Genomic DNA, 72089 nt, shown 5'->3' on the forward strand with positions numbered 1-72089 from the left:
TGACATGTTGAGCAGTGATAAGTGCAGTATCATTCTCAATCAATTTATCAAATGCAGTAAAATATACTACTTTGTTATCCTTTTCATTTTAAAAAGATTGTTGGGGGGAAAGACAGATGTGGTGATTTCACCATTACTTAATTTAATGTCTTTCGTAAGCATGGAAATATAATTATCCACATATTTAGCCATAAACCAAGGAACAAAAGCAATCATTATATTGTGAACAGAAAGATCTTTATAAAATTCTTCCTGAAAAGCTGTTTTTTCTTCCTTATTAAAGCTTTGAAAAAATCATTGTCGAAGAAAGATTGTAAGGTGGACTTAACTGCTTTCGAAGGAAAGGTGAGCAGCTATAGCTTCATTGTTCATCTTCCAGTTCCCATCTAGGCTTAAAGAACTCATCTAAGATTTTTTTTCTTGCCGGCGACCCTAGGCTAAAATTAATTTTGTTTTGATCATTTTAAATCTGTGGGAAAATTCATTTCGGATTTAGTTGGTTCCATATTAGAAACAATACTAGCAATATTATCTCTGTTAGTTCTGATATTATTCATTCTAGAACTTTCTCTAATTTAAGAAGTAGAAGCCCTAGATGGAAAGTTGACAATATGATCAATAGGAGAACTATATGAAGATGTTGATCTGGTTAATTTTGATGCAGATGCAAAACACAAATTATCAGCCCTATTTACTAGAGGTAAGGAATCAGAAAATCTGATTTTAACAGTACCATCGGTGGTCTGTTCTACCTTTGTAATTTTGCTATTCGATTCATTCTGGGGAGCTGCATCGTCAAGAATCCATTCTTTAGGGAAATTAATTTCATCCTATTTAATTGATCGTTTAGTGATAACTTTAGACCACCAAAGTTGGTTTCTATCAGAATGGTTTCATTCTTGAAATCCATCATTTTACTCATAGGATTTAAAGTATAAAGATGTTTATAGTAAATTCTATAACTGATATATATAACCTTAGTACCTGGCATATAATTATAACCATGCAATTTAAAGCTTAATATTGAAGCATTCAATGAATTCTCACCATTCAGAGATATCTGCAAATTAGGATATGCATTAAAATAAACAGGGCCATAGGCCAAGCTTGTTTAAACAGTCCCTATAAGAGACTTTTTCCAGTCTTGATTTCTACCATCTCGTAGAGTTTCTATAAAGCTCTCAGGTAGACCTCTCAAAGTGAGTGATTTAAAAGCAACTTGAATTAAACCAATATGCATGAATCTATAACATTCTCTGTATGGAGCTAAATTATTTTCAGATAATAATCTGAAAGTAGCATGATCATTATCAATAGTAAGAGTCTCTTCAGTTGTTTTAACTATTTGTTTGAGACCCAATTTTTCAAAAGTACCCATTTGGTATATCATTTTGGGTTGAACTCTTGGGATCGTTCACTTATTAAGTAGATCCAATTGTTGCGGCATATCATATTTTTCTTTTCTACTGTTTTTAGCAGTAATTTATTTCCTCATGATATTCATAATGAAGGATGTATTGAACATATGACATCTATTGCTAAAAGTATGCCATGGCTCTGATATCAAATAAGGACTGGATCGCTTCGATGATATTCCAGGAACATTTACAAGCAAAGCATAAACTCATAGTCATAGCTTTAATTCAAAACGAGTCCAAAACACACAGGCTTTTAATGCTCTCCTGGCTAACAAGCCTTTTAAATGGCATGAAGCCTGAATCAAAATTATTTATGCAAGTCTATGTATTGCGACCTTAATATTATTGGATGACTTGATTCTTATTTAAATAACTTATGCTATATTATATTATATTATATTATTATTATTATTATTATTATTATTAAGTATGAAGACACTTGAGTAAATTGAAAGAAAGGTGTCATTTAAGTCTTGAATGAAGGATTGGTGACATTGACCAACTTAAAGGGTCTAACATAATTAAGAAACTAGATTAGGTTAATTGTGGACTTGATTAATATTTTTCAAACTTTTTAATCTTTTCAAAAATACAAATCAACCAACACCCAAAAAACTTCTCTCTCTCCGCAAATTAATCTCTCTTCTCTCTTTCTCTCGATAGTTTCTCTCTCTAACTTCTCTCAACCAACAATTTTTCAAATTTCTCCCTTCAATCTTATACAACTTCAACCTCTGGAGATAAATAGTTGAGTTCTTGCCCGTTTCTTTTTTACTTTCAACCATTAGTAGACGTGACAACATTCTCCGATGACAACAACTTCGAGTTCTTCATCGTTTTTTTTATTTTAGTTGAATTTCTTATATGGATGTATCTGTTACTGTTGTTTTTTTAACAATGGATAAAACATGTAATGTGAATTCAATAGATGAGTAATCTGTTGCAATATATATGACTAATCTATTGTACAGATGAGTAATTTGTTACAACATATATGACTAATCTATTGCAACAGATGAGTAATCTATTGCAACATATATGACTAATTTATTGCAACAGATGAGCAATATGTTGCAACATATAGGACTAATTTGTTGCAACAGATGAATAATATGTTGCAATATATATGACTAATCTGTTGCAATAGATGATTCATATATTACAACAAAATATGGGTAATCTGTTGCAACAGATGTGTCATATATTGCAACAGATTATTCATGTATTACAACAGATTACCTATTATTGGATTCGTATTATAGTATTGTAACATGAATCCAATATATGGGTCATCAGTTGCAACATATTAGTCATATATTGCAACAGATTAGTCATATATTGCAATAAATTACTCACTTATTGCAACAGATGACTCTTGGATTTATGTTGCAGGTTCTATCCATTCTAGCACTAGCAGATACACCAAATAAGAAATTCAACAAAAATCATAATTTTACTTGCAAAATCACCTATGAAGTAATGTCCAAGTGATATACGAATAAAATTTGACCTAAAAATTTTCAAAAATTTTAACGGGGCACAAGGAATAAGTAAAATACATGAAAAATTTCATGAAACAGGTAAAGAAGACAAAAATAGTATATCATACATCAAATGCAAAAGTATCAAGGGGACAGATGTTTAAGTTCTCCTAAAAACATTTAAGTTCCCTAGTATTTTAATTATTTTTTAACAGATGACTCATCTGTTACAACAAATTTTCTATTTGTTTGATAATTTCAAACAAGTGAATCATCTGATGCAATATGTTAGTCATCTGTTGATTCAAATTAAGCAATTATTAGTAATAACTAAATTGATTTAGCTAAAATTAAAGACGTCTTTAAGACAATGGGACAAAAATTTGAGTTCTCCTAGAAAAGTTAGCGTTCCCTAGTAATTTAATTATTTTCCAACAGATGACCTATTTATTACAACAAGTTAGTCATTTATTGCAACAGATGTTTATAACTGGTTAGTCATTTGTTGATTTAAATCAAGCAATTAATAATAATAACTAAATTAATTTAATTAAAATTGAAGACACGTCTTTAATACAAGACCTTAGACAAGGGGACAAATGTTTGAGTTCTTCTAAAAATATTTGAGCTTTAGTATTTTAAATTGCTTTTCAATATATATCTTGTCTATTTAATAATTTTTAACAGATAAGTCATATGTTGCAATAATTTAGTCATCTGTTGCAACAGATGTCTATATTTGTTTGATAATTTTCAATAGATGAGTTAGCTATTACAGCAGGTTAGTCATCTGTTGCAACAGATGTCTATATCGGTTTGGTCATTTTCAACGGATGTCTTTAACTGTTTGGTCATTTCCAATAGATTACACATCTATTGCAACATGTTAGTCATCTATTGATTCAAATTAAGTCATTATTAATAATAACTTAATTGATTTAACTAAAATAAAATATGAATTAATGAGTTCAATTACACTTTCAATTAATCTCATGATAATTACACGATCAACTAAGTATGTTCATCCTAAGTAGAGTAATCAATTGATCAATTTTATTGGAAATGATTCAAACTAAGCCATCATTAGAAATAACTATATTAATTTAACTAAAATTAAAGATGAATTAGTAAGTTCAATTACGATTTCAATTAATCTCGTGGTAAAAATGGTGAATTGATAAATGATGATTTGTTATTGTTTCTATTGAATAAATCTTACTATTGATTTATTTTTTCAATACATGAACAATCTGCTGTAACAAATGAACAATCTGTTGCAACAGATGAACCATATGTTGCAAAAATGAATCAGTTACTCCAAAAGATGAGTCATATGTTGCAACAGGAGGGTCATATATTGTAACAGATGGACCATATGTTGCAACAAATAGATCATCTGTTGGAAAAACTCAAGGGTCATGACTTTTCGGTCATTTAATTAAAAAATAATTCGTAAATAAATAATATGAAAAAAAATGATAAACACTATTTTGTAGCTATTTAATTTAAATAACTAAAATACTAAAAAGGTGAAAAGTTATGACTTTTCACTTTTTTATATTTAAATCTATTTTTTAAATTTAAATAATGAAAAAGTCACCAAGTTTGATTTAATTAAGAGATATAATTATTAAAAAAGAGGTGAACGGTCTTGATTTTTTGCCTAACACACTGTACTACTCACTCATTCAATCTTTTATAAATAGGTCTCCTCAGCTCTATCTTTTGCATCTTGTCTTGCATAAAACCGTCATTATATCTTCAATCACTTCTTTTTCAAAAATAAATTTCTTGTTCATCCGTTGAGGTATGTTTTATTTTCTTGTTCTAATATGAAAATTATTAACATGCATCTATTTTCTAGTTAAGTTTCACATTTTTTTTGTTAAACTATCAGTTGGTAGTATATGTGGTTTAGTGTTTTACGTTATTCATTCATGCATATTCTAGATATGACTGATCTGATTTGGTACACGGCGATTCTACTTGACACCATGTAGGAACTGGAAAGGCTAGTTCATGAACTCGAGTGAGAGTTGGGCGGCGCGAGAGCAAGGGTGCTTCGTAAGATTCGAAGACTGCAGGGTCTGCTACCCAATGAATTTCAGATTGACAATAATAATAATAATAATAATAATAATAATAAGGTTATATATTTTGTTTATCATATGTAATATATTTTATCGGGTCTACCTAATATTGTAAATATTTTTTATGTAATGAATGAGAAAATAAATATTTGATTGACTGAGTTTATTCTTATTTTTTTCATTCTGTCTATTTTTTAAGATGTTGAGATGTGTAGGTTTTTTTGCATTCGAGAGTGGAAAAAATCAATTACAAGAAAGAATGTGTTTGGTTGAGAGCAAGGTCATAGACTAAAATTAAATAACAACACAAGATTATTTACTATTACAACAAAATTAAAGATAGATTGATAACAGATGGCTCATCTGTTGCAACAGATGAGTAATCTATTAGAAATGGCCAAGTAGATAAAGACATCTATTGCAACAGATTGATCGTCTGTCGCAACAAATTAGTAATATGTTGAAAATAACCAAACAGATAAAGACATTTGTTGCAACAAATTAGTCATCTATTGCAACAGATTAGTAATTTATTGGAAATGGAAAACAGTAAAGTCATAAGTTGCAACAGATTGGTCATCTGTTGGAAATGACCAATAGATAAAGACATTTGTTACAACAGATGACCAATCTGTTGTAATATATGTGTATATTTGTTTGATAATTTTCAACAGATGACTCATCTGTTGCAACAGGTTAAATCTGTTGCAATAGGTTATACACTTAAATAATCATGTAATTATTATGAGATTAATTGAAATTATAATTATTAAATCAATTTAGCTATTACTAATAATGGCTTAATTTGAATCATTTTAAATAAAATTATTCAATTGATCACTCTACCCAGAATGAACACAATAAGATTATTGTGTAATTAATATGAGAATAATTAAAATCGTAATTGAACTTATCAATTCATCTTTAATTTTAGTTAAATCAATGTAGTTATTGCTAATAATGTCTTAATTTGAATCATTTCAAATAAAATTGGTCAATTAACACTTTACTCAAGACGAATACACTTAGATGATCATGTAATTACTATGAGATTAATTAAAATCGTAATTAAAATTTTTAATTCATCTTTAATTTTAGTTAAATCAATTTAACTATTACTAATAATTGCTTAATTTTAACTATTTCAAATAAAATTGGTCAATTGATCATTCTACTTTAGATGAAACACTTAGTTGATCATGTAATTACTATAAAATTAATTGAAATTGTCAGTGAACTTACTAATTCATCTTTAATTTTAGTTAAATCAATATAGTTATTTATAATTATGACTTGGTTTGAATCATGTCAAATAAAATTGGTCAATTGATCACTCTACTCAGGACGAACACACTTAGTTGATCATGTAATTACCATGAGATTAATTGAAACTGTAATTGAACTTATTAATTCATGTTTAATTCTAGTTAAATCAATTTAGTTATTACTAATATAATGCTTAATATAAATCAATAGATGACTAACATGTTGAAAAGAATGAGTAATCTGTTGAAAATGACCAAACAGATAAAGACATTTCTGCAACAGATTAGTAATTTATTGCAACTGATTAGGAATCTGTTGGAAATGACAAACCGATAAAGTCATATGTAGCAACAGATTGGTCATCTATTGGAAATGACCAATAGATAAAGACATTTGTTACAACAGATGACCAATCTATTGCAACATATGTATATATCTATTTGATAATTTTCAACAGATGACTCATCTGTTGCAACAGGTTAAATCTGTTACAATAGGTTATATACTTAAATGATCATGTAATTACTATGAGATCAATTAAAATTGTAATTATTAAATCAATTTAGCTATTAGTAATAATGACTTGATTTGAATCATTTTAAATAAAATTTATCAATTGATCACTCTACTCAGAACGAACACACTAAAATGATTATGTAATAAATATGAGAATAATTAAAATCGTAATTAAACTTATCAATTCATCTTTAATTTTAGTTAAATCAATGTAGTTATTACTAATAATGTCTTAATTTGAATCATTTTAAATAAAATTGATCAATTAACACTTTATTCAAGATGAATACACTTAGATGATCATGTAATTACTATGAGATTAATTGAAATCGTAATTAAAATTATCAATTCATCATTAATTTTAGTTAAATCAATTTAATTATTACTAATAATTGCTTAATTTTAATAATTACAATTAAAATTGGTCAATTGATCATTCTACTTAAGACGAAACATTTAGTTGATCATGTAATTACTATAAAATTAATTGAAATTATAAGGAAACTTGTTAATTCATCTTTAATTTTAGTTAAATCAATATAGTTATTTCTAATTATGGCTTGGTTTGAATCATTTCAAATAAAATTGGTCGATTGATTACTCTACTCAGGACGAACACACTCAGTTGGTCATGTAATTACCATGAGATTTTTTGAAACTGTAATTGAACTTATTAATTCATGTTTAATTCTAGTTAATTAATTTAATTATTACTAATATAATGGCTTAATATGAATTAATAGATGACTAACATATTGCAAAAGATTAGTAATCTGTTGAAAATGACCAAATAGATAAGATATCTGTTGGAAATGACTAAACAGATAAAGAAATATGTTGAAAATGACCAAACAGATAAAGACATCTGTTGAAAATAACCAAACAAATATAGACATATGTTGCAACAAATGACTAACCAATTGCAATAAATGACTCATCTATTGAAAATTATCAAACAAATATAGACATCTATTGCAACAGATGACTAAGTTATTGGAATATATGATTCATCTGTTGAAAATTATCAAACATATAGGATATATGTTGGGAAATAATTTAAAATACTAAAACTCAGATGTTTTTAAAAGAACTCTAATGTTTGTCCCCATGTCTAAGGTCTTGTCTTTAATTTTAGTTAAATCAATCTAGTTATTACTAATAATTTCTTAATTTGAATCATTTCAAATATAATTTATCAATTGATCATTCTATTAAGGATGAATACATTAATTGAAATTGTAAGTGGACTTATCAATTCATCTTGAATTTATTTAAAATCAATTTAGTTATTACTAATAATGACTTAATTTGAATCATTTCAAATAAAATTAGTCGATTGATTACTTTCCTCAAGACGAATACACATAATTCATCATGTAATTACTATGAGATTAATTGAAATTGTAAGTGAACTTATCAATTCATCTTTAATTTTAGTTATATATCAATTTAGTTATTATGAATAATGACCTAATTTGATTCATTTCAAATAAAATTGGTCAATTGATCACTCTACTAATGACGAATACACCTAGTTGATCATTTAATTACTGTGAGATTAATTGAAATTGTAAGTTTATCTTTAATTTTAATTAAATCAATTTAGTTATTACTAATAATGACTTAATTTGAATCATTTCAAATAAAACTTGTCAATTGATCACTCTACTCGGGACGAATACACTTAGTTAATCATGTAATTACTATGAGATTAATTGAAATTGTAAGTGAACTCATCAATTCATGTTTAATTTTAGTTAAATCAACATAGTTATTACTAATGATGGCTTAATTTGAATCATTTCAAATAAAATTGGTCAATTAATTATTCTACTAAGGATGAAACACGTAATTGATCATGTAATTACTATGAGATTAATTGAAATCGTAATTGAACTTACTAATTCATCTTTAATTTTAGTTAAATTAATATAGTTATTTCTAATAATGATTTAATTTGAATTATTTCAAATAAAATTGGTCAATTAATCATTCCACTCAGTACGAAATACTTAATTGATCATGTAATTACTATGATATTAATTAAAATCGTAATTGAAGTTACTAATTCATCTTTAATTTTAGTTAAATCAATATAGTTATTTCTAATGATGACTTAGTTTGATTCATTTCAAATAAAATTGGTCAATTGACCACTCGACTTAGGATGAACATACTTAGTTGATCATGTAATTACCATGAGGTTAATTGAAACTGTAATTGAACTTATTAATTCAAATTTTATTTTAGTAATCAATTTAGTTATTACTAATAATGACTTAATTTGAATTAATAGATGACTAACATGTTACAACAGATGAGTAATCTGTTGGAAATGAGCAAACAAATAAAAATATTTGTTGAAAATGACCAAACAGATATAGACATCTGTTGCAACAAATGATTTACTTGATGCAACAACTAATTCGTCTATTGAAAATTATCAAATAGATATAGACATCTGTTACAACAGATGACTAAGTTGTTGCAACATATGACTCATCTGTTGGAAATTATTAAATAGATAAAATATGTGTTGAAAAATAATTTAAAATACTAAAGCTCAAACGTTTTTAGGAGAGCTCAAACGTTTTCCCCCTTGTTTAATGTCATCTTCAATTTTAATTAAATCAATTTAATTATTAATAATAATTGCTTAATTTGAATCAACAAATGACTAACCTGTTATAAGCATTTATTGCAACAGATGACTAACTTGTTGCAACAAATAGGTCATCTGTTGGAAAATAATTAAAATACTAAGAAACTCAAATATTTTTAGGAGAACTCAAGTGTTTATCCCATTGTCTTAAAGACTTGTCTTTAATTTTAGGTAAATCAATTTAGTTATTACTAATAATTGCTTAATTTGAATCAATAGATAACTAACATGTTGCAACAGATGATTCATCTGTTGGAAATTATTAAACAGATAGAAAATCTGTTATACCAGATGGGTCATCCATTAGAAAGCAATTAAAATACTAGAAAACTTAAACTTTTTCAGGAGAACTCAAACGTTTGTCCTCTCGATTTTTTTGCATTTGATGCATGATATACTATTTTTGTCTTCTTTACCTATTTTGTGAAATTTTTCATGTGTTCACTTATTCGTTGTGCCCCTATTGAAATTTTTTAAAAAAATTTTGGTCAAATTTTATTCGTATATCACTTGGACATTACTTCATAGGTGATTTTCTAAGTATAATTATGATTTTTGTTGAATTTTTTATTTGGTATATCTGCTACTTCTACAATGGATAGAATCTGCAACATGAATCTAACATATGAGTCATTTGTTGTGATAAGTGAGTAATCTGTTGCAACATATGATTAATCCGTTGCAACAGATGACCCATATGTTGGATTCATGTTACAACACTATAATACGAATCCAACAGATGAGTAATCTGTTGCAATAAATTAGTCATATATGTTGCAACAAATTACTCATCTGTTGTGACATATTAGTCATATATGTTACAACAGATTACTCATCTGTGCAACAGATTAGTCATATATGTTGCAACAGATTACTCATTTATTGGATTCACGTTACATGTTTTATCTATTGTTAAAAAAAAAAGCAATAGCAGATACACCCAGATGAGAAATTCAACTAAATATTATAATTTTACTTACTAAAATCACTTATAAGTAATGCCCAAGTGATATACGAATAAAATTTAACCTAAAAAATTTGATCAAGTAGCAACAGTAGCAGTAACAATAACAATGTTCAACAAGAAGATGATGATGAACAAGAAGAGATGATAGTGAAGAACAAGATGATGATAATGAAGAAGATGAATAAAACAACAACAACAATGAACAACAAAAATTGCGAAAAGAAAAAAGCCTCCAATAAATGAGAAGAGAGAAGTATATCTTTTTTCCCTTTATTTCTAATTATATTAGATCAAAATATAAATTAAAAAAATTATAAATTATTTTTAAATTTTTATTACTTTCTCAATAATTAATAAAATAAATGTCACATACACTCAATTATTAAAATTAAATTTGAGTAAGCTAGGCTTCATTTTAAAACTTTTTTTCACACTTTTACGTGAAAGGCCCAAGACACTTCAACGTGCTACCATGTCCCCCTCCATCATCTTCTTCTTCACTTCCTAAAATCTCAGCTACCAATTCCTCCGACCCTTCACATTTTCCCAATCATGTCGATACAAATTCAAAAACCACCTAACGAATCATCATGGGACTGTATGTTACCTGGCCCACCATCCCGTTCCAACGGTGGATCCGCCGATATTTCTCCCGCCGGCCTCTTCGCTTACGCCTCCGGTAGCTCTATCTCCGTCGTCGAAACTCATTCCATGCAACTCATCACCACCATCCCCCTCCCTCCACCGTCAGATGGTGGTCCCCACAGCCTATCACCCTTCATCACTTCCCTCAAGTGGTCCCCACAGCCGTTACCACATTTAATTGATATACCCCAAATTCATCTCCTTCTTGCCGTCGGTGATCGACAAGGTAGAATTTGTTTACTCGATTTCCGGTCCAAATCTCAAACCGGCGCGGTTTTTTTCGATACCGGTTCGGGTTCGGGATCGAGAAACGGGATTCAGGATTTGTGCTGGGTAAAAGACGGACCGGATTCGTGGATTTTAGCTGCGGTATCCGGACCGTCGTTGCTATCGTTGTATAATACTACGACCGGACGGTGTTTTTGGAAATACGATGCGTCGCCGGAGTATTTCTCGTGCATACGTCGTGATCCGTTTGATTCACGTTGTTTTTGTGTGTTAGGGTTGAAAGGGTTTTTGCTATCAGTGACGGCTTTAGGAGATAATGAGAATGATGTTGTGATCAAGAAGGTGCAAATTCGGACAGATACTGCTGAATTGCAGAAATTAGAGAGGGATTCGAGTAGTGGAGGTAATGGAGCTCCGGCTTCAGTTGCATTTCCGACGTACATTGTGAAATTCGCTTTTTCGCCGCACTGGAGGCATTTGATTTTCGTTGTGTTTCCGAGGGATTTGGTTGTTTTTGATTTGCAGTATGAGACGGCGTTGTTTTCAGCTGGGTTGCCACGAGGGTGTGGGAAGTTTATGGATGTGTTGCCTGATTCAAATATTGAGGTTTTGTACTGTGCTCATCTTGATGGAAAGCTCAGTACTTGGAGGCGAAAAGAGTAAGTACTTATAGAAAGTAGAAACTTGAGTACTGGGCATGATTTTAATACTATACTTGTTGATTGCTGAAGCTTTACGTGATTGACGTATGATCTTTAACTTCTTGTGGGTGCATTTCACTGTGCTTTTTGGAACTTGGAATATTTAACTGAAAACGCTAAATGATTTCCCAAAAAGTGTTTACAAAATCTATGGCCAAATGATCCTATGAATTTTGATTTTGATTTAGATCAGTTAGTGCTATGCCAATGATTGATTATATAGTCGACTACATTGAATTTTGTGTTTGTAAGTAGGGTGAACCTACTGTTTCCCACCACAAATTTAGAAGGGTACTTGCAAGTTGATGGTTTAAACATGTACGGATAGTGCAGTACTATGGTGATTGAAGATGATAAAAAAGGGATGAGGGAGAACTAAAATCGCATTGAGGGAAATTGTCCCAAAGACTTAGTCTCTTGGAAACATTGATGACTTTGCTAAGAACAAAATGTAATGCAAATAAAGGATTTGTCCCAAAGACTTAGTCTCTTGGAAACACTGATGACTTTGCTAAGAACAAAATGTAACGCAAATAAAGGATCTATATGGACGACAAAACAACTCCGTCATTGTTGTTATACTTACATAATGCATGCATTAGCTTTGTGTATTATTAATACCTCGTCTGGTACACTTTTTCAACCTATGTATAACTAACACAAACATTGGTTATACACTATGTGGTATTAAGGTGTGTATAACTAATACCTAAATATCCATGGTATTAGTAATGCAATGGATTGTAATGCATTTATTAGCTTAGTGGGGACACAAGGTGGAGAGATTTTTTGGGATTTGAGATTTAGGAGGGATTTCCATGACTGGGAGGTGACCGAGTCTCAAAGATTGTTGGATGTACTCGATAAACAAGTCATAAGAGTGGGTAACCCAGATGCTTTGTAGTGGGATGTGGGGAAGAATGGTATGCTCTCAGTCAAGGTAAGTCTTATTATGAGAAACTTTTTGTTAGAGAGGTGGATGTATTCCGTTGTAACACTGTTTGGATACAAAAGCTACCGAGTAAGGCGTGTTTTTTCTTTTGGCTTGTAACTCGAGGGGTGATCTTGACGGCGGAAAACCTTAGAAAGCGAAAGGTTGGTTGTATCAGTTGGTATTATATGTGCAAGAAAGCGGGTGAGGGTGTGGATCATCTTAATCTTCATTGTGATATTACCATAAGGTTATGGTGGGATATGCTTAGGTGGTTTGACACTTCATGGGCAATGTCAAGAACTGTGAAAGAATTGATGGTTAGTTGGAAGAGAGGGAGAAGGAGGAGAAGACGCAAGGCTTGGAACGTGGTTCCACTCTCGTTAATGTGGGTGGTGTTAGGAGAGACAAATAGGAGAGCTTTTGAGGGGGTAGAATTTAGCTTTTCTCAGTTGAGGAGTAGCCTCCGGTCCCTTGTTTTCTTTTGGTGCACCCATAGAATTCCAAGTTGTATTAGGAGATTGGGTGGAGTTTGTAGAGAATCATTTATTATTGTAGATTCGTTTCCTTTTGGTATACCCCTTGTATACGGCCAGCTTTTTGGCCATGTTTATGTATGAGAATACATTTACCTGATCAAAAAAAGAAAGAAAGACACAAATGCCCCTCAAAATCTTTTCCACTATTTTTGTAGAGGGTATTTTTTGTAAATAAATACCCTTTTTTTACAAAAATTATGCAATGCATGTTATCTTTAATATACCAATGACCAAACCAAACACTGCATAAGAAAGTCTTAGCTTAACTAATGCAAGTATAATTAATACTAGCATCACTAATACATCATATTTTGCACTATTTTTATGCACCCTATCAAAAAACCCCTAAGTTCACAGTTTGCGAGGTGTTAGCTGGAAATCATTTTGATCTAGTTAGACTTGTAACTCAGTGTATAGAAGAGTGAGACTTGAAGAACCTCTTAACTTTGGATAACACCTAATTTTCCTTAAAGGACGTTATTCCGTCTCGAAATAAATGGTGCCTGGATAAAGTGGACATAGAGATTCATATAGTCGATCTCAATCATTTCCGACTTCCGAGATAAGGTTTAGTTGATTGATACTAATTGATTTGCAAGCATCTCAGAAGAGGGAACTATTAATCTAACATTAATATTCTTGAACTAACTTTGCAAACTGATTAAGTCTGGGTTCAATCAGTTCATAGCTGGATTGATTTGTAGGTGTCATGGCATTGTATGTAGTACAGATTGTAGTGTTTCTTAATGGTTTCCATGAATTAACTCAGAAGCTATTTGGATTTCTGATATCCAGATAAAAGTTGCCTTTAACTGAATTCACCAACTCTTGCAGCCACTCACCTGCAATGCTCTTCTTCATTACTCTAATGTTTAATTTTTCTTTACCCTTATAAATGTTCTCTTTGTCCTTGTTTCTGTATGACTGTGTGCTGAAACTCTGATATTCCTGTTTTTATCACCTTGCACATACCAAATTCCTGTATATGTGGTAGTTCAAAGGGATAATAATCTGCATGTTGTCACAGCGGAGAGCAAGTACACACGATGTGTGCGATGGAAGAAATGATGCCCGCAATAGGCACATCTGTTCCTTCGCCCTCAATTCTTGCAGCCGTAATCTCCCATTCAGATGCTGCCCTTCAAGCTATTGGCAAGCTATATTCCGATGCACATCACTCAGTCGATGTGGATTTTGATAATCCATTTGATTTTTGTGATGAATCTCTTGTTTTATCTAAGACACGCTTGATCTCCATTTCTGATGATGGGAAAGTATGGAAATGGCTCCTGATTGCTGAAGGATCTGTAGATATTCAGGAGGACATGACAAATCCAGATATTGTTGCAGAAGCCTGTAAGACTGTTCCTTCAGAGATCATTGGTCACAGCTCTGAGATAAGCTCAGCTCCACTGTCAAATGATGCAAATAGCAGCAGGACCTGTCTGTCAAAATCCACTACAGGCCTGGATGTAGTGTCCTTCAAGGTTGGTTCGACATGCGTAGCTTTGGTAATAAAAGGATGTTGCATATCATGTTGGATTATACTGGCATCACTAGTTTGAGAGCAACCCCCCTCACACACACAAAGATTAAATCTTGATAACTACAAAAGGAATGTAATTTTACTTTCGTTGTATTTACCTCATTGCAATCTCTTGTTGCTGGTTATTATATAAATTACATTTAACAATCAAAAGATATAGAAAGAAGAAGCAGATAAAACTAAAAAAGAGGATTCTGATTTTACGAAGGTTCCGTTACACTCAGAAGTAAAGAAAAGACAGAGAAAAAAGTTCTTGTGTGTATACAGCATGGGTGTGCCAGTTTAAAGGCAAAAACCACTGTTCATGTACAAACATGTTCCACTCCTATTTGAATTGAGGAAGTCTTATAATGTGTGAATTCAGGGATTACCTATAATCCCATTGTTATTTCTGCCTGTATTTTCTGATAGTTATTGTTGTCAATGAAACAGACCTGCTTGTACTTGAAAGAATGCAATTTATACCCAGTGTCTTGACGAGATATTGTAAAATTTCCATTTCTCTGTTTCCTTCATCTATGTTCATGAACATAAGCAACAAAAAGTGTTTCCATTACCACGATTGGAAGGATGGAGGAACAACTTATATTAATTGCTTTCTCATCAAAGGCAAGATCTTAGTTCACATCAATGGTGTGGAGCAATTAAATCATAGGAAGAATGTCGCTAAAGATGGTACTTGGACATCCTCCAATACTTTTTTTTTGCTTCATGAAAAGGTGCAGTCAACTTACGGGTAAATATATTGGACTTAATGATTGCATACTAGGGTTAAATGAAGCAACTCATTATAGTAATGCACAATAGTATTATATAATTCAAGACTTGGTGTCCTCAGTTACTTGAGACTTTTGAGTTGTGTGAGCTTTTTATAGGGTTTGTGTGCCAACAAAAGGAGTTGGTTTTATTCCTTCTTTTGTAGTTAATTGATAGCTTTGTAAGGTATACCTTTTTGTGATATACCTGGATAAATAGTGGAGAAAATGTCTATTCTGGTCATTCTTTCTGGGAGGAGGGTCTCATTTCATTGGGTGACATGAAAACGAAGGAAGCATATCATTATGGGCTCTTGGGAAATTATAAATAATTTAATGCCTTCCTTTGTCTTAGAATTTTAAGATTTTTCCCTGATAGCTGAATGTCAGTTTATTGACTGCAGGTTAGTCTAGTTGGGCAGCTTCATCTTCTTTCTTCAGCGGTGACTATGCTGGCCGTACCTTCCCCTTCTTTGACTGCTACTTTGGGACGTAAGTTTATTTGTGGACTGCTACTTTTGTTTTTATTGTACAATATTTGTCAAGATTTTGGACGTGGTGCTGCTGGTTTTGCCACTAAATAGCTTACAATCGTGAAGGTGGAGGAAACTCTCCAGCTGTTGCTGTTCCGCTTGTTGCTGTGGGAACTCAAAATGGTACAGTAGATGTGATTGACGTCTCTGCCAATGCTGTCAGTGTTAGCTTTGCAGTCCATAACAGTGTTGTCAGGGGATTAAGGTGGCTTGGCAATTCCCGACTGGTTTCTTTCTCGTACTCACAGGTGACAAACATATACAACGGAGGATAAACCTAATGCTTGCATCTTCTCTATCTGTTGACTGTCTCTTAGATTTCCATCACTGAGGAATCTTCCATTGCATATTCTTTTTCTGTTGCATACATAATCATGGTCTATAGAGAGGCATTATGGCACCTATCCTAAGATATGATTCTATTTATTTATTTTTTCAGATTTCCCCCATTTTCCCTTCCCATCTAATAGGCAGGTGACACTTGTGTCTACACTTGTTTCAAAAGACTGATGACTATCGAGAAGGGAGTAAAAGGGTAAATTTATGTGTCCAACTTGTTCCAAAAGTGCTACTAAGAAACTGTACAGGTTAATTTTATATTCTAAATATAGCTGAGTGCTGAAGTAAGAGTTTCTTTTTTGATACCAAGAAATTTTCGAGGGCTAAGTGGTGCACGGTTTGAGACTTGGTAGATAATAAGTTCACCTCTACACATCTCACTTAAATACCATGCTTTTGTCAGTGGTACGGTTCAAACCTTGACGTACATTGATCCCACACATCATGCATTGTGACCTTATCACTAGACCCAAGCCCTGGAGCTGACCTAAGAGTTGTTACGTACATTGATCCCACACATCATGCATTGTGACCTTATCACTAGACCCAAGCCCTGGAGCTGACCTAAGAGTTGTTTTTGGCATTTATATTGTTTAAATTTTGTTGTATCAATACATATTTTGGTTGAAATTAATATTGATATTGATATCTGCCTACTAAAATTGCTAAAATTTTGTAGTGTAATATTTTATGGCTGGTTTTCTTTGTAGTTCAATTGTTGTGAAAACCTTTTGTTTTTGAATGCAAGAGCTGTTTCAGCACTTCTGCTTTTGGATTTTGTTGCTGTGATGTTGTGCTGCTGTGCCTACTTTTTGTTTTCACTTAAGGTTATGTTTTGACTTGACTTTTGGTTTAGTATTTGAAAGTTTAAGTTATGCAAATGACTGTTGTGTTGAAGTTATAAACTTGTATGTTTAGATTATCTTTAAAGAAAAATTAAAGATAATTTTTTATTTTTCGAAAAAACTTGGTTCTTTTTGTGTCATGTGAAGATTTGAGTATTTAAAGGGACCATTTCATTAATTAAGTTATCCTTTGCAACTGCGTGCTATATAGGCAAATTCACTAGTTTCAACTTAAAAAGGACTGCCGTCATACAGAATCTTCATTTTGGACTTCAGGGTACAGAAAAAGCAGGTGGCTACATCAATAGGCTCGTTGTCACATGTCTTCGAAGTGGACTCAATCGACCATTTCGAGTTCTACAGAAACCAGAGAGAGCACCCATTAGAGCTTTAAGGGCTTCATCTTCTGGCAGGTTCATTTGTCAACCTGTCAATACTGTATGCATGAAAAGATGAATTGTTTTGGTTTTTCTTGTCACAGAGTGTTAGCAAGATCTTTACTCTTAATGACCAGGAGTAGTTAAGCTTTGCTAAAGGATTCTACTATTTCATTTATAAGAGGCTTGCATGTGCTAGGGAATGGAAATCTTCAAATTTTATTTGGCCAAGCTCCAAAGCATTTTCATGAATTTTGAGTTTGGATTTATATGGACTATGTTTGTTATTGTGAACATTCTATTTGATAGTAGAAAATATAATGTGACATAGATTTTAAATGTTATGGGATCTCCGATGTCAACCCATTAATTTAAATATATTAGTGTTATTGACTTATGAAACATGGAATTCTTGATTATAAATAAAACGCATTTTCTGGAAAAGAAATATAGAGAGACAAATATGTTAGTCTCTTCTTGCTCCCCACGTAGTTTTATTTCTCCATTGCTTATGCACGTCAAATTGTTTTAATACAAGCTCATTCTTTTTCTTTGCTTTTTTGCAACTTGTCAAATTACAGCTTTGAGCCCATGTATCACTTCCTCTGCATTGTTTATTGGTAATCGTTTGCATCGTTTATAAAGATAAACATTCAAGTGGAGGGTTTAGGGGGTTATTTCCAGGCTTGCTCCATGTCTGACCCTCTTCTTTCATTCCTAAACCCATTTAGAGCATTGAAAAGATTAAGTGCAGCATTAACTGCTTGGGAAAGGAAATTCTAAGGGAAGTCTTGTTTGACTCTATTTAGATTATATACCAGATGGGTACTGATTTCCTTTTTGCTTTCTACATACCTGTGATATATGAGTGATTATTTCTAGCTAATGATTTACTTTGTTCCAAAAAATGTTGCCGACTCACCTTCTGTTTTCCCTTTGCTCCACATCTTATTCTATGAACTTTTTTATCATATCTGTCATTCAGCTGATAAAAGTCTTTGATGTTCCCTAATCTTTCAAGCCTAAAAGTGGTTTCTGTTGTGTAGGTACCTATTGATTTTGTTTCGTGATGCACCAGTAGAAGTTTGGGCTATGACTAAGACACCAATCATGGTAAATATGTTCTTTATCTTGTTCTCGCCATGATTCATGTTTAGTAAAATGTGGTTCCAGGTTGTTGCAATCAATGGTTTGGCTCTTGAGATAGCATTTTTGGAATTAATGAAGGTGTTGTGGATCCATTTCAAAAAATAAATGTATCGTGGATGTCGATTGTAAGTTGACCCACTTAATGAGATTAAGGTGTAATATTTTATTTGACGGTGGATCTAAGTTCTCTGAAGTTGCTCATAGAGAAATATAGTTACTTCCCTGCTCTTTTCTTTTATAACAATGGTATTTGGTTAGCAAAAGCGCAACTTGACTATTCCTCCAAGTACGTGTTGCCAACCCACAACACACAGGTATGTAATGCTTCCACCAAGGTCTAGGCAGATGGGAAGAGATCATTGAGTGCTTTTTTTCGTCTTTGCTGAGAGTTGGAACTCTAACATCCAAGGTTTTCACTAACTTCATTGACCGCTAAGCCACAACTTCGCGTGATAGTTACTTCCCACCTTTCACTGAAAAAGGAAGAGAAAAATGGATTTGTTTTCCGTTCTCTTTTCGGTAAGAGGTGAAGTTCTTGCATGATGAAACTTTACTTGAAACTTAAAAGAACATCTTTTTGGATTAAGATATGTGTTGTTTATCGTAGACTCTATTAATAAAGAATCTTTTAGGTACTTGGTTGATTTAGGATGTAGGACTTTGTGGGTGATTATTATCTCTGGACCAATTCTACCAGAATGATCAACCATCTTAAATTTTGGTAGTTGTTGAGAATATAAATTAGAATACAAAAGTGTGCTCCTTATAAAACCTTAAGCTTTTAGATGAAGATGGTCATACATTTCAAAAAAGGTATCTGAGCCAAGACACCCAAGTCTTATTTCAGCCAATATTGGCCCCTATCTTATATTATCCACACTCTAAATCGAATCACAGGTGTGTGCGTGTGTTTATTGAGTTACATCGATGGTTGGGAGATAAATTTGTCTTAACATTATTGATCTTGGGCAATCCTCCCCTCATGAGCTAGCTTTTGGGGTTGTGTTAGACCCAATCTCTTTGTTTTTCAATATTGTATCAGAGCGAGATCCACCCAAGTCTTGTTTCACCCAATGTTGGGCCCTCATCATATATTGTGGACTCCCTAAATCTTCGGTCCAGGGTGTGAGAGGGAGTATTAAAGTCCTAAGTTAGTGGGTTGGAGCCAAATTATCTCATACGATTTTGTGCAATCCTCACCTCTTGAACTAGCTTTTGAGGTTGAGTTTAACTCAAGTTCAATTTATTTAACTTGGTATCAGAGTCGGCAGAAGTTTTGACAATTGACATCGAATCTCAACACCACCCATTATCAAAAAGAACTTTCATGTGCCTGGGACATGAAAAAGAATTAGATCGGCACGTGAGGGATGTGTTGTGAATATAATTAAAAGAATAAAAGTTAGTTCTCTGTTATAGCTTCAAGTTTTTATATTAGATAATCACATACTTCAATAATAAGAAAGATAAATAACTACACCTTAATCCCAGACAAGTTATGGTTAACAATATGAATCCACATTTATATTATATTCTCAACACACTCCCTCATATGCCGGTCTAATTTTTTTCAAGGCCCAGGCACGTGAAAGTTCTTTTTGATAATGGATGGTGTTGAGATCCACAGTCATCTCAACACCATCCATTATCAAAAAGAACTTTCATGTGCCTGGGCCTTGAAAAAAATTAGATCGGCATGTGAGGGGGTGTGTTGAGAATATAATATAAAAATTAAAAGTTTGTTCTCTATTAAAGCTTAAGTTTTTATATGATATAATCACACACTTCAACAATAAGAAAGATGAATTACACCTTAATTCCAGACGAGTTGTGGTTGACAATATGAATCCACATTGATCATGTCACCCTATTGGACTGTGGTAGCCATGCATTATCTGAATATTTAAGTTCACTACTGTTAAGTATCCCACATCAAAAAAGGGATGGGTAATTGGTCTCCTTATATGGACTTGGACAATCTTCCCTTCATGAGCTAGCTTTTGAGGTTGAGTTAGGCCAAAATCCATTCTTTACATGGTATCAGAGTCAGACTCATCCCAAATCTTTGTTCATCGATGTTGGGCCCCCATATTATATTGTCCACGCTCCAATTAATGAGGCTTGGGCATGCGGGGGAGTGTTAAGTATCCCACATCGGAAAATAGATGGGTAATTGGTCTCCTTATATGGACTTGGACAATCCTCCCCTTATGAGCTAGCTTTTGAGGTTGAGTTAGGCCCAAGATCCATTCTTTACATCTACTACTGACATCCAAATTACAAATCTCAAACTAGAGTGATAATCTCTTAGTGAACTAAGCATTAATCGCCGCTATTGATGTCACCTATATAGATCTTTTCATGCCATGTGCTCTATTATACACTAAGTTTATGTGGATTGCAAGAGACTAGGTCTTTTGAGACAATTTTCTTCGCTGAAAATGGAATTTATTAGGTTACATAGATCTACTGCTAAGAACCAAGAGAGTGGACTAACATGTACATGCAACCAAGAGAGTGGACTAACAACATGTACATGCACTGGAATTGACAGTAATAGTAAAAAAAACAGTTAGTTCATTTCAAATTTGGGAGAGGGTGGTGGAGATGAGAGTGAGGAGGGGTGTATCTATTACCAAGAACCAATTTGGATTCATGCCAGGATGTCAACTACATAAGCCATCCATCACGTTAGGAGATTGGTGTAGCAATATAGTGAGAGGTAGAAAGACTTACATAAGGTGTTCACTGACCTAAGAAAAGCACAAGACAAAGTCCCGCAGAGGGTTCCATGGAGATGTTTGGAGGCTAAAAGTGTATCTGTAGATTACATTAAGGACATTAAGGCGATTAAGGACATTTATGATGGAGCTAAGACCCGAGTGAGTGCAGTGGGAGGAGATTCAGAGAACTTTCCAACTGTGATGAGTTGCATAAGCGGTTGGTTTTTAGTTTGTTTATATTTTCTTTGGTGATGGATAAACCAATGCGACATATCCAAGTGAGGTGCCATCGTGTATGCTATACACAGATGACGCAGTATTGAATTGTCGAGTCACGCAACAGAGTTAAGTATAGCCTGGAGGTTTAGAGACAGATCCTGGAGTCGAAAGGGTTCAGGTTGATCAGAACTAAGATAGAGAACTTGGGGCGTAAATCCAGTGATGAGGCAGAGGTGGAAGTTAGGACTGATACACAAGTCATATCCAAGAGAGGAGGTTTTATGTATCTTGGATCACTTATCCACGGAAATGGGGAGATTGACGATGTCATTATACATTGTATTGATGTAGGCTGGATGAAATAAAGACTTGCATTTGGTGTCTTGTGTGATAAGAATATGCCAACAAGATTTAAAAGGTGTGTCTTATAAAGTGGTTCTAGACTATATTTTATGGGGTAAAGTATTGGCCAGTCAACAAATTGCATGTCCAGAAGATGAAAGTAGCAAAAATGAGGATGTTGTGTGGGCATACTAGGAGAGATAGGATTAGCAACGAAGATATTTGAAATAAGATGGGAATGACTCTGTGATAGGACAAAATGAAGGAAGTGAGACTGAGATGGTTCGAGCATGCAAAGAGAAGATGCACAGATGCCCCAATGGGGAGGTGTGGGAGATTGTTTATGGTGGATTTGAGCAGAGGTAGAGGCATGTGGAAGAAGTATTGGGGAGATGTGATTAGACATGACATGACACGACACACTTGTAACTTACTAAGGACCTCACCCTAGCTAGGAGGATATGAAGGGCAAGGATGGCGATAGAAGGTTAATAGGTAGTCGAGCATTGTCTAGTTTCTCTTATCAATATTATTATTATTATTACTCTCCTACTATCTTCTTTTTTTATTTTATTATTTACCTGTTATTTCACCAATTACCGTATTATTTGTTGTTGCTATTGTTCTTTATCCCATTATCTTCGGCATGGTTTCTTCACTATTGTATTTCCTTTTCATACCTGATTTTGATATGTTTTATTTTAGCCGAGAGTCTATCAGAAATAATCTCTCTACCCTCGCAAGGTAGGGAAAGGCTGCATATACACCACCCTTCTCAAACACTTGTGGGATTACACTGTGAATGTTGTGGTTCAATCAAAATTTTCAATAAATTAGTGGTAAAGAAAAACTTTGGGAAACTAATATCGAGATTAGCTATGAAAAGATCAGCTTTTCTTACCTCATGCCCCAAACCTTCGTTATACTTGGGCAGTTAGGCTTTTGAGAAGATGCTCCTTTTTAAAAAATAATGCATTTGTATTAGGTTTTGAAATGTGGATTTGAACAAATAAAAAATGATGCATTTTTATTAGGTTTTGAAACGTGGATTTGAATGCTTTGCTATTTAGGATTTGCTGATCATGCAATTCAGTGTCAGTCCCTTGCTTAGTCATGTGTTGTTTCTGCATCTAAACACAACGAGTTACTTGTAAAGACTTGTTCAACATTGTTAGAATATGAGTAGGAATAGGAATAACATATAAAATCCTACTTAGAAAAGGATTGTAATGTAGTGTTCTATTAGGAAAAGGATTGGAATGTATTGTCTATAAATAGGGTCTCAATGTAATAATATAGTAACAACAATTCAATAATATTTTTCTCTTATATTTTCTAACATGACATCAGAGCTTCCACGATCTTGGTAAATAATCAAAGAGTCGGGCGGCTATAATCCATATATGCCGCCCGTCTGGCCAATGATTATGTTAGCAAAAGTGGGTTACTGGCTCACTGTGTATCTTTGTAGTGACTATTTTCTCATATCTTTACGTAGCACCATACATCTTTTCGGTGACTACTTTTTCATATTTATTTTTCTCAGCACCGTACTTCTTTTCGGTGACTATTTTATCATATCTGATTTGCATAGCACCGTGCATCTTTCCGGACTACTGTCTCATATCTGAGTTGCATAGCACCATGCATCTTTCTGGTGACTCCTCAGATTTAATTTACATAGTTCCATATGTCTTTTCGGTGACTCCTCAGATCTTTTTCAGTAGGATCGTGCTGTCATTCCGACTCTACTCATATAATTTCTATTTCTCAATAGGGTCGTGCTATCATTCCAACCCTACACATATTTCTCTTTTTCGGTAGGGTCGTGTCATCATTCCGACCCTGCCCTTATACTTTTTTTTTCCCTCAGATTGTAGTCACTTTTCAACCATCAAATCTAATAATCTGGCAGGTGAGCATGTTTTGGTTAAGTTTCCGGTGACTTTCATGTTCAAGATCCACTTGTCTCTTGATTTCGAGATGACCCGTATATTTTATACCAGTTTTCGGCAAATTTTCAGCGACACATCGACTTTATGGCAATATTTACTACTTTTCGGATTATTTTTTCAGTTTGTTCCGTTTCAATTGAGGTTTCCCAGACGTCCAGTCCTTATCAGTTTTCTTGCAGATATCTTCACCAAGTCCCTCACCGATTCTCATATTAGTTGCGTCCATAACAAGCTTGGTATATATGTATTCTATGCACCAGCTTGAGGGGGAGTGTTAGAATATGAGTAGGAATAGGAATAACATATAAAATCCTACTTGGAAAAGGATTGTAATGTAGTGTCCTATTAGGAAAAGGATTGGAATGTATTGTCTATAAATAGGGCTTCAATGTAATAATGTAGTAACAACAATTCAATAATATTTTTCTCTTATATTTCTCACAAACATATTGATTTGGATCTAACTGGATTGCCAACTACCTCGTGGAAATGATGACTGCATGCTTGTAGCTACCCTAGTGTCACCAGTACTCCTGAAATAGCTGAGTACTCCCACCGTTTCAAAACAAAGACCTCTTTTGACTTGACATGGAGTTCAAGAAAATAAAGAAGACTTTTGATTCTTGTGGTCTTAAATTAAAGTTATGTAAAATTTACTAAAATACCCCTTAATCTTGTGGTCTTAAACATGTCACATGGAAAATTGGAATTGAAGTGTTGTCAAAAAAGGAAAGGGTCATTGTTCTTGATATATATAGACTAAAAAGGAAAGTAGGTCATTGTTTTTTAAACGGAGTAATATAATTGAAGTTTAGTTAGAAATATAACATTTTTTTGTCTGCCTGGTTGGTGTTTATCTGCCATTGCATTCTTTATTCTTTACTTTTCAGCATTTATTGTATTATATATTTTTCAATGCAGCTTAGATCACTAGCTCTCCCGTTCACTGTGCTAGAATGGACCCTTCCAACAGTACCACGGCCATTGCCTAAAGATCGTCCTGCCATACCATCAGCAGAGACATCCTCCCCAACAAAAGAAGCAGCTGCAGCAGATGCTAGTGAGCTCAGTTTACTTGATTTTTCACGCATTACTTAATTATATATATTTCCTTATCTGACTTACAAAATGATATCTTCTATGATCTGTTGAGTGAATGCTAATACTCAAGGAGTAAATTTTGACTGCAGAAGGAGCTGGGACAGATGGATCTCAAGATGAATTTTCAGAAAGTTTCTCTTTTGCACTAGTCAATGGTGCACTTGGAGTTTTTGAGGTTCATGGTCGAAGGATCCGTGACTTCAGGTATTTTCTTCTACTGTTAATAAAACAGCGGTCAATTAGTTAGTATTTAGTGGTCCAACTGTTCAAGTCAATTCTTGTCCTATGCTTAGTGAATATTTAGATTTAGTGATTGAACATTATGGATCAATATGGATTTGGCCAAAGAGATGAACTTTAGATTAGTTCTCTTTGTTCCTTCTATATATATATTACTGTGTGTGTATTATTTGTCATTCAAGTTGTCGAAATCTATTAAATCTTTCCATAATTCAATTTTAAATATACTGCAAAAGTTCTTTTACTGATCAAAGTATGCAGTGTCTTTGTAGTCTGCTTAAGCTACAAGTAGTCAGCTGCTAAGTGGACATTTCTGACCCCCTATATGCTATAAACAGGCCGGTGTTTTGGATGGCGGAAGGCGACAAGGCTCTGCCTCGCCATGCGGCGAGATGAGCCAGCGAGGGGGTTGCTTTTTGGAAGTGCGGCGACAATTAATACCAAAAAATTAAAATATTTAATTGCAGATATAAGTAATTAAAATCACAATAGCAATAATATATTAGCAAATATTTCAAGTCAAAAACTAAAAATATTTCAAGGGGAGGTGCCTTGGTGTATGTTATTTGTTGATGATGTGGTACTGATCGATAAGATTCGAGGAGTTAATGATAAGTTGGAGATTTGGAGATAGACCCTTGAGTCTAAAGGGTTTCAGTTAAGTAGGACCAAGACGGAGTACTTGGAGTGTAAGTTTAGTGATGTGTTGCAGGAGGCTGACGTGGTTGTGAAGCTAGACTCTCAGGCCATCCAGAAGAGGGAGAGTTTCAAGTATGTGGGGTCTATGATTCAGGGCGATAATGAGATTGACGAGGATGTCACTCATCGTATTAGGGAAGGGCGGTTGAAGTGGAGGCTCTCTTTGGGAGTTTTATGTGATAAGAAGGTGCCCCCAGAGGTTAAAGGGAAGTTCTACAGAGTGGCGGTTCGGCCGGCTATGTTGTATGGAGCGGGGTGTTGGCCAATTAAAAACTCCCACATCCAAAAGTTGAAGGTGGCGGAGATGAAGATGTTGCGATGGATCTGTGGCCATACCAGGAAAGATATGGTAAGGAATGAGATTATTCGGGAGAAGGTGGGAGTGGTCTCGGTGGAGGACAAGATGCGAGAAGTAAGGCTACGTTGGTTCGGGCATGCGATGAGGAGGGGCTCTGATGCTCCAATGCGGAGGTGTGAGACACTAGCTATGGATGGTTTTAGGCGAGGTAGAGGTAGGCTGAAGATATATTGGAGGGAGGTGATTAGGCATGATATGGAGCAGTTACAACTTACAGAGGACATGACCCTTGATAGGAAGGTGTGGAGGATGCGGATTAGGGTAGAGGGTTAGGGGGTGAGAGTGCGTCGGTAACAATAGGGGGCGTTCTTTATTGGTGTTTAAAGTTTCTTGTTCGTGGTGTTGAATGTTGTGTATGGTTTCGAATAGGTAGTTTTTAATATTATCTTGTGGATGTAGGATTATCGTATGGTTAGTGGTGTTAGTTTATTTTGCAGATTGTACTAGTTTATATGCATTTGTTTTGGGTTTGTTAATACTGCTATTGGTCCTAAGTCGGGGGTCTATCGGAAACAACCTCTCTACAGAGGTAGTGCTATGGTTTACGTACACTCCCCCCTTCCTAGACCCCACTTTGTGGGAATACACTGGGTATGTTGTTGTTGAAAAACTAAAAATAGATAGTAGATATTATTTTTTGCTCTTTGTGAAAAAGACAATGGAAGAAGAAGAAGAAGAAAAAAAACAACAGCAACAACAACAACATACCCAGTGTATTCCCACTTAGTGGGGTCTGGGGAGGGTAGAGTGTACGCAGACCATACCACTACCTCAAGAGAAGTAAAGAGGTTGTTTCCGGTAGAGTCCCGGCTTAAGACCAATAACAGTATAACAAATACAAAAAGTAGGAGCATATAAACTAGTATGCTACACAAAACAAACTAACCGTATAACAAACACAAAAGATAAGTGCATAATAAACTAGTACGGGATGCAAAAATGCCAACACCACTAGCCCCAAACTACAGCCACAACACTACGAACCAGAAACTCCAGACCCAAAGGAGCACTCCCCTATTACTACCTTCGCACTCCCACCCCCTAACCCTCTACCCTAATCCGCGTCTTCCACACCTTCCTGTCAAGGGTCATGTCCTCTGTAAGCTGTAATCAGTGAAAGAAGTTGAAGAAGAAAAAAATCAAGTAGAAATCAGTAGACTATGAATAACGACTGACCAGTGGAGAGAAAATAAGAAGAAAGTAGAAAAAGAAAAAAAGAAACAGAGAAACGACTTACCAGTCGCCGCCTGCCGTAGTCACCGGAATCACTCACAGTCGCAGTCGCAGTCGCCTCTCTGTGGTAGCAGTCAAAGCAAATGAAAATAAAAGCCCTAAAATTATCTTTTATCTTTAAAACCCTAAATTTTTTTTAAAAAAATAAAAATGTGTCGCTTTTAGCGTCTCGCCTCGTCACCATGTCGCCATTCTCGTCTTGGTGTCGCCTTTCACAGGTCGCATCGCCACGAAAGGCATATGGCGCCTCGCCATTGGCGACATGGCTCTCACCATCGATAACACTGGAACCGGCTGATTATATAACAAGAATTTAATGTGTTTTCTTGTGGCCTATTAGCAATCAATGCCATTGATTAGATACTTTCCGTATATGTATGGTCTTCCTTGAGTTCTGAGCTCCGTTTTGAAGCTTTTATGACTTGGTAACAGAAAATAGTACTTCATAATGTTTGTACAATTGTATTGCAAATTTCTGGTCTTCTGTTATGAGATTCTGTTGCAGAGAGTGCAAGGTTTTAGATTATCAGTGGTCTCTTTTTATGTGTCTCTGTGTATCATCTAACAAAAAAGAAAAATGTTGTATTCATGGCAGTCGTACTTTTATAGGCTCTTGAATGACGAAGGGGATAGAGCTATTGTGTTAGGGGAACTGGAGCACTCAGAGGAGTGTCGGGATTTTAGCTATTGTAGACGTTTTAAGGTAGAAGAGGTTAGAGAGGCTGTTCGCAGGATGCGAAGGGGTAGGGCGACGGGGCCAGACGAGATACCGGTGGAGTTTTGGAAGTTCGTTGGAGAGGCTGGTGTAAGGTGGTTGACTGGATTGTTTAATGAAATCTTTAAGACGGCAAAGATGCCCGAGGCTTGGAGGTGGAGTACCATGATCCCTCTCTATAAGAATAAGGGTGACATCCAGAGTTGCAATAACTATAGGGGATTAAGTTATTGAGTCACTCTATGAAGATTTGGGAGAGAGTGGTCGAGGTGAGGCTGAGACGGATAGTGTCTATTTCGGAAAACCAGTTTGGATTTATGCCTGGCCGCTCGACGACGGAGGCAATTCACCTGGTGCGGAGGTTGGTGGAACAGTATAGGGAAAGGAAGAAGGACCTGCACATGGTGTTTATCGACCTGGAGAAGGCTTACGACAAAGTCCCCAGGGAGGTGCTTTGGAGATGCTTGGAGGTGAGTGGAGTACCGCTGGCATATATCAGAGCAATTAAGGATATGTATGATGGAGCGGAAACTCAGGTGAGGACGGCGGGAGGAGACTCAGAGCATTTCACTGTCTTGACAGGATTGCATCAGGGATCTACTCTTAGTCCCTTTTTGTTTGCGTTGGTGATGGATGTGTTGACGCGGCGTATTCAAGGGGAGGTGCCTTGGTGTATGCTTTTTGCAGACGATGTAGTTCTGATAGATGAGACTCGAAGGGGTGTGAATGACAAATTAGAGGTGTGGAGGCAAACTCTTGAGTCTAAAGGGTTCAGGGTGAGCAGAAGCAAGACAGAGTATGTGGAATGCAAGTTTAATGACGTGAGGCGGGAGAATGAGGTAGTAGTGAAGCTGGAATTACAGGAGGTATGTAAGAGGGATAGTTTCAAGTATCTCGGGTCCGTGATCCAGAGTAACAGTGAGATTGACGAGGATGTCTCGCACCGTATTGGGGCGGGATGGATGAAGTGGAAGCTCGCGTCGGGGGTGTTGTGTGATAAGAAGGTGCCGCCCAAGCTGAAAGGCAAATTCTACAGGGTGGTAGTCCGTCCGGCCATGTTGTATGGAGCGGAGTGTTGGCCAGTTAAGAACTCCCACATCCAAAAAATGAAGGTGGCAGAAATGCGGATGTTGCGCTGGATGTGTGGGCTGACTAGAGGGGATAGAGTTCGGAATGAGACTATCCGGGAGAAGGTTGGTGTGACTCCAGTGGAGTGCAAGATGCGGGAAGCCCGATTGAGATGGTTCGGACACGTGAAGAGGAGGGGCATGGATGCTCCGGTTCGTAGGTGTGAGAGGCTAGCGTTGGATGGTTTTAGGCGGGGTAGGGGTAGGCCGAAGAAGTACTGGGGTGAGGTGATTAGGCGGGACATGGAACAGTTACAGCTCACCGAGGACATGACCCTAGATAGGAAGGTCTGGAGGACGCGAATTAGGGCAGAAGACTAGGGCCGGTTTGGGTCGCTAGTGTAGGGAATTACTTGGGGTTTTTTTTATTCTTGTTATGATTCCGTGTTCCATGTTTTATTACGAATCTGTGTGCTTTCCTCTGTTTTCTAATACTTATGGGTGCCGCATTTATGTTATGTAATCTAGTTCTGTGCTTTACTATGAGTTTGTGTGGTATCTCGTGACTTGAGCCGGGGGTCTATCGGAAACAGCCTTTCTACTTCTTTAGAGGTAGAGGTATGGACTGCGTACATCTTACCCCCCCAGACCCCACTAGGTGGGAATACACTGGGTTTGTTGTTGTTATTGATTTTTGTTAGGTTCAATGATAAGTAATGATGCCAACTGCCAAGTTTCTTGGATAATCTAAAATTTGCAGTGTAGCTTGGGTGAGAGGGCGGGAGAGAGAGGGAGAGAGAGATTACCTTACTCTTTCAATTTCTTTGTTTTGCTATCAGTTGTACTATTATTATGCCTCACATAACGTTATCGCCATTTTTCCAGGCCAAAGTGGCCTTCTTCGTCATTTGTTTCATCTGAGGGCTTGGTGACGGCAATGGCCTATCGCCTGCCTCATGTGGTATGTCATGTGTTCTTTACATCAAAGTGTCATTTTCTGTCTGGTTGCTTATTTGTTAACAAGGTAGGCAGTAATGCATCCATTCTGCAGGTTATGGGGGACAGGTCAGGAAACATACGCTGGTGGGATGTTACTACTGGTCAGTCTTCCTCATTTAATACCCATAGGGAAGGAATTCGTAGAATCAAGTTCTCACCAGTAGTTCTTGGAGACCGTAGCCGTGGACGTATTGCCGTTTTGTTTTATGATAACACATTCTCGGTATTTGATCTGGTAAGCGAGAAATTCCCCTTGTTGCTTTCTTTGCATGTGCGTCAATATTCCGAGTGCTCTTGTGTCCTCTTCTATGGAAATCAACATACTTGGAATTTGTATGATTTTCCCTTTCTTAGGAATCCATAATCTTTGTAGTTTTTTTTGATGATTAAGAGTATATATTTTTCCTTTGCTGATTAAGAGTATATATTTCCAGTAGTATCAGAAATCCCATTGCTCCTTTATTTTGTAGTGTGATTCCTAATCTGTAGTGTTATCTTTGTGAGATCCATAGAACTTGGATAACCGAACTTTCCATTATCCTTCCCTCAAGTTCTTTGCATGGGATTCGCCAAAAGCCTCAATAATTAGCTGTTCAAAGGTTATCTAAAAGTCTTGCACACAGTTCTAATTGCTTCTAAACTATATTGCATTTCTCATTTGCAGGACTCACCCGATCCCTTAGCCAATTCACTTTTACAACCTCAATTTCCTGGAACTCTTGTATTGGAGCTCGATTGGTTGCCTTTGCGATTAGATAAGAATGATCCACTTGTGTTATGTATTGCTGGAGCTGATAGCAGCTTTCGCCTTGTTGAAGTAAATATGTATGTCCAAACAAGCTTGTTATCTGTTTCATTATCTTTTTTATCTGTTCTGCCAGGTTAAAAATAAAAATTCAGTAAAAATTGAAATATACAATCCTGCTGGCGAAGGAAGCAGCTTGCGTACTAGACTCTTGAATAATTGCTCTGTAGGTTAATCAAATTTCTTGTCTTGCTTCTAGATGTGTGTTTAAAGATAAAGTAATGCTTGTCGGGAGCCTTCATAAAGAGAACAAAAGTAAATGCCTGTGTGGAGTTGCTAGAAGAATCCTTTATCTCAGTTTCTGCTTCTTTTTCCTTAAGTTCGCAATCATGCTTAGGAGTTGGGACGAGTTTATCATGATTTGATTGGTTATTTTGCTCTGCGTCGCTGTTTCAATTTATTTTACTTGGGAGCCTTGGCATAATTGGTAAAGTTCTTGCCATGTGACTAGGAGGTCAGGGGTTCGAGCTGTGGAAACAACCTTGCCTAAATGCGGGGCAAGGCTGCATACAATAGACTCTTGTGGTCCGGTCCTTCCCTGGACCCGTACATGACGAGAGCTTAGTGCACTGAACTTCCCTTTTGGTCCTTTTCAAGAAGCTTAGTTTTAATTATTTGGTGGGGATACACTGGGTAGATTGTTGTTTGGTATTGTGATTGTCTCTCTGTCACTCACTTTTTTGAGGAAAATTGCCTTTAATTTCATCAAATTGCAGTTATTACCCGCTACATTTCAGAGAATGTTGACACTAATAAATTTCCATAAATTTTTGAAGTTCCCTGCATTAACCTTGAAAACTAAAGAATGCTAGTCCCCGTACGTATAACACATAGGGAGAACAATTTAAGTGACTGCTATGATTGTGTATGATATTGATCAATTTATACCCTTGGAGGCAGAAATATGATGTTTGCAGTTTGAAATACTTTAACTTGATGCAATTTCTTTTACTTCCTCCAATAACCCAAAATAATATCTCATTCGTTATATTTTAAAACTTTTGTCTATCCTAGATAGATTTGTTTTACAGAGTTTACTTGCGTATCTTTGTAAAACTGTTTTTTGCCTATGCAGAAGTGACAAGAAAATGGTCCATGGTCCGCAAGCTCGACCAGTCAAAGAAAGATTTCGACCAGTGCCTTTGTGTTCTCCCATATTACTACCCACACCACATGCCCTGGTAACTTTGCTTTTCCTTTTCTCAACTAACGCATGCTAAACTAACATAGTTAGGATAGCTTTATTAAGAAGAATATTTGAATTTGTTAAGTGTCTCGGTTGGTTGAGGGAATTGGTTGTTGCCTCCTTATATGATCTTGGAGATTTCTAACCTCATAGCTAGCTTGTGAGGTCGAGTTAGGATGAAGGCCCATTTTTCTTATCATTGTATCATAGCCGGGGGTCTATCGGAAACAGCCTTTCTACTTCTTTAGAGGTAGAGGTATGGACTGTGTACATCTTACCCTCCCCAGACCTCACTATGTGGGATACACTGGGTTTGTTGTTGTTGATTGTATCATAGCCAAACTGATCCCTATTGTTGTGTTATCTAATGTTGGCCTATGTTACGTTATAATGCCTCGAAACTCTAGTCTTGGAATGCCCCGGTTTTTGGTTTCCTATAGTAATTGAGAGAATGGTTGGGTTTCTCCTTATATGGTCTAGGGGATCCCTCACTTGAAAAGCTAGCTTTTGGGGTTGTTAGGCTCAAAGTCCATTCTTTAGTTGAAATTAACTATTTTGTTTAAGGTTGTTAAATTAGTACCATTGTCTGTCAAATCGTGTGGCTTTATTTTCGATAAAAAAATCTTTCGTATTGAAGTTGGATATGAAAATTTTGTTACCTCTTCTTTTCGTTTTTTTTTTTCTGTTTATTGCAGGCATTACGGACAATCTTACAGTTAGGTGTGAAGCCATCGTGGTTTGATACATGGAGTGCAACCGCAGATGACACAAACTACCAAGTTCCTGGAACTCCGACTGCTGGAGATCTTCGTAACCACATGATTGAATCACCCCGTATTGGTGACTCAGTAGTGCCTGAGATGCTTCTCAAAGTACTGGAGCCTTATCGTAGAGAAGGTAATATTTTGTGTAATCTCGTATTATGTTGTAGGATATGTTATCTATCAGCATTTACACTTAAACTTTGCATAAAAACAATACACTTGGTGAAGTATTTGACATGTTTCGATGTCTGTTACTCAAGGGTGCATACTTAATGATGAGCTGGTTAGACTCTATGCCGGTCTAGTGGATAAAGGTTCTGCAGTAAGGTTTGCCTTTGCTGCTGCTATATTTGGAGAACCCATGGAAGCTCTTTTCTGGCTGCAATTACCGCGAGCTCTAAACTACTGGATGAATAGATTGACTAACAAGTCTCCAACAAGAGTACCTCAATCAGCTTCGACGTCAGAGCTTGATGAAGTATCTATGTTAGATAGGATATCATCAAAAGGGAAGTCGGGGAGCGGAACGGGAAAAAATAATGCTTTGGTTAGTTTTATCAAATAATTCTGTTGAATATTTATGAAACAGATAATCTGCTCGTAGTTGGCTTTTTAACTGTGTGTCTGCACTCCAATTTCTCAGGAATGGTTTTCACCTTCTAAGTTAGGTGCCTTTAGTGTCTTTTCATTAAAAAGGAAAGAAAAGAAAGGAATTAGGTGCCTTTAGTTCTAATCCAGGATATCTGTTGATCTTATGGCTTTTGTCTGGCAGGGAAATGGTCAGCTTCAGCTGATGGCCTTTGAAAAAGAGGAGTTGTGGGCACTTGCTAATGAGCAGATTCCTTGGCATGAAAAGCTGGAAGGGGAAGAGGCAATTCAAAACCGTGTACATGAGTGAGTGTCCTCTGTATAAATGGTCTAGTTATATCTGTTTGCTCCACCACACCAAGATTGTTGGTCAATGAGGTTTACAAGCTTTGCCTAGTTTAGTTTGAAACTTGTATATCCTCCAATCTGTAAGTAGTGGACATGAGAACATTTTGCTCTTTTAATTGTGATTGACAGACTTGCACTGAGGAGGTTGGTCTATTATATCTTTTTGTGTCTGCACACTGAGATTTTTGGTCAATGAGGTTAACAGGATTGGCCTTGTTTCGTTTGAACTTATATATCCTCAAATCTGCAAGTCGAGAAACTTGTCGAAGAACAATGCAGTGAACATTGGAATACATAGCTTTGTTAATTGTGATAGACAGACTTGAGGTGTAGATATAGCATTATCATCCAATTGATGAAGTCCAGAATATTACTGGTGCATAGCATTACTATGATACTATCCAAGTGATGAAGTCTAGGATACTACTGATGCACACTTTCATAAGCTTGCAACATAATTGTCATTGAATGATAAATTCCCTCTATGTTTTTATTTGCTCTTCCGAAATATTCGCATTGCTTCATCGAGTAGCTCACATTGCTTAAATGAGGATATGTGTGGGCGTTATTGGCTGGTGATATCTCTTGATGCCCCTAGTGGTTGGACTGAATGCAGATGCGTTTGAAATGATCGAGTGTTACAATTCTTAAATAAGAGATAAAATACGAGTCTGCTATTGCAAATATTCCAGGAAATCTCACTAGTCCCCTGAAACTAGTGAAGTAACAGAACCAATATCACTTATTACTCTCTTTAGGAACAGCAGAACATATTAAGGAATCAACAGTGAGGGTTTTCATCATGTGGAAATTAATTTCTGGCCTTCACATGCATTTTTTTAGGTGACTGTCATTTGATCTTGAATTTCTGAATAAGGCAATAAGCAACAGTTTGACTTCATGGTTTTGTTTCTGATTACCAGATTAGTATCGATTGGAAACCTAGAAGCAGCAGTTAGTTTACTGCTCTCCACGCCTCCAGAGAGCTCGTATTTCTATTCAAATGCATTGCGTGCTGTTGCCCTTTCTTCAGCTGTATCAACATCGTTACTTGAGCTGGCCGTGAAGGTGTTTCTTCCTTTCAGTGTTTCATTTTTCCCTTTTCAGATAAATTTTCTTCACTTTCTTTCTGTTGGTGTCTTTGTTAAGTCACTTGTTGTGATGCTTGTGTAGGTTGTTGCTGCCAATATGGTAAGAACAGACCGGTCCTTGTCTGGAACACATCTTCTTTGTGCTGTTGGCAGGCATCAAGAAGCTTGTTCTCAGGTAATGTTCTCCATATATATTCTGTTTTGTTAGTGATCTTGATCTTGCTTGAACGTTAATTGACTGATGCTAAACTTATATGCCTCCATTTTATTGAACTTTAATGGGCGAGATTTATAGACTGTCTGCAGTGTCTTTATTGCAGATTGAGCTTGATGCATGATTAAATCTTATAGCATCTTGATCTATTCGTTTATATTTCCTACTTGGTGGAACTATTAACTGTTCCTGTGTGGTTCTGTCTGGTTCACTGTTCCGTCTTGCTGATTCTGCATGTTGGAGTTGTGACTAGCTTGCAATGATATACACATATACTATATATATGTATGTATTTATGTGTATATGTCGAGGGACTTTTTCCACCATATTAAATCATTATTGATCTTCTAAAAGTGAGGGGAAACGATGTGATACGTATAAATTGTGTTTGGTATGGTGGAACTCTTTTGTTTAAGGAAATCGTTTTCCAGTGGGTAAGGAGAACTATTAAAGTTTTTCTTGATTTATGGTCTTATTCGTATTTTGGTCCCTGTTTATTAAACCTAGCTCATTTAACCTTTAATTAAACTAAATGCTCAATTTTGGTCCTTAAACTGACGGAAGTAATAGACAGTAGTTCATATTAATGACAATGGTGGTTTTATTGCACTACTTCAATTTCATATGGCATTTTGCCATCTCATAAACTGGAGCAATGTTTCTAGCCTCGTTCTTCTAGTGATGAAAAATTTCCCAAATCCTGCGGCTGAATTGCAAGCAAAAAAAATATGCTGCCAAGAGAGCTGCTGGTAGTGATTTTTATAAGGAGGATAAAGGTGAGTGGTTGTGTAAGAACCAAGACTTACAATGTCAATGGCACAATCACGCATCATCTGAAGTAAGCTGAAGCATGACCTAGAATGGGATTCTGCCCATTGGAGATTTTACTAGTGTGGGATTTTAATTCCTTTTGATCTCAGCGAGCGTGTTGAATTTATTAGCTCCCTTGTGAGGATATTTGGCAAGGAAACATTGTTAAGGTCTTTACAGTTTTCTGTCAATTACGGGAAGGTGCTGGCTATGAAGTTTTGGGTGGAACGAGACAGGGATGAAAAATATTGTAATTACTTGAAAACTCTTTGAGAGACTCCACTAGACAATTTCTTATTGAGTTACTAATGCGGATCGGAAGGGAGGTGATCATTTATTGAAAAGTTCGGAAGTGCAGTTTTCAATTTTGTTTCTCCGATCCACTTGCCATCATGGTGAAATTGGAGGCAGCTAGGTGATTAGACACTGTAGTATGCCATGAAATTACTGGTTGTCATCTACTTTGCTTGGACTCTTCAAACATACTACCAATTGTGTGTTGGATGCTCCAAAACTATGTATTTTGGAGGATCTGACACGGGTGCGGCAGCATTTTTGGAGGATCCAATCATCACAGGTTCCCAATTTTCCAGGAAGGTTCAATGCCTTTGAGAGACACCCTAATTATCATCATGTCTTCATATAACACGTCTATGTTCTCGGACTTTTCACTTTTGGTGCCGTAGTGTCTACATGTGGGTGTGGGTGTACGATCCACAACTGATTTAGTCAACCGATTTTGGGTACTTTGACCAAAATCGACAAGGAAATTTTGTACAGATTTAATGATTTCTGTAATTGGAAAAAAAAAAATAGGTGAAACTGAAGAAAATGGAACACCTTGTATATAGAAATTTCTCACTCTTTTTCCTTTCATCTCCTTCCAGGATTCTCCTCTTTATCAAATATTGTCTCCTCAAGTTTTCCACATAATCTCATAATTGGGGTTTTATAACTTTTCTTTTAGATATTTGAATTATTTTTAGCCGAATCCCCACAGCCATATCCTTACCTGGATCCGTATCCCCGATCTCAGAATTTAGATCATGAAGGATCCAACCTCTACATCCGCACCCATATCGGACACCAATACCTGAGCCAGAGCAACATAGGATAACGTTCTGTTAAGAATTTATAGGTGCTGGGAAGACCAAGTGTAGAATTCAGCACTCAGTTTCAAATCCATATTTGCACTTGGAAAACATTAAAGTGCATTGGATTCAATCCATTTAGGGACCAAAGTATCTAATTTATTTAAAGGTCAAAGTCAAATGCTCGTGGTCTAATAATATGGAGAACAAAATTAGAATAGCTGCAACTCATTCCTTATCACTTGCTTTAACCAACTTTTGAACCTTATTGTTAATTTTCATTTGAAATTTTTTTTATTAATCTCTCATACTCGAAGATATCACCGAGACACTACTATCAAAATTATCCATTTACACTTATACAACCCTGTACACCAGAAAATTATCCATTTTCCCATAAAATGTTTGCCACTGAAACCATATTTGTTTATACCAAATGTTTCCATAGCTGGGTCGTGTTATCATCTTTGTAGTCTTCCAACTGGGGCATCTTCTGTAGTTGCTAATCTACTTTTCTGAGAATTATTCCTTTCACTAGCCCTTATAATTATAAATCAACGTGTGCAGATTTTGCAACTCACTAGCCATTATATTTATAAATGGACGTGTGCAGATTTCGCGACTCCAATTAACATGCCACATTTCATATTTCTCTACTTTTTGGCTAATTTCACGTTCTACATATTTGGCAGTTACAAGATGCTGGATGCTGGACTGATGCTGCAACATTAGCTGCAACACATCTTAAAGGAACTGATTATGCGAGGTTACTGATCAAAGAGAACGTGGAAGTTCTATAACTACTATGATTTGCTTACGATATAGTACTTGTCAAAAATGGATAACTTAAAATTGTGGTCCTGCAGGGTTTTGTTGAGGTGGGCTCAGCATGTTCTTCATTCCGAACACAACATTTGGAGGTATCATCTTTTCTTCATCTGGTATTTTCCAGAAAATTGATGGTTCCCTAAATTTGTAATAATTCACTGCAGGGCACTTATATTGTATGTTGCTGCTGGTGCATTGCCAGAGGCATTAGCTTCTCTTCGTGTGGCACAACAACCAGACACAGCAGCCATGTTTATACTTGCTTGCCAGGAAATCCATAGTGAATATCTATCTATCTTGGATGATGAATTAAGGTCATCAGATAAGTTGGTTAACTTGCCAGGACTGAACCCAGAAAGTGAAGATGTCCATGCGGTTGGTGAATACTATGGACAATACCAGAGAAAACTGGTCCACCTTTGCATGGACTCCCAACCTTTCTCGGACTGAAAAATCTTTGCTGGGATACCTTTTACAGCGTGTCTTAAGATCTCCGTCTCAGCAATCTGAGTCATTGGAACAAGCTTCTCATCCTTTACCCTACATTTGAGCCTAAAATTCAAGACATTTAAGCATCACAAAAAAAAAAGCCAAGAGCCTTGCCTGAACTACAGTTTGGTATTCATTCATATTGAAAAGACTTGGCCTGTCAAAGTTATTGATAGAGAAGTAATCTGCAGTTCTGTGGGTCAACCATGGTAGAATTGGCGCTGCTTTTAACGTGGTCACAGATGTTCTTTTGACATATATACGACTTTCAATTGTATACCACTCAGACGATTGTTCTGTTCAGAAGTTTGGGCCATAATACACGTCTTTTGAAAGCTAGCCATGTTTCAAGATCAATTCTTTTGTATTAGAATATATAACTACTGTAAATTGATTTATTGATTTTGTAATAGCATCGAGTCATTGAGTTCATACATTATCGCCACTGAGGGTGTCAAAATAACCTGCCCAAAGTTACTTGAGCTGAAATGAGTTAAAAAAGCGGATCATAATTCAATCCAACCAATTCGTAGTAAGTTTTAGTTTTTTTTTTGTGTTTATTTCTTTTTACAACTTTTATGGGTCGTTTGGTATGTTAATACCGGGATTATAATCATTGGACTAATTTACCACATATGGGGGTGGTATAAAATAATACCATGTTGGATGAGATAAGTTTGGGATTAGTTTTATATCATGTTTAGTTGATGGTATTAATTATTGTCAGGATTAATTTATACCATCAGACAACATGGTATAAATTTAATACCTAACTTAATCTTGGAATATTGCACTTTATGCCGCGTGCTAAACGACTCCTAATGGATAAAGGACTCCTAATGGAATTTGGTTTCCTTATAATGTTGTTGTAAGTCATATTTATCTTTGTTTATTCTTTTATAAAATGATTTTATATATCATTGGATCAACTTATTTTTTTTGTGTTTTTAAGTCAAAACATCTTTTAAGCACTTTTGTAGTGTTTGAATGAAATAGAAAGACGTCTTTAAGAAATTGTTTTAAAGTCAAAATAACAAAAATAAGCTAAAAATTTTAACTTATAAGCTATAAGTCCATCCAAACTAGCTCCAAGTAGGCAATATGTACAAATTCTCCAAAGCAAAAACTGGTTTCTGCAAGCTCCAAAAACAGCATAACAAACAACTGCTATTTAAGAACTACCAGCAAACATCTTAGTCTAGTTGAATAAACAAATATGGAGGCTTGAGGATAAAAACTGAGCATTTACAATCGTTGTGCTAATCTGCTCCTTTATTCTCTTATGTAGAACACCTCTTGAATAATCTGTCTAATAAGAGCATGAGATTCTCCTCATTAGTTGGAATATCCGGTAGTTTCTTTCATTGTGAAGATGGTATACACTGGCTGTCATCTTTCCCTGACATGTGTTGTTGCCTCACTGCATTTCATCTCGCCAGCTCATATGGGTCCTGTGGATGGCTTGCTAATGTAACAGTGTGCCCCATATGGTTGCTGAGTAAGGGCAGTGAAAGAATAGGTGAACTGTGTTTTCCAGACCATGTTGGCATAGTGCGCTGTGATCGTAGTAATTCCCCAACTAAAGAGTACGTTGCTTGTGTAGAGTCTGTCTTAAGCAACCAGCCTTAAGGTGAAGATTCAATTTGGCGCTCCATAGTTGTTGCACGGCAAACTCCTTCATGTCACGTTGAGAAAGTCACCTCTCATCAGCAAGCGGAGAAGGTTGACATTTGCATAACATCATTCTCATGAAGGCCAATGTCAGCTATATGTTTAACTTTAAACATCTTTTAAACCATCCACGAGGCTTGAGAGGAGTGGTGTGCCAGACCATCTACCCTTTTATATTGTAAACATTCCCATTCATCCTATCATTGGGGTGCAATATGGTGTTGAAGTCACCCATGATCAGCCATTCTCCTAGTTGCTTTTGAGTTTCCATGGAGCAAGTCAACTCAAAGTACTTTCCCGTCCTTTACAGTGTGCAACCCTTATAGTGCTGTCTGCTGTGAAGGTAAACTTTAGAGTATCAGCGGTGCTTCCAACAGTTCCATGGATATAATGGCTTGACATGCTAATTGCAGTGTAGTTCACCACATTGGAATTCCGTAACACCGAAATCTTGTTTTTATTACTATAGGCATAAATGCATAATTGGCCACCCATTTCTATCTGCGACAACTTGCTTTATGATTCTACTAGCTTTGCGTAATGTTACCTGTTATTTTATGTAGTTTTGGGTACAAGAATCCGTATAATTGCAACACCAACTTCAACAATAGTTCATGTATAAACAAGAATACCTTTGAAGTTCTTTAATACCCTCAACACAAGATTACTTAATAATCTATCCAAGAAGTGTGTTAGATTTCAGAAAATAGATGAAACAGAATTTAAGGCCAAGTCCCCCGACTTCACGGAGTGTCCTTAAGGAATAATTCCCCTCACTGTACCTGAGGTTATGGAATCTTCCTCTCAGGATAAAATGGTCTACAATCCGAACAATAGCGCTACCTCAAATTGTCGGATTCTACGAACTCACTCAACAGTTTGATTGATCACACAGAATGTTTTTAAGACAAGAAGAGTTTTTTTTTCTAAACCTGTGGATGAAAGCAGGTTTATATAGCCATCGGATGCCTCTTCTGAAAGGTGGCAATGGTTCACTTAAAAGGTGTATCCTTTGGAAGAGTTTTGTCTGTTCATTTGAAACATTGTGTCTTTTTCAGAACAGACACAACTATCTGAACAGTCACACCCTTTCCAAAATAATGTCTTTTGCTCAAAGGTTGTGTCCCTCCATTTTCCATTCACACCAATTAAACCCAACAATCCCCCACATGAATGGTGAATGACTATTCTTTGTAAAATTTTACGGACAAGTATGTGATCACCAAGCAAAGACTGATTGCATCTGGATAAGCGGGTTTTCCTTTGAACTTTCCGTAGTGAACATGCATCGGATGCACTCGGTCAATCGGTAGATTTGATATCTTTGAACCATCGAGCTTTAATATAAACCTAGACAACATATGTCACACAGCCAACCTTTTACCGTTTATGGTTCTCACGGTTTTGTTCTTTTCAGCCATGAACACATCCCGATTTCATGAGAGCTTAGAGAATATGCCTTTACTAACATTCTCCTTGAAGCGGCTTCTACTTCGCCTTCACATAGGTGATTTCTAAATGTTCAATCCTATAGATTAAACTATTTGGCCAAATCGCCAAATTTAGATAATCATTAAAAGACTTTTCACTTTAAGTCTTATCCTTGTTTACTATACATTGTCTACATCATGAAAATGAGTTGCGTAATTGACAATGTTGAACCTGTCAGACACAACTTTGTTTGATCTCCTTGAACCTAGCTCTTAGGATCTCCAGTCTGCTAGGTAGAGTTACCGCCATGCTGACTTGTCCTAGGACTTAAATCCAATCCCTTAGATATCCTTTCTACTCCTTCTCCAGATAGGCCTTTTGTAAGTGGATCCGACACATTATCCTTTGACTTAACATAGTCAACAGTGATAATTCCACTAGAGAGAAGTTTTCTAGCGGTATTATGTCTCCGCCTTATGTGACAAGATTTACTATTGTACATCATCCTTCCTGCCCTACCTATTACCGCTTGGCTATCACAGTGTATACATACTGGTGCCACTAATTTGGGCCAATAAGGTCCAAGAAATTCTGGAGCCATTCTGCTTCTTCATCGACTTTATCCAATGTGATAAATTCAGATTCCATTGTAGAGTGAGCAATACAAGTCTGTTTGGATGATTTCCAAGAGACTGCTTCTCCACCGATAGTAAATACATATCCACTTGTGAATTTTACTTCGTTCGATCAGGTGATCCAATTTGCATCACTATATCCTTCAAGTACCGCAGGATATTTATTATAATGCAAGGCATAGTCTTGAGTGTATTTAAGATACCCCAAAACTCTTTTCATTGCCATCCAATGAGTTTTGTTAGGATTACTTGTGTACCGGCTCAATTTACTAATAGCGCATACTATATCTGGTCGTGTACAGTTCATTATATATATTAAATATTCCAATACTCTGGTGTACTCCAATTGTAAGTCACTTTTACCTTCATTCTTTCGAAGTGCAAAGCTCACATCCAAAGGAGTCTTGACAATACCGAATTTCATATACTTGAATTTGTCAAGTACCTTTTCGATATAATGAGACTGTGACAATGCCAAACCTTGTGGAGTTTTATAGATCCTTATACCTAAGATCACATCTGCAACTCCAAGGTCTTTCATATCGAACTTGCTTTCAAGCATTCATTTCATTGAATTTATTTCTGAAATGTCTCTACTGATGATCAACATATCATTAACATATAAACAAACAATGACTTGGTGATTCGAAGTGTCTTTAATGTAAACACATTTATCACTTTCATTATCTTGAACCCGTTTGCCAACATAGTTTAGTTAAACTTCGCATGCCATTGTTTAGGTGCTTACTTTAGTCCATACAACGACTTAATAAGTTTACACACCTTATTCTCTTTTCCTGGAACCACAAAACCCTCAGGTTATTCTATGTAAATTTCTTCCTCCAATTCTCCATTTAGGAATGCGGTTTTCACATCCATTTGATGGATTTTAAGACTATATACTGCCATTAAGGCAATTAACATTCGAATCGATGTTATCCTTGTGACTGATGAGTATGTATCAAAGTAATCAAGGCCTTCTTTTTGCTTGAAGCCTTTTACTACAAGTCTTGCCTTGTATTTGTCAGTAGTACCATCCGCTTTCATTTTCCTTTTGAAGATCCGTTTAGAACCTAAAGGTTTATTTTCTGGAGGAAGATGAACCAATTCCCACGTATGGTTACTTAAGATTGAATCAATCTCACTATTGACTGCCTCTTTCCAAAAGGATGAGTTCGAAGACGACATCGCTTCTTTAAATATTTTAGGCTCATTTTCTAAGAGAAATATTACAAAATCTGATCCAGATATAGTAGAAGTTCTTTGACATATACTACGTCTTGGATTCTCTTCATTATGTACATTCTCACTTGGTTCATCTTAAGGTCGTGTAGACCCTCCACTAGACTGTTCATGTCTAGTTTTATACGGGTAAATATTTTCAAAGAATTCAGCATTATCTGATTCAATTACCGTATTTTCATTTATATCTAGATGTTCGGATTTATGAACCAAAAACCGACATGCTTTACTGCTTTTAGCATATCCTATGAACACGTAGTCCACAGTCTTAGGTCCTATCTTAACCCTCTAAGGCATAGAAACTTGAAACTTTGCTAGACACCCCCACACTTTGAAATATTTCAAGTTGGGTTTTCGTTCTTTTCATTTTTCATAAGAAATTGATTGTGTCTTACTATGGGGAACTCTATTGAGTATACGATTGGCTGTAAGGATAGCCTCCCTCATAAGTTTTGCGGTAAATCGGAACTTATAAGCAAAACATTTATCATTTCCTTCAAAGTTCGATTTTTTCTTTCCACAATTTCATTAGAATGAGATGAATAAGGGGTCGCAGTTTGATGGACAATTCCATTTTCTACACATATTTTGGCTAAGGGAGATTCATATTCTCTGCCCCTATCACTTCTTATCATTTTTATCTTTTTCTCTAACTAATTTTCTACTTCAGTTTGTATTGCTTAAACACATCTATTTCTTTATCCTTACTATTTAGCAAGTAGACATAACAATATCTAGTGCAATCGTCAATAAAAGTTATGAAATACTTTTTTCCACCATGTGATGGTGTTGACTTCATATCACAAATGCCAGTCATGGCCTAAACATTTATGCCACAAATTATAAGACTCAAGCAAGTAATAAGAATTTGAACTTTTATTGATTTCAACATTCATTACATTCATCTTATAAAGGCTCTTGGTGAGATAGCCTTTTCCTACATACACTTCTTCTTTGCTAATTACAATTTTTCCAGAAATGGTTACACATTTGAATCCTTTCTTGTCTAGAGTGAAACAGAAACCAAGTTCCTACGTAATTTCGGAATGTACAAGACATTGTTAAGTGTCAAACCTTTCCCAAAATCATTTTTAAACCCACTTTTCCTATTCCTTCTACCTTAGCCGTAGCAGAGTTAGCCATGTAGATCATTTCTTCTACTTGAGCCAGAGTAAATGACGAAAACAACTCTTTATTGTCACAAACATGGCGGGTGGCACTAGAATCCATCCACCACTCGCGAGGATTCTCCACCAAGTTGCATTCTGAAAATATAGCACACAAATTATCACATTCTTTGTTGGACTCAATCATATTTGATTGGTCCCTTTTCTTGCCTTTCTTAGGGGCACGACAATCCATGGACTCATGGCCAATCTTGCCCCAGTTGAAGCACTTTCCCTTGAATTTCTTCTTGGGTTGATTGCTTCCTTGTTCAACTTTCTTCCTTTTCTTAGAATTATTTTGGTCATCTTCTACAATATGTGCTTCATTAATTGTAGAATTCCCTTTTGACCTTCTCTCGGCAGCCTTATTATCCTTTTCAATACGCAGTCAGACAATAAGATCTTCGATAGTCATCTCCTTGTGTTTGTGCTTCAAGTAGTTTTTGAAGTCTTTCCACATAGGTGGTAGCTTCTCAATGATCACTGCTACTTGAAATGCATCATTCACAATCAAACCTACAAACCAGTTTCTATGAGTATTAAGAACATTTTTAATTTGTTCAACTAAGGTATTTTTCAAAGATATATCTTCTGCTAGGAGATCGTGAATGATTACTAGCAATTCCTGTACTTGAGAGACAACCGATTTGCTATCTATCATTTTAAAGTCTAGGATCTCTGCAACAAAGAATTTCTTAATTCCCGCATCCTCTGTCTTGTATTTCCGTTCTAGTGCCCCCCACAATTCCTTTGATGTCTTAGTTCCATTGTAAACATTATAGAGGTCGTCTTGGAGACCACTCAAGATATAATTCCTGCAAAGGAAGTCTGAGTGCTTTCAAGCCTCTACAATAATAAAATGCTCTTTGTCCGAGGTTCCCTCGGGCATCTCAGGAGCATCCTCACTAGTGAACCTTTGAAGACATAGAGTGGTGAGGTAAAAGAACATCTTTTGCTGCCATCGCTTAAAGTCAATGCCTGCAAATTTTTTGGGCTTCTCCGCAGGTGCCATTGGTTTCGAAGCATTTGCTCGACTTGTTGAGGCAATACTAGTTGCTCCCATAGTCGTAGCCTCATCTTCCATTTGACTTTTATTAGTCATTGTTCCTGTCACCACAAGACAATCAAATTTAGTATTTTCAGAATACTTTTTATAAAGTTAAGCAACTTTAAACTTTTCTTCTTGTTTCTAGTTAACGATGAAGTTTTTATGACTTCCAATCGTCAACCGAATGATCTTTAACTTGTGATGAAGATTTTATGTCTTTGAATCACTAGTTAAGTTCAAACGGAGTATAAAGCTTAACGCTTTAATCTCCAAAAACAAGCAATACAGATTCTGCAAGAATTATTCCTTAAGATTGTTATTTTATGGTGTTTCAGGTACAAGAATCTGTATAATTGCAACACCAACTTCAAGTTCATGTATAAACAAGAACACCTTTTAAGTTCTTTAACACCTTCAACACAAGATTACTTAATAATCTATCCAAGAAGTGTGTTAGATTTCAGAAAATAGATGAAACAAAATTTAAGGCCAAGTCCCCCGACTTCATGGAGTATCCTTAAGGAATAATTTCCCTCACTGTACCCGAGGTTATGGAATCTTCCTCCCAGGATAAAATGTCCTACAATCCAAACAATAGCGGTACCTCAAATTGTCAGATTCTACAAACTCACTCAACAGTTTGATTGATCACACAGAATATTTTTAAGACAAGAAAAGTTTTTTTTTAAAAAAATTGTTTTGTTTTCTAAACCTGTGGATGAAAACAGGTTTATATAGCCATTAGATGCCTCTTCTGAAAGGTGCCAATGGTTTATTTAAAAGGTGTATCCTTTGGAATAGTCATGTATGTTCATTTGAAACATTGTGTCTTTTTTTGAACAGACACAACTATTTGAACAGTCACACCTTTTCCAAAACAATATGTCTTTTGCTCAAAGGTTGTGTCTCTCCATTTCCATTCATACCAATTAAACCCAACATTACCCAGGGTTCCATTATTGTTGTGATAATTTCATACATCAACAATTTGAAGAATAAACCTACAAGAAAATTAGAATATGTTATAGAGCTACTAACAAAAGGTAGGGTAAAGAATAAAATACGACTATTAAATAGGAAGTAAAGACATAATGGAAAAAAGGGTAACGACACAATCACATCAAATCAATCATTACCCAAAATGGGAATTCTCGTTACCTAATGACGGATTTAACGATACAATACAGTAAAATTTAAGTAACAATCAAAACAAACATTATATTTAAACTAACAAATACGTTTCAGATTTTCAGTTCCATTTCAAGATACAACTTTTACTAGCCCTCCTTACCCAAATTTTAGAGAATGATTCCACAAATTAGTGGTGGTCCAACTGGTCTTGTATTTGAAATGTAAAGAGCACAATGGCTTTCCAAGTTGAGTCAGAGTTCAATAAAAAATTTCTCTTCCCTGATCCCTTGTGCTTCTTTTTTGCCCCTGTTGCTAGTATGTCAGATTAGTAATACATAACAAACAGAATTTGAAAGCACTTGAGAAGAAAGTAGTCTTACAAGTTATTTGTTACTCAATTGTTCTGATATGAGCTTTTTTTGACTTTTTTTGCAGCGTTCTCTGTCCCTTCAGTTGAAAAAGAACAAACTAGACTTTCAATGTAGATTGCCAATGTAAGACCCCGCAAAGTTCCCTCGTCGTTAGAGCTTTCAAAACGAGTCACATGGAGCCTAACACTTAGAACTTTAGCTAAATGTTCAACACTTAGTTTATTTTGAACCTTCAAACTTTGGGGAATTAATTCATGACCTTCCCGACATCCGTTTTTCAATTTTCAAGTTGTGTGACGATTGAGCAACCTCATAGTACATATCGAACGCTACTTTTGTCCAGTTTTCAGCATTTCAGGGTCAACTTCCAACGATCATAACTACCTGTATTTAACGAACTGGGTGAGTTACTATATATTAAATAAAAGCTCTTTGAGTCTTCTTTCCAATGAAATTGGTTCCATACAATTTTATCATTGGAGTAAAACGTTATGATCAATTTACTTCAGCATATCAAACCAATGAGTGAGGGACAAATGTGAATTTATTTGTTTCCTTAGGGGTATTTTGGTCATTTACCATCCCCCAATCATGCTTTAAAATGGGATTCAGCTTATCCCCCAATCATGCTTTAAAACGGGATTCTGCTTACATAGGACCAAAATTTGGTCATTTATCTGAAAATTCTCAAGAACCAAACACATAAGCTTCAACCAAGAATTCAAGATCTCTAAAAATTCAACCACAGGAATTCAAAAATAATTTAGGAATCTTAATTCCCAAGTTGAGATCTTCAAGAAGCACCTATTATTTTACGAGTAGAGTTCCGGAATCGCAAGTTCATCCAAAGTCACAAATTTGAGGTATGTGAGGTTTGAATAAGAATAATCCTTCCGTTCTTGTGCCCAAAACTTGATTTTTATAAAGATTACGTAAATTTTTATGTTGAAGTTTATACCAATTTATCTTATTTTGAGTTTATGTAATTATCCATGAATTGAGTATTTGAAGGCATTATATTTTATCTTGATATGATTTGAGTTGAGATATACATATTTTGATTTATATTTTTTTTATTAAGAATTGATGTTGTCGAATTTATTTGAAATGAGTATTGAGAATGAATTTATGGAATTTGTGATATGAATTTTGAGTTGTTGAAATTATGATATTTATGTCATGAATTTATTCCCAATATTTTAATTGAGATAAGTGAAGATTTTCGAGATGATTGTTGACTATGAAATTTAGATATGATTTTGATGTGTTAAATCTTTATATTTTAGGTTTTAAATATATGTGATGAAATTGTAAGGAGATTTTGATCTCGAGTCGTGGACATGATTTTATAAGTATTTCCCAAAAGCAACGATTGTTGTTTAATATTGAACACATATGGAATTCGGGATGATATTTTGGAAGATGGAATAGTTATATTTATGTCAAGGTTGAATTTGGATTTGTATGATATTACGATTTGGAGTTTTCCTTTATCAAATTATTTATCGAGATTTGAATTGAAATTTATATCAGGATTTTTGAATTGAATTGAAATTTATATCAGGATTTTTGAGTTGAAAATAGGAATCCACAATTTATTATGATTCAATTATGAGAAATATGATTTGGCCTTCATTATAGGCCCTTGAGATTATTTTGAGGTGGATTTCCTAAATGAGACTGAGCTTGAATACGGGAGTAGTGTTTAGCACCGAGCGGGAGGTGTGGGTGAGCGTACCCTACTTCCCCAGAACTACGTGCCACCGTAGGATCGAGATTTATGGGCCTAAGGCCGATTTTGTGATCACTGAGTTGAGGTTATACTTCTTGGCAAGAGTATGACGCTCTTCCCAACGTGGAGTTTCTTCTTTAGGAGGACAAAACGTTGGACTCCATGATATGCTCACATGGTTTATGTCGATTATAAGAAACTCCCATTGTGTGTGTGTGTCTCTGCTCTATCTAAGATAAGTGTGTATGGTTTGAAAACTATGATTTGTGAGAAAGTTCCTTGTTTCCGAAAGATTGAAATGTTATGTTCTAAAGAGAGTTGTTTTAAGACTTGATTACTTTACAAGTTGAAACCGAGCAGAAAGTAAATTTGGAACTTATTGTAATGACTCACGTGATTTATTTTACATGTATTATTCATCCATGATTTTGATGATTTAATTCGAGCTAAGTGAGTTATTTATATCAGCATGCATAATTTTATAAACTGTGATGATATTAAGATATTATTTTATATATGCATTGCACCCCTATATGCTCGGTACATTTTCATGGTACTGACCCACATATTCGTATGTGGCCTATATTTTCTCGGAATGTAGGTACAAGGTATAGTATGCACCTTCAGATCCAGTCAGTTCGTGGTATCTAGTCAGCAAGTGATGAGTCCTTTTGATTCAAGGGCTTGGGTCAGTTATGCAGAACTAATAATGTTGTATTTTCTTTATTCGGTCGTATTGAGTTGGGATAGTCAGGAGTCATGACCTGGATACCTACAGTCAATACTAGTAGAGGCTTCATAGACAGTCAGTAGAAGTTGATGTATTCCGTTTCAGTTTTGGTTGTAAAGGCAGAATTGTAATCTTGTAAATGCAGTTTTGTATCGATCAGATTCAAAAAAGAGTAATTTTCCGCAGATTTGTATAGATTTATACTTTTTGTTCAGTTGCTTATGAGTTATGCCAGTAGAAGGGTTAGCTTGGGGTCACTTGTGACCCTAAGCATCGTGTGACGTCTCCGGACCCGATTTCGGGGCGTTACAGCCAAATCATGATTACCTTGATGGTTAGTGACATCCGTAAATTTGAATGAGTCATCTTTTGAATGGTATATCTAGAAAGTTGTTCGAACTAAGAACAATATTTCACCTTTATTTGACACGAAAAGGTGTGGAACACAATCTTTAGTCAGATACCTAATGGTAAATTTCTCTATCCAAAATTGTTTAATCCCATACTCAATATTTCACCTTTATTTGACATGAAAAGGTGCGGAACACAATCTTCTGTCAGATACCTGATGGTAAATTTCTCTATCCAAAATTGTTTAATCCCATACTCTTTCTTAATCCAAAGTTCCAAACACATAAATGAGTTTTCTTGTAATCACTATAGACACAAAGATCACTTCCCAACTTCCGTCCAAACAGTTCATTTTCGAGGAAACTACAAGAATAGTCTCAAAATAAGGTGGTTATCATGTTTTGACCCCAAATAATTTTTTTCTTATAAAAATAATCTTCAACTATTAAGTGATACATTTTCAGATAAAGTTGTCCATCGATGGAGTAAATTACATAAATGACAACTCCATGCTTATTCATCTTTCAACTTTTAATTTTTTTTTCTTTTTTTAGTTTTAGTTTGATTTTCATTTTTTCTTTTCTTTTTTTATTTTTGATTTTTCTCAACCTTTACTTTCTTTTTTTCCTCACATTTTTTTTTTTTTTTTTTTAACGTTTTCATGTGACTTTAATTTTTATTTATTTTTTATTCTTTTTAGTTTTTCTCAATCCTTACTTTTTTTTCCTTTACTTCTCTCAACGTCTACTTTTATGAAAAAAAAACTTTTTTTCTTTGATTTTTCTTTTTAAAATTTCTCGACCTTTATTTTTATTTTATCTTTTTTATTTTTATTTTTATCAACCTTTATTTTTTTCCGTTCTCTCTCACTTCTGCATTTTCTTTAATTTTTATTTATATTTTTCTTCATTTTTTTTTCTTCGCAATTTTTATTATTTTTGTTCGTTTCTTCGATTTCTTCCAATCAAGTTACATTTCATGAGCAAGAGTTGACACTATCACATTATAAAGTCAAGACTTATGAATTTCAAACAACAAGCTACATTTCATGGACAAGAGTTGACACTGCCACATTGTAGATGCAAGACTTATGACTTTCAAATAACAAGTTGTGTTTCATGGGCAAGAGTTGACACTACCATATTTTATTTTGATTTATGAGATATTCTATAACTCTTACCTTAGAGGCAAGACTTAGCTCAAGGACTTTCAACCAACAAATTATGCCCCACGGAAAGGAGTTGACTCCACCACATTATGTTTTCATTTATGAGATATTCTACAAATATGCCTTAGAGGCAAGACTTAGCTCAAGGACTTTCAAACTACAAATTATGCCCCACGGGTAAGAATTGACACCACCTTTTGTCTTCATTAATAAGATTTTCTACAACGCTTGCCTTAGAGGTAAGATTTAGCACAAAGACTTTCAAACTAAAAATTATGTCCCATGGGAAAAAGTTGACACTCCCATGTTATGTCTTTATTTATGAGATGTTCTACAACTCTTGCCTTAGGGGCAAGACTTATCTTAGGACTTTTAAAGAATAGATTATGCCTAACGGTCAAGAGTTGACACTATCACGTTATGTCTTTATTTATGAGATGTTCTATAACTCTCACCTTAGAGGCATGACTTATCCCAAGAATTTTCAAACAAGTTACGTACATTGGGCAAGAGTCAACACTAACACATTGTGTTTTTTACTTATAAAATGCTCTATAACTCTTGTCTTAGAGGTAAGACTTAGCCTAAGGACCATCAAATAATAAGTTATGTCCCATGGGCAAGAGTTGACACTACCACATTGTGTATTAATTTATGAGATGTTTTATAACTCTTCCTTTAGAGGTAAGACTTAGATCAAGGACTTTCAAGTAACAAGTTGTGCCCTATGGGCAAGAGTTGACATTACCACGTTGTGTTTAAGTTATGAGATATTCTATAACTAAAGGCAAGACTTAATCCAAGGACTTTCAAATAACAAGTTACGCCTCATGGATAAGGGTTGACGCTATCACATTATGTTTTGATTTATGAGATGTTCTACAACTCTTTCCTTAGATGCAAGACTTAGCCTAGGGGCTTTTAAACAACAAGTTACGCTTCACAGGCAAGATTTGACACTACTGCATTGTTTCTTGATTTATGAGATATTTTATAAATCAAGGACTTTTAAACAACAAGTTATGCACCATAGGTAAGAGTTGACACTAAAGCATTATGTCTTGATTTTTGATATGTTCTATAACTCTTGCCTTAGAGGCTCGAATTAGTCCAAGGACTTTCAAACAGCAAGTTATGCCCCATAGTCAAGACTTAACACCACCACATCGTGTCTTGATTTGCAAGATATTCTATAACTCTTCCCTTAGATACAAGACTTAGACGACAAGTTACGCCTTATAGACCAGAGTTGACACTATCATGTTGTGTCTTGATTTATGTGATGCTCTATTAGTCTTTCCTCTAAGACAAAACTTAGCCCAAGAACCTCCCAAAAGTACAAGTTATGCCCAATGGACAAGTGTTAACACTACCACATTATTTTTTTTTTGTTTATGAGATGTTCTATAACTCTTGCTTTAGAATCAAGACTTAACTCAAGGATTTTCAAACAACAAGTTATGCTCCACAAGCAAGAATTGACACTACCACAATGTTCCTTGAGTTATGAGCTGATCTATAATTTTTGCAGTAGAGGCAAAACTTATCCCAAAGAACTTCCTAACAACAATTCATGCTCTTAAATTTGCTTTGATGTCAAAAAAAAAATCTCTTTACGGATTATTTAATTTTTTATTTATTAGCAAAATATAATAAAAGTTGAGAAAAAAGAATAAAGAAATCAAACAAAATAGAGAAATAAAAAAAGAGATCGAGAAAAAAAGACAAGAAAAAAATAAAGGTTAAAAAAAGCGAAAAATTTAAAAAATTGAGAAAAAAATGAGAGGAAAAAAATAAAAATAAAGTTTGAGAAAAATGATGGAAAAAAGAGAAATGATAAAAACCAAAAGTAAGAGAAAAATAAAGGTTGAGATAAATGAATTAAAAAAAGAAAAAAAAATGAAGAAATAGATAATGTTTGAGAAAACAGAAAAAAGAGAAAAATAAAGGTTGAGATAAATGAATTAAATCATGAAAATAAAATTAAAGAAAAATAAAAAAGTGAAAATAATAAAAATAAAAATAGAATTTGAGAGACAAATAAGTATGGAAAGTTTAAAAATATTTGAGGTGTAGAGGAGAAAAATTGTACTTATACTATACTTAAAGGAAGGAAGATTATTTTTTAAAGACTTTTTTTACTAAGGTCAAAAGTCCAAAGTCACCCACTATTGGGACTATACTATGTAATTTCCTGTTCATTCTCTCCCACTTCGTGAGTTAGTAAGCAAAGAATTGCTACTTTGAATATCATCCACTGGGATAAAGACATATTTTTTCTAATATTTAATTAGATAAAGACAAGTGCTTATCTATATCTATATCTATAATATATTAAAAGTGTGAAGACTCTTAGAAAAGTGATTTGTACTTTTTGTCCTTCATTAAAGACCCTTCTCTAGACAAAACTGTCTTTTCAATATTTTTTTTAATTTATTATTTAATTATTTTTATTATATTAACTAGACTCCTAAAATATATGGGACTCCTAAAGTATATGGAAGAAAAATCAATTAATATTTTCCTTGATACTGATCAATTAGAAAAACACTTCTAAAATAGGACTCTATTAAGGAAATACTTTTATAAATATTGAGATGCACATTAAACTAGATAAGAAATCAAAAATATGATTGATGTTTATCTAACTTGATTCGGTGTCTAGATTGGTGGATGCTTAATCTTCTAACCCTCAACTTCTTCACTGTTTTTGTCAACATAATAGAATTCAACATGTGTGTATATATATACATCTTCCTTATTTTCATGCAAGTCATTCTTTAGGATCAAAATTTTCGCTCAGACAAAAATTATTTTCATCAAAATTGAAGCTTTGTGACCACTATTGTATTATATTATTGTGATTTATAGGTCGTAGGTGAATTACAGGCGGTAGATGAATGTCGGTCGGCTTTGAGAAATTTTTTTACGTAAATGTTAGGTTTAATTGTATTGTTTTTATATCTCTGTTTTGAGAATTTATTTTGTGTAAAAGTTAAGTTTAGTTGTATTATTTTGATATCTCTATTATCGTATTATTTTGTTATAGTTTACTGGTGGAAGATGAGCGTCAGAAGACTTTGATAATTTTTTTTTGTAAAAGTTAGATTTAATTATATTATTTTGATGTCATTATCATCGTATTATTTTATTGCAGTTACATGTGGTAGATGAATGTCGATTGATTTTGACAAATTTTTTTGATAAAGGTTAAGTTTAATTAAATAAATTCTTCAAAAGATGTTGTTTAATTATTGCATTTATCTTTATTATTTAAACAAATATCCTATTTAGTGTAACGTTTGAATTCAATAAAGTGAGGTACATGTGCGAAATGCGTACATCTAAACTAGTATTAATTATTTTTCTCTTGGTTTATTATTTTTTGTATTGGAATCAATAATCGTACGTAGAAAAATTAGGTACACATTCATCAATGGGAAAACAAAGATCATATATATCTATAATATATAATCTATATCTATATCTATAATCTATTTCTATATCTATATCTATAATCTATATCTATAATCTATAATATATTAAAAGTCTGAAGACCCTTAGAAAAGTGATTTGAACTTTTTGTCCCTCGTTAAAAGACCCTCCTTTAGACAAAATCGTCTTTTAACTATTTTCTTCAATTTATTATTTAATTATTTTTATTATATTAACTAGACTCCTAAAATATATGAGACTCCTAAAATATATGGAAGGAGAATCAATTAATATTTTTCTTTGTACTGATTAATTAAAAAACTACTCCTAAAATAGGATAGAAAAATACTCGACTCTATTAAGGAAATACTTCTATAAATATTGAGATGCATGTTAAACTAAAGAAGAAACCAGTTTACATATTGAAAAAATATGATTGATTCTCATCTAACTTGATTCGGTTGCATGTCTAGATTGGTGGATGCTAAATTTTCTAACCCTTAATTTCTTCACTATTTTTGTCAATATAATAGAATTCAACGTGTGTGTATATATATATTTTCTTTGTTTTCATTCGACTCATTCTTTAGGGTCAAAATTTTTGCTCAGACAAGAATTATTTTCATCAAAACTGAAGCTTTGTGATCACTATTGTATTATTTTGTTCGAGTTTATAGGTCGTAGATGAATTTACAGGTGGTAGATGAATATCATTCGGCTTTGAGGAACTTTTTAGATAAAGGTTAGGTTTAATTGTATTGTATTTATATCTCTGTTTTGAGAATTTTTTGGTATAAATGTTAAGTTTAGTTGTATTATTGTGATATCTCTATTATCGTATCAATTTATTATAGTTTACAGGTGGTAGATGAGTTTTAGATGACTTTGAGGAAATTTTTATGAAAAGATTACATTTAATTATATTGTTTTGATATCTCTATCATCGTATTATTGTGTTGCACTTTATTTTCATCAAAACTGAAGCTTTGTGATCACTATTGTCTTATTTTGTTGGAGTTTATAGATCGTAGATGAATTTCCAAGTGGTATATGAATGTCATTCGGTTTTGAGGAATTTTTTAGATAAAGATTAGGTTTAATTGTAGTATATTTATATCTATGTTTTGAGAATTTTTTTGTATAAAGGTTAAGTTTAGTTGTATTATTTTGATATCTCTATTATCGTATTATTTGTTATAATTTACAGGTGGTAGATGAGTGTCAGCAGGCTTTGAGAAAATTTTTGTGTGAAGGTTAGATTTAATTTTAGATTTAATTATATTGTTTTGATGTCTCTATCATCGTATTATTTTGTTGCAATTTACAGGTGGTAGATAAATGTCGATTGGATTTGACAAAGTTTTTGGTAAAGGTTAGATTTAATTACATAAATCCTCCAAAAGATGTTGAATTTAATTATTGTATTCATCTTTATTATTTAAACAAATATCCTATTTAGTGTAACGTCTAAACTCAATAAAGTGAGGTACACGCGCGAAGAGCGTACACCTAAACTAGTATACACACACATATATGTAGATGAACATTTTCGATACACAATTGTATATTATATACATGTGTTTATTCACCATTTATATCATATCGATATATTACATGTATACACTACATAACTATGTATACTATAGCAATATATTGCAAAACGACTTATAAGCCATGTATACATGTTCATACACCATTTATAAATTATTGATACATGTTTATATACTATTTATATAATATAGATACATTATATATACACTATAGTACTAATAATACAATATCGATACATTAAATATACAGCACATAACTATTTATACAATATCGATATATTACATATACACTACATAACTATTTGGTCATCAGATATACATATTTATACACTATTTATACAACACTAACACATGAAAAAATTTCTTGGAAAAAGTTTTCAGAGAAAAGGAAAAAAGTTTTTTTTTTTTTTTTAAAAATTAACGTTTAGATAAAAAAAAAAAAAGAGCCAAAAAGGGCCTAATGTCCTTGGGCCGAATTGAGCTCTTTTGAGACCATGACCTTTTTTGGATTTTTCTTTTTTAAAAAAATTATAAAAAGTGACAAATTTAAGACCATAATTATGTGAAATAACAAAACTTTTATAAAATTATGTTTTATAGCAAAAAATAACTTTTTTTGAGTGACAATTACCAGGGGTAAATTCTCCTATTATTACTCCAATACTTTATCTCTTTTTTTTTTTTTTTAAAATTGATAGTGGACTCAAGTTCCTTATTATTGAGAAATTTCAAACTGTTCCAAGCAGCCCAAGTACATAGTAAAAATAAAACCTGATGACCCAACCCGGCCCAAATGCCAAGTTGGGTCTCTATAAATATGTTCATTTTAGGGTTTCCTAAATCAGTAGCACATTTGGAGCCCCTTCGTCGCTGATAATGTTGAGCTCCTCTTCCTACAATCTTTAATTTCAGCTCTTTTTTTCGTAGGTGATGAATTATCTTCACTTTTTTTGTTGTCTTTCTTGTTGCTCAGCTTGCCGAAGTAAGAACATTCCCTTCTTCCTCATTTTTTTCACTTTTCAAACTTTATCACTGACATACTCCCTTGCAAATGTGTGTTCCGGTGGATATCCTTGGGTTCCGAAGTAAGTCACAAGATAGCTAGAACAATGTATCTCGGTTTTATGGACCTGTGTAAGTAACTTGGCACTTTCCACTATCACTTTTTTCGCCCCCTTTACTGATTGATGATTCTTTTTTAGCAGAAGCAAAAGAGGAGAAAAACAAGTAGCTCCTGACCTCCGTCTTTCAAATCTCCTAGCTATGAATAAGTGTCGATTGCTAAATCCGTTCCTCTGCTCTCAAATTTTGCCGGTGACCCTTTTTGGTGGCTGATGTAGCTTAAGCTAGTTAGCAATATCACAGTTATTTTGCCCCTATGATGACCACAAACTATATTGTACATGTAATAACTGTGAGACACTGTGGTCTTTCTTAATCCCCTCCCCATGCTTAGTTATGTGTGCTGCTTATCTTCCTTGTTTTCACCCTTATTAATGGAATCTGTTGTTTGTCTATGTTTATAATCTTCTTTTCGTTGATTGGTAGCTGACTAGTAGTATTAAATCTTTTGTTCCTGTTCAATAGCTATATTTTCCATGAAATCTGCAAGTTGATTAACTTCTTTGTATATGTGAATTATGTGGATGTTTAGTTGAGAATTTAGAACTCTGATTTCCTTAATTATTTCCTTTAGAGTCCAAGAAATCTTCCACTCTCCTATAATCATCCTTTTTATGCTAAGTGAATTTGTCTCTAATTGAATTTACATCCAATTTTGACTAAGACAGTAGGAAATAGCCTTTAGGATTACAATAGCTTCAGCTTCCATGTTTGTTGTAATTCCAATTGTTTGACCTTTTGTATACATCACATCCCTTCTCCATTTCTAATACAAAAACCATAAGAAATCAAACCTGGGTTTCTTTTGCTAGCACCATCAGTGTTGCATTTTATCTATCCATTATCTGGCTTATTCCATTTCACTATGAGATAGTGAAGTTTGGGTTTATAAGCTTGCAAAACTTCCAGAATTCTCTTCCAGTGATGTGGTATGTCTTTTATCCATGGAAATATATCTTTGACAAGATAGAACACATTCTTTTGAAGCTGGAGTTTCATCTTATCCAAGGAAACATCCTTTCTATGTCTTCTATCATTCTTTCTCCTCCACAACTCCCACACCAATATTGATGGAATTGCTTGAATAATGGTCTTTTCTTTTGGGCCGCCTTCATAATTCCACCATATGTGAATTGTTTGTTGAAGAGTGAGTCCATCCATGCTAATACCTGCCCATAAAGCAAACTGGTTCCATAACGGTTGAGCTATGAGAGCCGTTAGTAATAAATGACTCATAGTTTTTTGGTGAGCAGCTTCACAACATTGATATTTGGACGCCATTTGAATGTGCATCCTTTTAAGATTGTCATGTTTTGCTATTCTTTGTCTCCATACCCTCCACAGGAAAAAAGTAATCTTAAGAGGAACCCCCTTAATCCAAATATTCCGCATCCAATTAATTTTCTCCTTTTTGCGTCTCATAATATGAAAGACTGAACTGACTATGAATTCCCTTTTGGAATTTCCCATCCACCAAGCCTTATCATTATTCTTTCTTCCCGCATTGGGTTTTATATTATCAATAATATGCTCAATTAATTTCTCTGGAAGGAATCTCCTGAGTTTCTCCACATTCCACACCCAATTATCAATGAATTATTTTACTTCTATTTCTTTCTCTCCCCCATTCTGTTCCACCACATAATAAAGTACCCCTAGCTTTGTCCAGTTATCAAACCAGGAGTTGGAATTTTCATCCCTTGAGCTGTCACCATATTTCATGCTCCACTTCTTTTCTTACCTCCATCATTTTTTCAAGACATGATATGGTTCTAAATTTCTTGTAATCATTGGATGAAGCTTCTTACAATATTTGTTGCTCATAAAAAACGCCCATAAGGAATTGGTTGAAACTCTAAACTTCCACCATCTTAGCAAATAATGCTTTGGATAAATCATGTAGAGATCTGAGACCTAGACCTCCTTCTTATTTAGGATAACACATATCTTTCCAAGCAACCCAATATTTTCTCTTTACACCTCCAGAACTACTCTAAAAGAATTTTACAAAAATTTGATTGAATTGCTCAATCACTCTTCTAGGTAGTTCATGGATGCTAAAATATAGACCGACATTGACTGTAAAACATAATTAATTAAGATGTATCTGGCTCCAAATGAAAGAAGTTTACTCTGTGAGATTAGAATTCTTCTTGTCACCTTTCTCAAGAGATCATCATAATGATTCTTGTTTTTCCTTCCATAGAAAACAGGACATCCCAAGTAAGTAAAAGGAAAGTTCCTTGACTTATACCTGTCAGTCTTCTTAGTCTTATATCCACAATCAATGGAGTCTTGTCATAAAAATAGAAGAAACTCTTACTTTTATTAATGAGTTGCCCTAAGACATTCTCATAATCTTTAAGAACTCCCATCATCTTTCTAATTGATGATTTTTCTCCTGAACAAAAAAGAATTATATCATAAGCATAGGAAAGATGATTAATTTTAGGACTCCACCTTGGCAACCCATATCCTTTGAACTGATCATCATTCTGCAATCTGTTGAGACCTTTAGATAACACTTTCGCTGCAATAATGAATAGAGTAGGTGACAGAGGATCACATTGTTTAACTCCCCTTAAGGATTTAAAGGAACCATGAGAATGCCCATTTATGAGAATTGAGTACCAGTTGTTGGCAAGTAATCTCCAAACTATATCAATGATCACTTCAAAGAAGCCAAACTTTGTTAACATCTTTGTGAGAAATATCCAAGATACCCTATTATATGCTTTAGTCATATCCAGCTTGACTACCATATTGATGTTTTTATTCCTGATGTTGATATCTCAGATAATTTTCTGGGCTAGCAAAACATTTTCAGTAATACTTCTGCCTCCCACAAATCCTGCCTGATTCTGAGATATAATCTTAGGTAATACCACCACAATTTTTTCATGCAAAGCTCTGGAAATAATTTTATTAGTGAATGTACATAGATTGATCAGTCTAAGGTCTTAGAATACCTTCACTACTTCCTTTTTAGGTAATGGCACCAAATTGGAATGAATAAAAAATTTGGGAAGCTTATGCTCACACAAAAAATCTCTTACCAATTTGGTGATATCATTTCTAATAATTTCCTAGCAAGTCTGAAATAATACTCCTGAAAAACCATCTAGTCCACATGCACTATCCTTATTAAGATGAAATACCACCTTTTACCCTTACTATATCCGTCAGTGCTATCATTTCCTCATTTTTCTCTTAAGTAATTAGCTTAGGTATACACTGCAATCCAGCATACTCTTGATTCTACCTTTTTCTGCAAATTGCTCCTTACAAAATTCCACTGCTTCTTCTCTTATCTTCTGATTATTATGAATTATGTTACCTTGTCTATCATTGATCTCTGTAATGTACAATTTTTTCCTTCTTCCTTTCACATATGAATGAAAAAACTTTGAGTTTTTATCCCCATCAGAAAACCATCTCATCTTGGCTTTTAGTTCCCAAAATTTCTCCTTAATTTTCATCTATCTTTTTAACTCTGCTTTTGCATTATGAAGTTGTGCTCTATTATCTACTGAAGGCAAAATTTCAAATTGAGCCTCTTTAACCTTTATCATATTCTCTAATGTAGCAATATTTTGGAAAATGTTTCCAACGTTGCTCTACTCCATTCTAATAGAGCTTTCTTCACATTCTTCATCTTGGCCTGAACTTCTATAAATGGGCTCCCCACAAAATTAACATTCCAATTCAGCTTCATAATCTCCTTGAACTTCGCATGTTTTTCCCAGAAGTTCAAAAATCTAAAAGGTTAATGTTAGGTTCCTCTTCTGTGTTACACACTAGATGAAGTGGTGCATGGTCAGAACCCTATCTAATCAGATAATGTACCTCAGTAGAAGGGAAAATATCTATAAAATCTTGATTTACCATTACCCTATTAAGTCTTTTAAAAATACACTCCTCTTCAATTCTCCCTTTCCACCAGGTATATTTCCTACCAAAAAAGCTTACCTCATTCAATGCACAGTTATTGATACAAAGGGAAAAATCTGTTGCTTCACTCTGGGTAAACGACAAACCTACCTATTTCTCTTCTTCTGCAAGTATATCATTGAGATCACCCCCTACAATCCTTGGTAAATTATTATTGTTTGCTATATATTCCATCTCCCCCCACAATTCTAATCTCTCCAATGAACTACATCTGGCATAAACTGTTGTGATGATGAAATCCTTATTGTCTTTACTGAACTTCATTGTAATCTGTTGGATAGTATCTAACACTATTTGAACACTCTAATCCTCCTTTCAAAAAATCTAAATTTTAGAAGAAGAGTTGGCAACTGCAGTTATGAAGCCCAACATTGTATTATAATGATCTACTTCTTGAGGACCTTGAAAAGGTTCCATAAGAGCTATAAATGAGTAATTATTCCATCTGTTAAGTTCTATTAATCTCTCAAAGGGATTTTGAGTCTTAATAGATCTTATGAATAAATCTTTACCTATCATTGATTACTTATAGAATCTGTCTCTGCTCTTTGTTCTGACCTGAAGAGGCATTGTTGATTTTCCTTTATTTGCTTCTTTCTTTAAGCAGTCAATCTACCTTAGGGAAAGATCCCCTGCCCTATGGATTTGTTTAATGCAATCATCTTCCTCATTCTCCCTCCTAACATTTAATTACTCATTGATGTTGGGCGTATTTATACGTCTAAGCACCATAACTTACCTATGTTTTAGCTAAGTTTTGAGGATAAAATACATAATTCTTGCATTTTTAGTCTACTTTTAGTTAAGTGAGCTGACCTATGTGATTAGCATGCTTTCCAGATACTAATAAGGAAGATTACGACACTTTGGGGACCTATGGATAGCAGAGGAAAACTCACACAAGAGGAAAAGCAGCTGTTGGACCAAATGTGATGCATGGGAACTTTCTTCTGAGCCAATTTTCCATTTATAATAAGTTGAGGACTTAGAAGGAAATTATGAAAGAGAAGGCTATTAAAAGACTTGTTGCTGAATTTTTATTCATGATGCTGTTTTTGGGTTTTTGAACGCAAGAAAGAGCGGCTTAGTGTGAAGAGAGAGAGAAAAACGTTTCTCCTTGATTTCAGTATTTTTCGGATACCAAAATCGACTTCTAGTTTTTGGTATGATGAATATTTTTATGGTGATTTTCGTTTTATTCATGAGTAGATAAGTTTAATTGTTAGGGTTATGGAAACCTTGTAGTATACTATTTATTTCTATGGGTTTTGAATTCATTATGTGTAGATGCACTTATATTATACTCTCTTCGTTATGATTGAATTCTCATGGTTGCAAACATAGGAAATGTGCCATTAAAACATAACTTATTCGATAGAAAAGTTCATGTTGGGAAAAGAGAGTAGTGACAAGAGAATTGGGTTTCTAACCTCTATTTTATCTGTTAATGCCTTAATAGGATTAACAACTTAGAGATTTCACATAAGTATAAACAACACTTTTGATTTGAGAGAGCGAGAGTGGATTAATCCTTGTTGATTGAGAAACACTTGGATTATGAATTTAAATTTGTTTCTCTGTAAGTGCATGCATGTATGAGTTCTAAATACCCATAGTTAGAAAATATTGAAAACTACAAGGTGGAAATAATCCTAACTTGTCTTTCTCTATAATCAAATACTATTACACATATCATCTTACTGTTACACTGATAGTATTACTGCGTACTTAAACCGAAACCCCCCCTTTACTTTGGAACCTTCGATCAACAGTCTAATAATAATCGCAACACTTAGTGATCATAGTATTCCCTGTAGGATTCTATACCAAACCCAGTTGGGTTCTATATTTGACAGCGACCGTTTGCACTTTCTAATGAGAGTTGTAATTTGGGCGTATTACTCATCACTTTGTTCCATTAATTCTTGTAATTCCTTTAAAGGGGCTTCATTTTTGTTCTGTCTTACTGCACTGTTTCTGCTTTTTGAAGTATGTTGTATGTTTTCTTGTTGCTCCTTTTCTATGAGTCTGTTGTGGTGTTTTTAGAACTTCTGGTGTTGCCACATTCCTTGCCTCTTATCTCCCATCTTTACTTGAGACTGTATTGCTACTTCCTTGTTCCTTGTTTATTTGAGTGCTAAAATCCACTTGAGTTGGACTTTTAGTTATCTTCTTTTCCTTATTGTCGTTCATTAATTCCTTTCCCCCTTCTGCATTTTGATTTTGTGTTTACTTTTTCTTTTCTAAATCATTCCCTTATTTCTTTTCAATGTTCTTTAGTCTACTTTGATCACCAAGCTCTTCTTATTTCACTTTCTTTGTGTGTTGTAAAGCCTTAAAATGATTTCCTATATTAACACCTACCCTATTCCACCTAGTTTCCTGCCTCCGATTGTTGAAATTATTCCTTTTGTGCCCTCCTTTTTTGTTTTTTTTTGAACTTTGAATCCCTATGCATTCTTATCCACTGATCCCTCCTCAACCTCCTTTTTTATTTCCTGACTCCCTTCTTGATTAATGTTATCTACCTTCTTGGTATTATCATCCTCTTTTCTATTTTAATTTTCCTCCTCCTTTTTGGTATATTGTTAAGGATGTTCCACATAACGTTGTTGTTCGTTATGGCCATGAATCATACAAATTTTATAGTACTTAGGGACATAATCATATTTGATTCTAATCTACTTTTCTATAACTTCTCTATTCTGCTTTTTCACTCTATGTTAATACATTTTGGTAATTTTCCTAATAAATTCACCTCGACTTTGACTCTAGCAGAACTTGATCGAGTTTGATTTCTAGTGGACATATCCACTTGAATAGGCCTTCTTACTGCTGTTGCTAGAGAAAAAACTGTTTCTCTGCCAAAATTTTTTGGAGAAAGTGATGGAAAGGAAATTCATGTAATTGCCGTTGTTGTCTCCTCCTTCAGATTGAACATAGGGTACCATTTCAGTATTCTCATTGGGTAGGACCAGTTATGATGATTACTGTTGAAAGCTGGTTTAGATAAAAGATGAACATAATCCTCCAACTGTGATGCCCTAATAAGTACATGTCTATTGCTCAGTAATCCACTATTGCATTCTCTTTTCAGCTCACATTGTTTAGGGATTAATCTTCTCAGATCTTGAATATTTGGCCAACCATTAGAGAATTTCCCAAAAATTGCATATTATAAATTCTCATTCACTATCATTTGATCTACTTTTTCTTGCTCCCACAAAATTCTAGGTTCTCCATGCAGGTATGATATGGGCTTTTTGTTCTGCGATATAGGTTTTGATTACATTGCAGATATAATAGTAGGAATGTCATTGCTATGTTGACCCACCTCCAGTGGAGGTTGGTCTATGGACGGAGTGGCCATAGACGTCAGAGCGATTTTTGATATTTGGCGACATTCGGGTTTTTGTTGAGAGAGTTAGATTTTTCAACCTATTCTATGTTGAAAACTTTATCTCTTTCCTTTCTTACTTTACCTTTTATTTTTTTATCAAATAGCTCCTATTTTCAGATTTTCACTTTCTTTTCTCACATTTTTCTCACCCTATAGATAAAAATTGTGCTCCACTAATTAAGGTAACTATTAATTTACAGTTATTGCATGCTATCTCTTTCACAAATTCTATATATTTTGTATTTTTCTTTTTATTCATCATTGTTACTGCAATTTTTTTTTTTACTTTTGAGATTTTTTTTATTGTATGATTGTAGAGTTCTACTCTAATGGTAGAACATACACCATATAGAAGATTAAATAGAGATATACCACTCATTGATTTAGTTTTTAATAATCCACCATCATTTAGTATTGAATTAGTTCAAGATAAAGTTGTTAAAGTGGTTTCTACTCCTATGCTGTCGAATAAATCAGTGAGCATCAAAGAGGCGAGGTCGAAGCATCGCGATGATCCAAAGAAGATGACCAAAGTTATGAAACAAAAAGAATTGAAAAAACATTCATCGCCAAAGAAGATAAAGACGAAGAATTATTTGTATATGTATTTCTTAGCTAATGGGTACTAATTTTTTTTTTTTTGTGTGTGTGTGTGTATATATATATATATATATATAAATATAAATATAAATATATTTGGAACATGTGAATGTATTTTGTATTTTTGGACATACGTATGAAGTTTACATATGTATTTTTGGACAGTGTTGGATTTGTATTTTGATTGTCCTATGTCCTTTTAGAGGGTTTTTGTTTATTTATTTACTAGGTAATGGGTACTCATTTGTATATATATACAAATATATATATGCCTATATACACATAGTGATCAGATATGTATTCTGTAAATACATATGCAAATATATATGTATTTCTGTATTGTAAATACATATGCAGATCTGTGTGTCTATGTATTTTGTATATTTTTAAAATATGTATATGTAATATAGATATATGTCTCTTATGGAAAAGAAAAAATTTTAATCATTAAAGGAATAATCAGTTATGTAATTTTCGTAAAAATCTCAACTAATATAGATTTATTAGTAAAAATCTTTAGTAAGAGTCATTTATGGAAAATGAATCCTCAACTTTAAAATTTAAGCATTATTTCTTATTTAACTCAACTAGTTTGAGGAAAAAAGGGATAGTAAATTTCATTTATATATGTATTACGGTAGCAAATTTTACCTAACATACAAAATACAACTTGCTATTCTGTGTAAGTATAAAAACAGTTTCTATGAAACTTCTAATTATGAGATTAAATTTGGTACTTATGAAATTTATCCTTTTATTTTTTGAAAAAATAAAATTGACGATTTTTTTTTTGAAAACTTTTTATTTTTCTGTATAAAATGTTTTTTTGTTTTAAAAAATAAAATGACAGTTTATATCCACTCCTAATACAAATTTTTTGAAGAAAAATAAATTTAATAGGTTTTCCTAGGCCTAATCCCAACGAATTCTTTATATATAGATCCCAAGTTGTCCCAACCTATAAGAAAAATGATCTTTCCATTCTATATATTCCTTTCTCAAATCTATTAGGATAAAAGGTCTCTTAAACCAATAGGAATTATGAATTTTCTAAAATATACAAGGAAAAAAATTCAAGACATAATTAACACAAATTATCCGTGTGCTTTCTTAGAAAATTATTTGTTATTTTCAAAATGAAAAAAGGGTCGTGAATTTGAGTGCGGAATCTTAATTTCTTGGAAATAAATTTTATATATTTGAAAACTACTTAAAAAGTACTATAAGTCAAAATAATTGAAAATTCAAAGTATTTAAAATATACATGAAAAAATTACGGTCAAAGATAGATACGTCACACCGCCTTTTTACCCAAAATATTATTTTTAAGTTTGAAAAGGATTTTATTATTAAGTGATAAAACAAAACAATTTGTTTCAAAAAGGACTTTTAACAATCAAAACTCAGAGTCGCCACTTGGCATAAATCGGGTGTGCCAAGTCACCTTTGGAAATCCTTTTTCAAAATAGTTTGACTTTAAAAACTAATTCATAAACAGAGATTCCGATTAAAAAGTTCTATTGACCAAGGGGAAGGTGTTAGGCATCCCTCAATCCTGTGGTTCGACCACGGTCGTTCTGTAGAGTATATCGGGTAGTATGACGCTATGAAATATATAAACCAAACAAAACACACAACAATCAAACAAATAATCAAAAAAACAAAATCAAAATATAGTGTCTAGTCTAATTTATTACAAACCAAAATAAAATGCCGAAATAAAACCTAAACTATTCAAATTGTCTTAGCTATGCTTTACCCGATGCCTCGGGCCTTGATCATGAGTCTCCTTTGCATACATGATACTTCGGTGCATTCTCTGATGAATAAGTATAATGTGATCTCGGGGTATTCCTCGGTGAATGAATACATTTGATGAAATGCGATAAAAATGGAGAAATCACTCAACATAGATATTTACACATTCAATGATATAGAATCCTACGAGTTGCCTACCCCAAAACCTAAAATGCCTATCGATTTCAGCCTAAAACATGACACTATCGGGTTTGTCAAAATTATCATCCATTTCAAATTCAACAACAATCGATGAATCAAAACTCAATAATATTTATTTTATCAACTTTCAATTCCCATCCCAACTTATTCCTAATCTAGTTTAAATCATTCAATTATTCAATTCAAATAATCAATATTAACAATCTCCTACGATGATCTAAACATATCAAAATCAATGAAAATAAAGTTCACACACCATGAATTTACCACACAAAGTGTCTAACAATTAAGATGAATCGAGAATGAGATGAATAATGGACCTTAATGCCGCTTTAATTCAAATATTACTCAATTAAACGAGACAGAGTCCTCTCCAGGAATCTCGAACTAGCCTCAAAAAGTAAACAAACCAACTCAAATTGAGAGATACAAGCCGAGAAAATTTAACTAGTAGAAAAGAAACCTTAATATGATCCCAAAATCTCAAATTTCAAACTAACCATAAATGAGGATCACTGGAATCGGAGCTCGATTATCGTTTCTATCTCACCTGAGCACCGATAGATCAGACAACAAAAAGAATAATATTTCTCCGACTAGATTTCGCTTTAGAAACAAAAGTGGGTTTGGAGTTTGTGGTTCGTTCTCCGTCGACCTTAACCGGAACAATACTGAGCATAGACTCCCGATGAAGATTCCGGTAGTATTCCAATGAAAATTCACTGAAAACCTTCAACCACTATCTATTATCTCTCTTATCCATTGATCTCTCTCTAAATTCTGTGCTTTTACTGTGCGTCCATCTTCTTCCTCTATCTCTACTATTTTTTTTATCACCCTCTTCTCTCTAATTCCTCCTTTTTACGCCTTAATTATTCGGGTTTATCACTGTGTATGTTCCGATTGGTGTCAGTGTATTCAATCTAAGTCCCTTTTAGTGAGGTTTTTGTGTGTATATATTCATCCCTTTCTGAAATCTCTCATTTTCTTACTAGTTTTCCCAATTTTTCCCTTTTTATGTATGTGTGTATGCATGCATAAAAAAATAGAGAGCTCTTTTGTGGCGTGTTGTATGTAGTGTTTAGTGTATGAATTATATTGTGAGTGGTCTGTGTGTATATATCTATGTATGGAAAATTGGGAGTATATCTGTGTGGGTGTGTTTATTATTGGGTTAAAAAAAGTAGGGTAGGGGGTATGTGGGGGTAGGGGGAATATAGGTGTGAGTGGTTAGGATAAGGTGAGGTGGTTAATTTTGATTGGGTGGGTTGTTAATTTGTTAGAAATTTTGTTATTTTTGTCCTTTTGTGAAGGGATAACCCCATGGGGTAAGGTACATGATAAGACGAAGATAAATGGGTAAAAGTTCACTCTTGGGAGGGACAAAATCACGTTTCTACATCATGCCCCTCTTTGAATGTAAACACAAAGTGTTTCTAGACAAACAAGTAGACAACGAGACAGAATTTGACCCGACCATTATCCAAAAGAATGGTAAAGAAAGATAGAAGGTAATCTGATCTTGATTTTTGACATCCTACCCATCCTAGGTTCTGAGGGGATCAAGGCATAGGTATTTCAAAGGTTTGGAAAGTAGGAGTATACCGAGTTGGAGAGTTAGTGAGGTACCATCGAGGTTCTGGTCTGTGGCTCTGTTATTACATCAAAATAAAAATTACAAGTTAAATGGATAAATGAAATTACAAAAGTCCTATCTATGCAACTTTCTCTTAACTCTTGACTTGAGTCTTCCATGCTTTCAAAAGTGTTAAATATTTGATTTTATTTATTGTGAACTTGAACATCTACTCATATAAAAATCTGGTACTGGAGTTGAACTTGACCATCGACGATGTTCTTTATGTGGAACTTCTGAACTTTGAACTTGAAGTTGAAAATCTTCACCATATTGACTTTTGATTTCTTCACCCTGTTCTTCAGGCAGACTCCTGAATTTCAGTTTCATCACCCTATTCTCCAGGCGGGCTCTCGACTGTCAATTTCTTTTCCCTTGTTGAATTTTAGTTTCTTTACCTTGTTCTTTGGAGGGCTCCCGACTTGCCATTTCCTCACTTTGTTGACTTTTAATTTCAATACCCTATTCTCCATGCAAGCCCCTGACTTGCAATTTCATCACCTTGTTCGTCAAGCGGGCTCTTGACCTTTTGGAGGGCTCCTGAAATCAACACCAAAACTAGAACAAAAATTATCCCAAACTGTAATGACCCATTTCATTGTCACTAAATTATTCATAATAAATTCATGAAAATTCTTATTTTCATTCTTCTATATTAATTTGGGTCCAAAATAGCCAATATGTTATTTATTATGTCACCTTAAACTTTTTGGCAAAGATTTTAGCCTTCGGATATGTCTATATAGACTTAATCTCGATGAATTTAATTATTAATGAGTGCTAATATAAATACTTTAATTTTAAAGTTCTTTAGGTATTAATTAAAGTCGTACAATATCCCTAACACAAAGTTAATATAATTTTTTTTTTCGATACAGTTTTGATATGGGTTTCTATTAGGGTCAACTTCAAATGACCTTATCTCATAGAATATAAGGAGTTACTTGAACCAATAACTACCAAATCAAAGATCTTTGAGTCCTCTTTCCAACGCAATAAAATGTTCCTCAATCTGAATTCAGAGTAAAAAGTTATGACTGTTTACTAAGCACTGTCCTGGCTGAAATGGGATTTCCTTGTAGCAAAAATTTTGATTATATTTAAATTAGCTTTAGCCGTATATTAGGTCTAAAAATCCCAAATTTCATTTCCCAACCCTAGTGAGGTGATTTTCCAAAGCTTAAGGTGAAATTCCTTCGTGGATGTATGTTTTTTATTATTTTCTTCATCTTTTAATCCTTTAACATCTTAGAATTCTTAGAAATGCCTTTAATGCTGGAAATTTTTTGGGAATACTCATGGGTGTTTTTAATATGACCCAGAGTTGATTCTAAACTATAAATTAAAGATTTCTCACTTGAATTTCACAAACTCTATTATGAATTTTGATGGTTAGGAACCTTGAATTCTGTAAAGATGAGACCTTTAGCATAAAAACTCCATTAATGGGGATAGGTTAAGCTTGAAAGAGCTAATTAATGGCTAACTGACATTGGGGAATGATATTGACCTTGAATGAATGGTAGAACTAGTGAGCTTGATCCCCAAGATATTTGTTTGAAGAGTAATTATTTAATTACTCTTATTATTGCTTCATTTTTAGATGGTTGATTATTCCAAGGCATGAAGAAAAAAAATAACATTTTTAGTGAGGCTTGCTTAATTCATAATCTTGGCGTCCAGGTAGGCTAGGTTTAATGAGTAGAAGATTGTGTTATTTTATATTTTCATAATTTAAAATTGATGGGAGAAAGCTTGTCGCCTACGAGTATGGAGTTGAGGTGGATAAAAACACGAGTACTTAACTTTAATCCCAAAAACTATATTATTGATTGATTATGTCATATTTATGATATTATGTGTTATGTGCCCAAAAGGAGATTGTTCTTAATGTAATATACGAACATGATGTTTTTTAGTTGTTCTAGTGATGAACCTAGTTGAGTTGTAATGATATTAAGTTGTATGTATTATGCAATAATATGATGATGAGAATTATGCTAAGATCGAATATTGATGTTCATGTTTAACCTGCTGACAATTTGAAAAACTAGTAACATGTTACAAAATCACAACTTTCATACCTTTCCACCAGTACAATCCATGAAAGTCTTGATACATTTTCGTAGAACTAGGGTGGATAGAATATCGCGAGCTATGAGCCTCATCAAGAATTAGCTGCCTCACATCACCAACAACGGGAACGCACAATCTTCCATGATGGCGTAGCACACCTTCACCATCAATAGTGAAAGACTTAAAACTGCCATTCTATACTCGATCTCGAATCCCAACAAGGTGGGGATCATCGTATTGACAAGTCTTAACTTGCCCAACTAAGGATGACTGAACCACCATAACTGCAAGTAACTTTCCAGGCACTGAGTGATCAATTCAAACTCCATAATTGGATAAAGACTGAATATCCATAACAAAAGGTCGCTTTCCGACAAGAAATCGAGCCAAGCTGTCCATAGACTTCCTACTCAAAGCGTCTGCTACTACATTCGCCTTCCCAGGATGATACAAGATAGTAAGATCATAATCTTTAAGTAACTCTAACCACCGGCATTGTCTCAGATTTAGATCTCTTTGCTTGAATAAGTACTGCAGACTCTTGTGATCAGTATAGATTTCACATGGCTCACCATAAAGATAATGACGCCAGATCTTGAGTCCAAATACAACTGCGGCCAATTCCAAGTCGTGAGTCAGATAATTCTTCTCATGGGCCTTTAGCCGTCGAGAAACGTATGCCACCACTTTACCATTCTGCATTAAAACATAACCCAACCCAATTCGAGATGCATCACAATAAATAGTGAAACCACTCTCTGTCATAGGTAAGGTTAAAATCGGAGCCGAAATCAATGTCGTCTTTAATTTCTGAAACTTCACATTCATCCG

At 34.4% G+C, this 72089-nt stretch overlaps 1 protein-coding gene across 2 annotated transcripts; it reads left to right on the forward strand.

Moving 5' to 3' along the window:
- The first annotated feature begins 10827 nt into the window (after nucleotides 1-10827).
- On the forward strand, nucleotides 10828-39285 carry LOC124890084 (WD repeat-containing protein 11-like). 2 transcript variants are annotated; one of them, XM_047401956.1, is made up of 20 exons: nucleotides 10828-11932; nucleotides 14472-14931; nucleotides 16150-16237; nucleotides 16345-16526; nucleotides 17739-17875; nucleotides 18886-18952; nucleotides 25149-25287; nucleotides 25418-25532; nucleotides 30526-30601; nucleotides 30692-30874; nucleotides 31304-31464; nucleotides 32520-32625; nucleotides 33326-33527; nucleotides 33655-33941; nucleotides 34167-34288; nucleotides 35254-35398; nucleotides 35504-35596; nucleotides 38229-38321; nucleotides 38403-38456; nucleotides 38529-39285. In XM_047401956.1, the coding sequence occupies exons 1-20, from the start codon at nucleotides 10953-10955 to the stop codon at nucleotides 38643-38645; spliced, it is 3807 nt and encodes a 1268-aa protein (XP_047257912.1). In that variant the 5' UTR covers nucleotides 10828-10952; the 3' UTR covers nucleotides 38646-39285. The 2 variants fall into 2 exon arrangements, with proteins under 2 accessions (XP_047257912.1, XP_047257911.1); XM_047401955.1 differs by having other exon boundaries at nucleotides 38229-38302.
- Nucleotides 39286-72089: the final 32804 nt, after the last annotated feature.

This window comes from Capsicum annuum, unplaced genomic scaffold (genome assembly GCF_002878395.1).
Source record: "Capsicum annuum cultivar UCD-10X-F1 unplaced genomic scaffold, UCD10Xv1.1 ctg1183, whole genome shotgun sequence".
NCBI classification, from domain to species: Eukaryota; Viridiplantae; Streptophyta; class Magnoliopsida; order Solanales; family Solanaceae; genus Capsicum; species Capsicum annuum.

Excerpts from the sequence above, each read along its gene's own strand:
- LOC124890084 (XM_047401955.1), top strand. The coding sequence starts at position 10,953 with ATGTCGATACAAATTCAAAAACCACCTAACGAATCATCATGGGACTGT. Across the intron at positions 14,932-16,149 it reads TGGATGTAGTGTCCTTCAAG|GTTAGTCTAGTTGGGCAGCT; the intron begins GTTGGTTCGACA and ends TATTGACTGCAG. Across the intron at positions 30,875-31,303 it reads CATTCTCGGTATTTGATCTG|GACTCACCCGATCCCTTAGC; the intron begins GTAAGCGAGAAA and ends TCTCATTTGCAG.